The 72089-nt window shown below is 40.2% G+C and overlaps 2 protein-coding genes across 2 annotated transcripts in view; one reads left to right on the forward strand and one right to left on the reverse strand.

Moving 5' to 3' along the window:
- Positions 1-5737: 5737 nt before the first annotated feature.
- Positions 5738-52507, reverse strand: pdzd2 (PDZ domain containing 2). The gene is made up of 25 exons (XM_070833457.1): positions 52388-52507; positions 49663-50141; positions 46170-46683; positions 37962-38107; positions 37096-37228; positions 36853-37005; positions 36146-36245; positions 35448-35596; positions 32457-32576; positions 28049-28163; positions 26486-26559; positions 25982-26204; positions 24716-24833; positions 24384-24516; positions 23846-23933; positions 23505-23608; positions 20958-21123; positions 19379-20298; positions 19027-19171; positions 14810-17375; positions 12302-12419; positions 12074-12175; positions 9353-9623; positions 9044-9178; positions 5738-6723 (listed from the first exon to the last, which is right to left on the reverse strand). The coding sequence occupies exons 1-25, from the start codon at positions 52505-52507 to the stop codon at positions 6563-6565; spliced, it is 7353 nt and encodes a 2450-aa protein (XP_070689558.1). The 3' UTR covers positions 5738-6562.
- Positions 52508-72000: 19493 nt separating this feature from the next.
- golph3a (golgi phosphoprotein 3a) overlaps positions 72001-72089 on the forward strand; it is a 13154-nt gene continuing 13065 nt past the window's right edge. Inside the window, exon 1 of the mRNA XM_070833815.1 lies at positions 72001-72089. This exon is cut by the window's right edge and continues 292 nt beyond it. The gene's annotated coding sequence lies outside the window, so the exon portion shown is untranslated.

The following is a 72089-nucleotide window of genomic DNA, read 5'->3' on the forward strand; positions in this document are numbered from 1 at the left end:
ACATGTGATCAGCTGATTTTGTGAACTGAACTGCCCTTAACTTGATAAACAATGCAACTTAACCCTAAATCTCACCAGGTATATTGTTATTAAAACCAGCACAAGTGTAGTGTGTGGATGCTGCTGTCTGTTTCTAACCCGGCTGTGTACCTGCCAACGCAGCCATCATCTGATAGGATAATTAGACAAGATTAAACAGCTGAAATGGGCCAGTGGCTGAAAGTAGAACAGTCTTGTAATCACTGGCCTGTTTGAACGAGGTCCCGTATTTGACAGAATTAAAAGTCAGCATACATAATTGTATTGTATTTTAGACTCAAATGTAATATTTGCAGTAACAACCAAAACACTGCCTCATTTACACTCCTGTATCACACATTGAGAGAATAGTAGCAAGGCAGCACTCATCTGGTCATTCACTGTAACACTTCTGTACATATGTGGACTTATTCCTGTCTCTGAAACAATTCACACCCTAAAATAAACAGTTTTAACATATGAAAACTCCTTGACTACTCAACTTTGACAAGCAAAATGGTTGGTATTAGTCTTTTCATGAGATTTGTTAACAATATAAAACAATTAGAATGACACCAACCTTATGAGGACATGATATTATGATTATGTAACAGCTTTGCTGAAGAGGAAATACAAAGTGGATCAGAATGTTTGCTACGTGTTACCTCACTCTCTTTCACTACATTATGCTCGGTATTCTTCATTGTATTTACAATTCAACATTTTTGTGGGATCTTAACCAGTTCAGCCAGGATGCAGTTGCATACATTGATTGTTGCTGCAATGCTTAGATTAATTCTGATATGTCATAGACACTTTGTGGAGGAGGTTTTGGCATCCTTTACTTGGTTCTAAAAGTAGTAATATAAGAATGTAAAAATACACCTAATACAATTAAGCTTTTTTTTAAAAAAAAAAGATTAACAAATGACTGTGTGTCATGTTACTGGTGTCACTTGTGACAAATGCACGACGCTGCAGTTCGTCTGAGCTCTACAGAGCTTTTTTGCCTTCTGTAACTCATTGTTTTATTTTTCTTCAGTCTTGTTTCCAGCAGCAGCAGGCACACTAAAAAAGCTCTGATGAACCCACTGCATGCAACCTGTCCAACACCAAAAATCTGACAAAGTTAAATAATAGCTGGTGAACACAGTGAAGCAGTGACTAAAGAGACAGATAATCCCCTCAGAGGCTGGTCGACACCAAAGTACAGCTGAAAGGAGAGTGCATATTAGACTCATCAGGTGGACCATTGACCATTACAACAGCTGCTTGTGCTGCCCCCAAGTGGCCAAAAAGTAATTAATGCAACCAAGTAAAAGCATAGAAGTATTTCAGCAAAATGTACTTGTGAAGGCAATTTGAACTACTAATTTAAACTGCTAATTTGAACTGCTTTTGTTCGGCAGTTTAATCTATAACAATGCTTTGTATTTAATAGGTTGTTTTGTGTGTAAATTCTAAATCTTTAAAGTAGTTGAAACTAGTGCTGTTAAATACAAGTTAGAGTAAAAAGCAACAGTAACATTTTCACATGAATGTAGTGGAATAGAAGTATAAAAGTAGCATGAAATAGCAAAGTACAAGTATGTCATGTACAGAACTTGAGCGTATGTACTTAGTTACCTCCCACCACCAATAGTACTTGCTCTGACAGGGAATAATGTTGAGGAGTTTTATGGAGAACACAAAACACATCACACATTCTACACTGTTTCTACAATCTTGCAGAATGACTGACTTCTGTGCAATTCAAGGAAGAAAATAACATAAACCTCAACTCATATCCTCTACTTAAATAGCAGCCTTGGATTTAATGTGGCTCATTAACATGTGTAATTAATGACTCACGTATCAAGTCCCTAAGAAGACACATTTTGTTTGCTGGCAAAGGGAGTGGAATTTGCTGACGTACATGCCAATGTTTTCCACAGCTCTTGCTACATTTAATATCATTAAATCATTACATGAAAAGGTTAAGTGTTATACTGAATGTGAAGCACAATTATGTGCTATCTTTATCTGAAATGTCTAAATTACACCAATGAGCAGAACTTGGACATATTCTGCAATTATGGTCATTAAGCTGAACTCAACACCTTGTCATGTAATGACATCTTTTAGCTTTTTGACTGTGAATTTAGTCTGCATAGAATTTTCCAGGGCATGAGACAACATCCTGCTGTATAATACCTTTAAGCTCTGGGCTGTTTGTTTATTTTAGAATCCACATTTAAAGGTTGCGGTGTTTCTTTTACCACTAATGTTTTTATTTTTAGTTTTTAGCATGAATACACTATTAATATTTTGTGCAGTGTGCATTTACAGTATATGCACTATAAATATATTGCTTAAGTACAGCCAGGACAATAATGAGTCCTCCCCAGTTTGGAGAGGAAGAACTTGACTGGCCTGCACAAAGCCCTGACCTCAACTGCATCCAACACCTTTATGATTAACCAATTGTGAGCCAGACCTTATCGCCCACCATCAGTGCTGGACCTTGCTAATGCTGTGGCTGAATGCCTGAGGCCTGCTTTCGAAACTGTGATGACCAGAAAAATGAAGCCTGTGCCAGGCAGCAGATTAATGCAGATGGTCTTGGAACGCCATGTCTGCATACATTTAGCCATGTAGTTTAGCTGAGGACTTTGTTTTGTATTATCCATCCATCCTTTATTTATACCACTTTTCTGTCAGGGTCGCGGGGGGCTGGAGCCAATCCCAAGATAACTTTGGGCGAGAGGCAGGTTACACCTTGGACTGGTTGCCAGTAAATCACAGAGCTGACACATAGAGACAGTCATTCCCAATCACACTCACACCTATGTGAAATTTAGAGTCACCACTTAACCTAAGCTGCATGTCTTTGGACTGCGGGAGGAAGCCCTAGTACCCAGAAAAAGCCACGCAAAGACGGGGAGAACATGCAGACTCCAGGTTCAACCCTGGATTGCTGTGTTGCTGTGAGGCAACAGTGCTAACCACCGCACCACCATACACCAGTCACATACACTAAGTAGTGGATGGGTCTTCTCCTGATGGCAGGGTCGGCAACTTCCCATCAGTGTGTAAATGGTGCATGTATGGTTGAATGTGACTGTAGTGTAGAAGTGCTTTGAAAGGCACTATACAAGTATAGTCCATTTACCATTAGAAATGTACATAATCAAAAGAAATGATTGCATCACAGATAACTTGTGGTGCATTTACATTATTCACATTATTCACGTGACTAAACGATTAATTCATGAAATAACAATAAACAATAAAATTATAAATAATAACAAATGGTCAATGTAATGCTTTATTGTACTTTACCTGTATGCACAAATGTCCTTATTTTGGACAAATATGTTACTATTGTTGGGGAGGTGTTTACTATTAACTAAGAACCTTTAAAAAAGACAAACATACTGTGGATTTCGACATCAACAGTCCCATTCTGGCTGTGGATCTCTGTTCTCTCTACTTCCTCTCTTCCCATGTTCCTTCAGTTCCTGCCACAGTATTAATAACAGCAGATGGCCACAGTGAATTTTGCTATGTTCCGTATAACCTTTGCATTCACCTTTATCTGTTTCTGTATTTTGACCTGTTGCCTGTTAATCACCTGCTTCTCAGTGGTGCCCTCTAGGATTTGCTTGACTGTTTGGATTGCTTTCCCATTGCCACCTTGTAAACCTGTTCCTGACTCTTCATCCTACCTGCCTGCTGTATGTGTGTGTGCATCTGGGTACTTCTTCTGTTCCCTTTTACAGAACTGCATCGTCGCCAACATTAAAACGGCTGTTGAACCTCATTAAAAGACCCAGAAAAGTCAACATTTTACAGTTATAAGGTTTTTTTTTCTGTTGGAGCAGACCTGTTCGCAGGAAACTTTCATGAATTTTGTTCAGTGACAAAACCAAATAAAGTCTGCACTGATATAATTGTCGTGTACACACAATTCAAAGTGAGCATTATTAAGCTGACTTAAATACTCAGAAAGGTTATTCTTTTTGTTTCAACAGTGAGAACACAGACACACACACATATTATTCAAACCCCTGAATAGAATCCCTCATAAGAGTACTAATTTGCAAATCAGGGGCAACTAATCAACTCATCAGGTGTGCTTGAGATTGAACACATCAAATACATCAAAAATACCCGTTGAGTTTGATGTCCCGTGGTGTTTGATTGTATATTAGAAATATGGGTAGGTCAAGAGAATTGTCCAAAAAGATAAGAGAGGAGATCACTGCCCTGCACAAACAAGGAAAAGGATACAAGAAGATAGCAAAGGCACTGAATGTTCCTTGAGATGCTGTTGGAAGCATAGTTTGTATGTTCAAAGATAAAGGAACACTGGCTACACTATCTGGATGTGGCAGAAAGAGGAAGCTATCACCGTCTGCCACCAGATTTCTGAGGGTGAGCAGTGAAGCATGATGGTGGCTTGGTGATAATCTGGGGCCGCTTTGCTTCTTCTGGCACTGGAAGCCTGCAGTGTTTGGAAGGCAAGATGGATTCAATTAAGTATCAGGAAATCCTAAGAGAAAATGTCATGTCATCTGTGAGGATGTTGAAGCTTGGGCATCACTGGACCTTCCAACAAGACAGTGATCCCAAGCATACCTCAAAGTCCACCAAGGCTTGGCTTCCGAAAAAATCTAAAATGAGATAAGAAAGGATATCAGACTTAGGAGGTTTCTGGAATGAAGCCCCAGTTCAGTATCAGTGTTATCAGTTATCAGTATGTGTGACAAAGTGGAAAACACTCAAATAGGCTATTAAATGCACTATTGTTTGGTCCAAATTACTGTCCAAATCTCACTAACATATATGAGTCATTTTTGACCCTTGTGTGTGAACTTGATATAGTAATAACACTTTTTTGTTCATAGAGTAAAGGAAAAGGAAAGGAAAATGTAAATTATAATTTGTGCTAATCAAAAACCAGATATTTATTTAGTTAATACCTGGAATCATGTTATGAAATATTTTGATTTCAAAAGATATAGCAAAGAAATGCTCAGAGAGGAGGCATTAGACAGGTCCAGCACTGAAATTGCATAGGAAATGAAAAACTGGTCATTTTTGACCAATGTTGTGCATTAGAAGGGGCTTTGCATAGCTTATGATACAAAGGGGTTAAGTCATCTTTCTGCTCTTTGTTACTCATTCCTTTCAAGCGACTACAATATCAGAAAGAGGTGAACACAGTATCCATGACTGTGAAATCCATTTCACCTGAGTCAGACTTACAGGTTAGAGTGAATCTTTGGGTTTGGCCAAACTAAACTGGCAACGTTCACTAGTGAGAACAGGTGAGACACGATGAACTTGTCCATGCACTCGTAACTGCTGGTCAGGGTACCAACACAGCTGGTGATGGATATGAGAGGACAGTGGGAAATCCAGAGCACGTTACAACCTACCTGTGACTGTTAAGTTAAAGAAGCCAACCAGCACTGACCATAGTCTGAAGGCATAGACCGTTCCCAAATTGGTGAGAAAAAGGGAAAAATATAAGTTTCTCATAATCAACAACCAAAATCTGATCTCAAGCCACTGAAGCCCACAATATTAATATTCAGTAAAAATTCAAAAATTTATTAGAAACATAAAAAAATGTATCAATAATTTGGCTTATATTGGACTACTTTCCATTTTTCCTTCAGACAGAACTCAGGGGTTGAACTAAAAACTGTTTCAAACTAATCTAAATTCACAGTTTAGTTCATGTAATAATTACTGAACTTTTAGGATTGATTGTAATTGTAAGAATGAGTGCAAAATTAAATCATTCTTAGAATGTTGATGTATTTAAGAATTAGCTTTGCTCTACAGTACTTAATAAATAACTCTACTTAATACATACCAGACCAGCCCTCATCCAAAATGTGCTTGACAGAGCATAGATAGAGAGTCTACTTGGATCTACTCGGGTATTAGACATAATACCACACAGACCAGACATATGCAGCAATACAGCTTGGCCCAACTAGATCCAACTCGGACCCTGAGAAGGCTGAATCAATGGATTAATGAATTAGAAAAACCTCACAATTACAGGACAGTAACATTTCTGAAGCAAAAAAGTGCACAGATGTTGAACGTAACACTCTGGTGAGCTATTTTCTCCCCATTTGTGGTTACTGACAATTGTTATGTCTCACAAGTCAGCATGCTAGCTATAACCACAACCAGCCATCAATCTGGTTCTCATGCTGACTTTATTTTTTTTAAATAAGAACAACTGACAAATGTTTTCTTTAGTGTTCCAAAGTAAATCTATTGAAAACAACTGCTATTCCCATCCGAAATAAATCATAATTCAGCACTGAACATCACGATATTTAGTGGTCTATTAAATTCAAACTATTTAAAAGTACAAACACATGTAACAAGACAAGACACAAAATCTCAAAAGAAATCCGTCAGAAAATGTTTAAAAATTGGAAAAATGCTTGTCCTCATTGATTGTCCGTGCCCTGTTTTGAAGGGCTGTTTCACTTTGGCCCCACTCAGAAAGTTTCTGTTTCCTTGTTTATTATAGTCAGATACGTGGCTTTTGGATGACAAGGTGGTTGGGCCCTTTGTTGGAAGCTTTGATGATTTTCCAAGCATCATGGTGCATGAGACCCTCCAGAGAACAGCCATTGATAGACAGGACCTCATCACCAACGTCAATAAGCCCGGACAGCTCTGCAGCACCTCCTGTTAAAGAAGAATACAGCAATTCAGTTTGACTTAAAATGCACTCCCTGATTTTGCTTTCCCCAAATTTCCTTTCAGCTCACTATAGATATTTTGAAAACCACATACTGCTTTGAAGGTGAACTACAGAAGAGTGCAAGCCTGAATGGATGTTCAGATGAAAAATGAAAAGAATTTGCATGTTGTCGAATCATACCAATCGAGTCTTACCTAGGATAAGCCTGCCACAGGGCAGACACCAGAGAAGCAAATGTGGAGGAAGAAGAGAGGAGAGTGGTGTGCTGCAGAGAGTGCACCTCTTTCGACACCGTAATGGACACTGAATGATATCTCTCAACTCCCACATACAACATATTTCCAGGACTGCCTTTTTCCAGCTACGTAATACTGCAAAAATCAGGCCCATCCTGTCTATGAATGATGCAGAAAAACTAGTCCACACATTTGTCACTTCCAGATTGGATTATTGCAACTCCTTATCAAGCTGCCCCAATAAGTCCTTAAAGACTCTCCAGCTGGTCCAGAACGCTGCTGCTCGTGTTCTGATGAGAACTAAGAGAAGAGACCATCTTTCTCCTGTACTGGCTTCTCTTCATTGGCTTCCAGTGAAATCTAGAATAGAGTTTAAAATCCTTCTCCTCACATACAAGGTTCTTAATGGTCAGGCTCCATCATATCTTAAAGAGCTCGTAGTACTGTACTACCCCACTAGAGCACTGCGCTCCCAGACTGCAGGGCTACTGGTGGTTCCTAAAGTCCTCTAAAGTAGTGATGGAGCCAGAGCTTTCAACTATCAGGCTCCTCTCCTGTGGAATCTTCTTCCACTTTGGGTTCGGGGGGCAGACACCCATTTAAGCGTCGGCTTAAAACCTTCCTTTGTGATAAGGCATATAGTTTAGGGCTGGCTCAGGCCTTGGACCAGCCCCTAATTATGCTGCTACAGGCTTAGACTGCCAGGGGACTCCCCATGATGCACTGGGCTCCTCTCTCTTCCTTTCCATCCTTACAACAAAATTAAAACAAAAACAAACAGAGTGGAGCCATGTCAGAGAAAAAAACTGAACGAATGTCTGAGATGATTCAACTCTGCCCATGGATCCTGGGGGGAGAGGGCTGGCACACAGCATAATGCTGTAATGTTAGTTCAGGGGCTATGTGACCAGTTGGGGTCTGGGTTTATGAGTCCATGCAGAGGGCTGAAACGTGTTGGCAAGATGCATTCTTCTTAGTGCCCCTGAACGCCAAGCTTAAGCCGAAAAGCGTTTAAGTGTGCATTAAAAATGTATGCATCCAGCTAGCTAGCCAACAGACAGCTTGCCTCCAGTCTGATAGCCTCCTGCCAACTAGCCGCCAGCCGGCTGCATCTGAATGTGCCCTCTGCCTGCTAGCCACGACCCTGCACTACATTCTATTTGTCTCGGGTTTGCGAGCTTGTGGCCTGCCTGTCCAGATTCCCCGAATCCTTTAAGCCTCCAATGAACCATCTGAGGTACCTTGATGCCCAGTGGTCACCATTTTAAGGCTCTCGTCTTGCCATTTTCTGAGCTTACCATGGAGTCTTCAAAATGGTCTGTGAATGGTCTGTATTTGTACAGCTCCTTTCTAGTCATTTCGACTACTCAAAGCGCTTTTACATGACATCCTCATTCACCCATTCACACATCAATCATTCAGGAGGAATCTAAGTTGGAGACTATTCTTTCACACATTCACACACTACACACTGAAGCTATGTTTCAGGAGCAGTACCAAGTAAGTTGGGGTTCAGTGTCTTGCCCAAGGACACTTCGACATACTGAGCTTCTGATTGAGGGTCGACCCACTCTCCCTCTGAACCACAGCCGCCCAACAAAAGAAGATATGGTCACCATGGCTCCACTGTCAGCCTGCTGATGCCCAGTCAGCCCCCTGAGATCATCAGTTAGCTATCTCCACCAACACCTTGGAAGACCTCCCAGATGATCAATCAACCTTATCCACTGACCAGCAATCATTGATCATTGCTAAAGCATGTACCAGGCCCCTGCTTTGCACTCCTGATGCTGGCCTCCTGAGGCGCACATGCAAAGTTTGAATTTTGAGGAAAAGGACGCAATTATCAATTTAGTAGGGATTAACAGAAAAGTAATACAATGTGTAGAGTAATTAATTTATTTACAGGGAGTAATAAGTAAAGCAATAATATTACTTTTGAAAACAAGTAATGAGTAACATTTTTTGATATAAGGAATACATATAACAAATATATTACAAACCATTATATTACTGCACATAATTTGATTCAGCTTTACCATGTACTTTCTGAGAGAAAAACAATTACCTTTAAAGATGCGCTTGACAATGAGAGGCCTGTCTCCGTGGCTTGAAGACTTCCCCCCCTCCAGACTAAAGCCCAAGCCAGCAGAGGATTTGTGAAGTTCCACTGTAAAGGCACCATCCAGACCCACATCCGCCGCTGAGAAATAATAATAATTACAGAAGAAATATTAGCATGAAGAAACATGCTGCTACACACCTACTTACTACCTGCAACAGCAAGGACTGTTTGTAATGGGCTGTCTATATAATGCTTGTGTTTGAAAAAATTAAATTTTATCTATATTGTCACAAATGTAAGTCTAGGTGTTACCTGTTCTAGCTTCCAAAGACTTCTCCCTGGCAGACCACACCCTCTTTGGCTGGTCAGCTGAATCATGATTGTCAGAGACACTAGGTTCTCTGTCCTTGTCTCTCCAAATGACCACTAAAGCTTGACTGGACAGCCTGGCTTGGTGAAGGCAAGACACAGCCTCTCCATGGGTTTTACCCTCCAGACTTGTGCCATTTATAGATAAAACGCTGTCACTTCTCTGTATTGTGCCTTCGAGACTAGCAGCACCTTTGGTGAAGACCCGATGAACCTGGACACAAAGGAACATGTTACAGTAATAGTACAAGCTGCCCAGAGATACTGGCAAGAACTAGGAAAACATTCATGCCATGAATAAATGAATATCCAACAAAACAATTTAGAGACAGCCTTTGAACATATTGTCATTTAATGTCCACAACAGACAGCTATCAGACTGCTATCTGATAAATTAAATTGTGAAACTGATGCAAAAATGTATTACTGAACCCCAGTGACCATTAACTAAAGCTTCAGTGGCAAAATAAGTTTAAAATCCATAAGTGATGCAACCTGTGAAAGAACAAAAAGCAGTCTTCAATCTTGCTATCATAACATTTCTATCATAAATTTCTCTCTCTCTCTGATTCATCTTGCTGACCAGGTGCCAAATAATGTGCAAGCATTGCATCTTTCCATAAATGCCCTGTCATGTCTGAATGAAGCCATGAGGACCATTAACCATGTTTTAAAGAAGGGTAACAGCTGTTAGGTACAAAGACAATGCTTGCACCTTCAGTCAGATATAAAGTCAATCATAATCATCACATCTGAAACGGAAAAAATATACAGAAATATAACAGAAACCAGATCACATGGGCATTTTATCATGTAAACAGCAAGTATGTTGCTGCAGTTAATGAAGGATCTTATTTTCTATAATATATGGACATGTAAAGCATGTACATATACATATTGGTATATTGGTATATTGCTGTCTGAGAATTTAGAACATTGTGCACAGTGACCATAGTGGAAAAAACGTGTAGGCAGATAGCAAGGAGACAGTGTTTGCAGAGAGGGGTTTTCTAGTGTCAGAACAAACATTTTCTAGTGTGACCCTGTCTGCTAAGTGAAAATCCTCAGTGAAGAAAAATGATCTTTGAAGAAGTAGTGGTAGTATATCAGTCTCCTGATAAGCTGAAGAGATATGTGATATGAGGCTACCCCTATGCTGGAATGGCTTTCAAAAGCTTTAGAGTTGAACTCTTCAACAGTGCTGCCGTTTCTGTGCATTCTTGAGAATAGGCCAATTGGTACACTATGGATGAAATGTTTTGGGTGATTAGTTTAAAAGTGTTTTCCAGCTTTAGGATTTACAGTAAACTTTAGTCTTGATAGTACTGTTGTTTCCCTGTCGTAAATTGTTATTTCTAGCAAGTGAACAAAGCAAATAAGTTGCCATTCTCATATAATTATTTGCTGGTCCAAAGAAAGATAGTTAGTGATTTTATATATTTCAGAAAGGGTTACAAAGCCATTTGTAAGGTTCTGGAGCTCCAGTGAACCACAGTGAGAGACATTATGTCCACATGGAGTAAACCTGGAACAGTGGTGAATCTTCCCAGGAGTGGCTGGCTTACCAAAATGAAAAACAAATGAGTGACTCATCCTAGAAGTCCCAAAAGAGCCCAAATGAGCATCTAATGAACAGCAGGCTGGACCTCACTTGCCCCGGTTAATGTGGCAAAAATGGTAACCATGGGAGAGCAACGAAAACCACTGCTAATCAAAAGGAAAACAACAGCTCAAAAACACAATGATGACCCTCAAGCCTTTTGGGATAATGTTCTGTGGACCGATAAGTGGAAAAGTAGAACTTTTTGGAAGACATGGGTCCTGTAAAGCTAATTATGCATTAGTGTGGTGATAGTGTATTGGTGTGGGCATGCTATGCTGCTTCAGGACCTTGGCAACTTGACATAATTTGCATGAATTCTGCTCTCTACAAGAACATTCTGAGGGAAAATATTCAGTTGTCAATTCATGATCTGAGCTCAAGTGCAATACTAGTGTGATATGAAGCACACAACAAAGTCCACCACTGCATGGGTTAGTTAAGCTGAAAGGCTAAAATGAAATTAGATAAAAATTGTGGAGTGGCCTTGTCAAAGTCCTGACTTGAATCCAATTGAAGTGCTGTGGCAGGACTTTGAAAGGGCAGTTCATACTCAAAAAAACTCTAATGTGGCTGAGTTAAAGCAATTCTGCAAAGAAGAGAGGGCTAAAAGTCCTCCACAGCAAAGACTGATCTCTAATTATCAGAGGAGATTGGTTTCAGTTGTTTCTGCAGTTTGTGGCGAAATCAGTAATGAAATTTGGAAGGTAATATCTTATTCACATGGGTGAATGGTTTTTTTCAATAACTGAAATAACAACCAGAAGAGGACAGATACTTTTTCGTGGCACTGTATGTGTCCTTGACCCCATTCTTTATACATTTGGACTCTGATGAAGTCACAGTAGTGTTGAAACTGAGAAGTACATGATTCCGCTGCATATTGCTGAATTAGAACTGAATTAGGAAGTATTAATCCACTGAGCAGCATTTCTAAGGAGGTCTCTCACACCAGTGCATTATGAATTAAAGCCCCTACATTATGTGGACATTTCGGACTTGCGATGCAAATGTGGCACTGCGTTTTAACAGTACGTTTCTGAGTAAATACATACTTTACTTACAGTTATTGCCTGTTGCTCAAGGTCGATTCCACCAGCAATACTAAAACCAAGTCCTGAGCCTTCCTCTTTACTCAGGACAACAAGGTAAGTATTATTATTAACCTGCAGAGTTTAGACAGCGTCAGTGTGACCAAAAAAATCATACAGAAAGTAGGACAGAAACAAAATAGTCAAAAAAGTAAATGAAATTAGGTTGTGATAATGTATGTGTCAGCAGGATGGCGTTACCTCTGAGAGGGGCTTTGCCTCCTGAAGCACGGTAGACACATATGATTTAATTGTTAAGGAAGACAGCAGTGTTTGCAGCTTACACTGACTCACAGGACAAGTAGCCAGCTCTTTTAAACTGTAGAAAAAAGACACAAGAAAATCATTCATTCTTTTATGTCACACCTGAACTACTGTGATGCCTTGTTGTCTCATTGCCTGAGAAGTAGCTCAGCTTTCTGTTAAGACCATTTTTTGCAGATTTGTCTCATCCAGATTCTAAACTATGTCTTATACATCGGTATAAGATGCCAAAGGGTAGTGACAAAGCTATGGTATTTGAGGCCTCAGGATGAAAACCGGTTGGAATTGATTGGGCTTAACTGTTGTTGAGGATGCATGGGAGAAAAAATAGCAAAGGTTTGAGCATTTGGCTCACAACCATTGTTATTTGCCTGTTTAATCTACACTGCTCAAAAAATGAAGGGAACACTTAATCATCACAGTATAACACCAAGCCAGTTAAACGTCAGGTATATCAATCTGTCCAATTAGAAATAAGAAGAAATAAGTGATTGTGAATCAATTTCATCTGTTTTGGTGCGAATATAAGTGACAACAGGTGCACTGGAGAGGCAACAGCAAGATAACCCCCCAAAAGGGAATGATTTTGCAGGTGATGGCCACAACAATTGCTCTCTCCTTCCTAGTTCTTCCCTAATTTGTGTTTTGCTAGTGTCCTTGTATACTGTACAAGTATACAAGGTACAAGTAGTGTACTGGTAGCATGAGGCAGTACCTGCAGTCCATTCAGGTTGAACAAGTACTCCAGCTCCTCTAGGATGGCACATCTATACGTGCCGTCAAAAGAAGGTTTGCTGTATCTCCTAGCACAGTCTCAAGAGCATGGAGGAGGAGCAGGAGACAAGCTGTTACACGAGGAGAGCCAGACAGGGCCATACAAGGGCATCAACCTAGCAGCAGGATTGGTATCTGCTCCTTTGTGCGAGGAGGAACAGGAGTACTGCCAGAGCCCTACAAAATGACTTCCAGCGGGCTACTGGTGTGGATGTTTCTGACAGACGTCGGGCCCTCATGCCACCCAGCCCAGCACCGTTGCAGCTCGAATGGCAGAGAACACCATTGGTGTCCCGTTCTCTTCATAGATGAGAGCAGATTCACACTGAGTACATCGGTACAGTCTGGAGACGCCATGGTGAATGTTATGCTGCCTGCAGTGTCATCCAGCATGACTGGTTTGGCGGTGGGTCAGTGATGGTCTGGGAAGGCATATCCTTGGAGGGTCGCACAGATCTCCACGTGCTAGCCAATGGTACCCTGACTGTTGTTAGGTACTGGGATGAAATCCTCAGAGCCACAGAGTGTGTAGGCAGTTGCTGGATGATGAAGGTATTGATGCCATTGACTGGCCCTCATGTTCATGTGTGGTTTAAGTGTTCCCTTAATTTTTTTGAGCAGTGTAGTTCACCACAATGGCCTCTACCAGACTGTATGACATACATAACTCTAAAATGCTCCTTATCATGATTTTAGCTTAAGCCTCATAGATGATTCCTGGTTGATTCACACATTGTAATAAAATGTATTCAAAAACAGGCTATCTTCATTTTGATTAATCTTCCTTAAACCTTAAACCCTAAAAGTTTGAAAAAAGAAATCAGGTATACAACATATTTTTTATACTCTAAACTAAGCAATTCTGCTTCATCAAATATTCCTTAACTCTGATTGGTAAATGGTAATTGGTAAATTTTCCAACTGAACTCTGCACACTACTGGTAGGAAGAGTGCAGAGCAAAATACAAATTCAGAAATCTCTCATGTGAAATCACCAAACTACTTTGGGTTTGGGAAAAAATTCCAATAGTACAGTTTCACATATAGTAGGACCCCATCCATCATAGTAAAAAGTTGTATGAGGAAATGGTTTTTGGAGCCCTTGAAAATTAAGCTCCAATTTTTTGATAGAGCCATAAGGTAATGCAAAAAAAAGTATAATCCCATACTATTTTGGGAAAGAAAATGTCAGAGAATAAAGTTGTGCCATGAGAAAATATTTAGGGGAAATATTAGTATTTTGTGAATAACCAATGACTCATTGAATAAACCGAATGTAAACAAGAGAGGTACAGTACTTACATAGTACACACACTGTGTGCGTATGACTAAAAAGGTAAGTCTGTTTGTGTGTCTGTCATATAAGCTCAGACACAATTAAATGACTGGCCTTCATCAACCTTAATATTTTCCTCCCACCTTGAAAGATTCATATAAATCCTATCAGATGATGCTGGCTCACCTGATAGCTGTTTGTAACAACAGAACCACTGGATTGTAACTCATTTGTAGGATCATTTTTGGGAAATGTTAAGCTCTCATTCCGGCTTTATTATGGCTTTTTTTCAAAGTCTGACATTTTCAATCCCTCCATATTGTGGTTTCAATGTGCTTTGAATATAATAATAATATATGTTAATATAATGAGTAGGTGCTAATTGAACTCCCTACCTGATGGACCAACCAGGCTGTTGTTCCGGGATCTCTGGAATTCCTTGAGGAGTCTCTTCAGTGGATCTGAGATTACCTTGGCTCAAACTGTTCACATCCACTTTTGTCAGGGTTTCAGAGGGTAGAAAGCTTTCAGTGATTGTGGCTTTTGTAAGCATAGTGGAATGGATGCCAGGCTTAATGTTATCTAGGGGCGTACCATGTCCTCTGGTAAAGTCCACTGTGCATAGTCTTTCCAATTCAGGCATGCTGAGAGCCCTCACCTGCCGCAACCTACTGCGGGGAAGTTTGTCGTGTTTCCTCTGCAGCACCTGAGGGGTTGGTGGTTCAATCCCATCTGGAGCTTTTTGAACGTCAACGGGGTTGTTCCCAGTCAGGGGGGCTGTGTTACAGCTTGAATGTGGAAGCTCAAGGTTTATCAGTTCAATACTAGATGGAGACTTATCGAGAAGAGGTGAGTAGGGTGTGGTGGGGATTAAATTCTCCACATAAGAACTAAAATTCCTCTGCCGTGTCTGGCAGTCAACAGAATTAACCGAGCCCATATAACCAGCAATCCTTTGGTTAAGCGAAGCTCTAAATGCCAGAGCATAGGACTGAATGTCACTGTTTTTAGTCACAGGCTTGTCACCGTTTGCTAGGTTTTCAAAGGACTTTATCTTATGTTGGACAGAGAAGGGATTGTAATTTGCAGACATGTCAGTGTCTGTAGAGAAGCTTTGTCTTTCCATTGTCTTTATGTACATTCTGGATGTGCTGGACTTTAGGCTCCCACTTGTCCCCACAGTAGCACTGGGTTTAGAGCCATCCCTTGTGATTGAATGAGTTTCCGTAGTACAGCACAGTGAACTAAATACTGTGCTACCGATCATGCCATTTGTTTTTCCTACTGTGGAATTGGCAGGGGAAAACATGGGTGCTAATCTTGAATCGGTGTCTCTTTGAATAGGTGTAGAGTATTTTGAGTTAACAGTTTCATTGCTTGCCATAACTGTTGATGATGGACCAGAAAAAGAAGAGAGTCGAACTTCTAGAAATGCCCTTTGAGTGGCAGGTTTGTGTGACTGACCCAGTGATTTGGCTGCTGCTCTGGAGCCTGAATACACGTCCTTCTCCTTAACCAGCTGTACAGTTTGTAATGTGCCACCTGAAGGACAATGCTCAGCTGCAACTTGTCTTCTGTCACTTACTTTGGGCAAGGTGAAACGCTTGTTAATATCAGGCTGGTTATTGGTCCTCAGGAAACTGGAGATGTTTGCTGCTGGTGATAATTTTGCTGACCAATGAAAGGAAGCACTGATTTTAGAAGGAAGTGGATTTTCACTCCTGATAGGTGTTTGGAGAGACTCCTCCTGTGGTTTGTTCTTACTATTAAAACTTAGGCCTTTATGTTTGGGAGTGCTGGTGTTTGGTGTGATTTGAGTTTCAATGTGAAGTTTTGAGTTAGTACTCCACACAGGACAGTCTGAATTCTCAAGGAGATTTAAGTCAGAAGTCTTCTTAAGCAAGGAACGATGGAGGTTTAAATTAGTTCTACACTCCAAGACTTTTTCTTTGTTTATGATTGATGCTGGCACTCTACTTGAACCTAAAGTCTTTGATTCCACTGATGGTGTTTGTGTATTCAAATGTTTCAATAAAGCTGCATCTGTAAGCAAATTTGCAGTAGAACCCTCAGTGATACTGTTAATAGTTGGTGGGGAGGAGCTGCTGTAAATGGTTAGACTTACAGGACTGGATGCCACACATGGTTTAAACTTGTCAAAGGATTCAATGGCACCATTAATGTAGCACTCTGTAGAAGAAACAGTTATTGTACTGTTGGAAGAGTGGCTTAGTTCGTCTGCAGAAGAGACCCCTAACAACTGAGAATGTTGCAAGCATTGGGTTGTTGTGACAGTGTTTTCTGTGTTTGTCAGTGAACCATCAAAAACCTGATCCATGTTTGTATTTTGACTACTGGAATGCTGAAAATGTGAAGACCCATTTGGTGACTGGCTTAAATGAGGCTGTTCACCAGTCCCAGGTTGCTGGGTAACACAGTAGCAAATCTCCACTTCCTCCTCATTAAGACTACCATCATCAGCAGCTGTTTTATTGACCTTTAAACTGGTGTCAGTCATGGAGTCAATGTTCGAATCACCGTCATCTCCTATATGGTACATACATTTAGAACCAGCATCAAGGCTTTCCGGACTGAATCCATTGAAAACAGTGGAGCTGTTTTCCTTTAGTTGGTTCACATGTGATGTCTCCACAGGAAGAATGGCACCTTTTTCAGTGTGTTGGCTTGAACGGCAGGATACCTGCTCATTAGATAATGCTTTGAAGGGGTATTTGGTGTGTGTATTTTTATCACTGTAGAGGCTCACTTCTGATAAAATGTCATCTATATTGGTGATCGGTATTTCAAAGTCATGGTCTGTTTTGATTTTGTGGATCCCTGAAAAGGCACTTATTTCTTGTCCTTCATCAGATGCCCCCTGAATAGGTCTGACTGGGTTCACTCTGGTGGCTCCATTACCATACCCTGGTGATGATATCAAACTGGATAGTCGATCTACAGCTAGGATCAGAAAGAAAAAGTAAGCAGTTTTGTCAGGACTGAATAAGAGAAAGAGACATGAGTTAAATTAATAATAATAATTTGATCTGACATTTGAATGTTCTTCCAAACACTCTTTAAAAAAATCCTAAAAATCCTATTTTATCTTGCAGCACAGTAAAGTAGCATTTAGAATCTCCAAATCTGATAGTTCTATAATATTCTATAGTTATATAGTTGTGGCTTACCTCCAGGTCAGCTAATTTCAACTAATTCTTTGATGCAAAGCTTTTCTGTTCTCTAAAGTCTATTATATGGTCTGTGAGATATCTTGATGATAAATAAAGACAGGCAAACTCAAAACCTAATCAATGGAGGATAAAAGAGAGGATTGAGAAAATTTATGTTCTAAACAAATTAATATTCCTAGACCAGAGAAATGACAAACCACACAATTAAAATCACAGGTAAAAATGCCTTGATAAAATGAAAGCCTGCATGAGACATCCTTCCCTTAACTTTAGTTAAGCTAGGGCGAAATATAACAGTAAATAATTATAAACAATAACCGATAGGTCATTGACCTATCAAGAACACAATAACTGGCCACATCTATGGCTAGAAAATTAATTAATTGAGTTGTGAGGTAAACATAAAATTTTTTTCTGCTGTAAATTTACTAGGGCCTAACTAGACATATTGCTGTGGTTCCTCATGTATATTATTGTATTAAAGATTAAGATGGTGAAGAAAAAGATTTAACGGCTAATCTGTTCTCTAATTAGAGGACCCCCGTTTGAAGATCGTTAAATAATAACATGGAAATAAAACTCCAAGAAACAGCAATCCACAGTAATGTCTATTCTACACTAAATTAATATTTACTCTACTCCACTATAACAAAAACTGAGACATGCAAAGCATACAGGGAGTTAAGCTACAGTGTAAATCTAGTATTAGTAACTAAAGCTAACATATTATGTATAAGATAGTCACCATGGATAGAAAGTCAGGTGCTTGCAGGCTGCTTTGGGGAAGTGAGTGAGGGAGGGTTGATCCTACATCTTTGGTTGGCATTAAAGGGAAAGACATGGTGGTCTATTTAAAGGCATACTGTGTCTACCACTAATAGCTTAAACAACAGTCATGAAAAGAGTAATCTGCACACATCAAATCAAGGATGTATTTAAAATCCAACTGATATCACAATTTATCATCAAGGTTGTGCTGTAGCTTAAAAGTCGTGGGTGAAGAGTCTTGCTGTTGTGATAAGTGATATTGAAGAGTAAGGAGACAGCATTAACAGCATTTGAATGGACAGAAGTAATGTTTTCAGGTTCGTTTACATACTGTCATGCTGTGATCACAAAGTCATCAAGATCACAAAATAAACAGCAGAATTATACTAGAATATGACCGATGTTAGTTGAAAGACCCTTATAGGAAATCCCGGCATAGTTCAACTTGTTGTATTACCTATAAATGTGACTGACGCTTTGAGTGATTGAAAAGACTAGAAAGGTAATGTAAAAGTGCAGTACAAAATCGGTTTGATTGAGTCACTATCAAATGTGGAGTCCTAGGGTACAGTATATTGCACAACAGTAGCATCTATACTAATGCTGGATGACATATACCTCCAGAATCAAGTGATTCTATAGCAAGATCTTACCAGACACTGGTCTTTTAACCTCCAAGGACAGTGTCATTGGAAGGTTGAGCATGATCTGACAGATTTCCTGGTAGGTAGAAGAGCACACCAGTTTTTCTCCAAGTTTTACAATCTCATCTCCAGGAGACAACTTGCCTGTAGATTCCTGGAAGTACAATTAAACAAAAGAGATAAAATGTAGGTTTTCACTGAGCAACAGAGTTAGCAGTGCGCAAGCCACAAGCACCATCATATGTGATGTGTTTTTTAAAATGTATTCTAAAATAACTCAAACTGAGAGGTTCAGCAATAGATATGAAATATCAACTTATTGGTATTGGACTGGTATGAAGATGAAACCAAACAGACATACCCTTTCTGCTGCACCTCCAGGTTTTAACCCAGCAACAACAACTTTCAGAGGTGATGACATTATCTCTAGGTCAAGTCCAAATGACTCATCTTCACTTCTCTTTAGGGCCACTGTGTTGATGGTATAAACACCAACAACCTCACTGGCATCTTCCTTCTTACATTGCTGATGGGCTGTCAAACCACCAGCAGTCCTGAGGTTTCTTGCACACCGAGTGGCATGGGGCAGAGGCTGAGATGGGGTGAGGTCTGGCGAGGGCTCATCAACTTTGAACTTTTGCTGCTGGGGCAGGTTTGATGCTTCAATGCTCATTAGACTTTTGACCCGTGTAACTGCTTTATGCTCAAGCTTGGGGGAATACTTTGACTCCAACTGTCCATCATCTTGATTTGTACAGTTTTCACTATTAATGGTCAAATTATTGGAACGAGAACTGTTTGCTCCCCCAGCGATGTGGTCAAAGGAGCAGTGGATAGGCATGAAGGCAGACTCAGAAACCGGTGACTCCGACTCATTGATAATGCCCTCCTCACACTGTGAGAAACTATTATGGGGTGGTGTTGTCCTATCATTGCATCCACACTTCTGCAATTGTCTATGCTCTTCACTGTTTCCATCTGCACCCAACAGTGATGTAGAAATTACAACCACTGTCTCAGTTTTGGAAATTCGGGCATCACTGAAGTTAACAGAGTCAGATTTTGTTGGCCTGTGGAAGTTCCCAGTGTTTCTAACATTGTCTGAGTCCTCATCATCACTGAGCTCATCCTCAATGCAAATCACTCGGCGCTGACGGAGAAGTGGGCTCCGCACTGAGGTGGAGCTTAATACAGCATTGGGCTGGCACACTGCCTCTACATGGTCATTGAGAGGGGCAGTGGTCTTGCTTTGTTCCACTTCTGTTAGAGAGTCTGTGAATCCTGAGAAGAAAATGCAGGTAATGTGGACTATTTAAAAAGGAAATATGGTAACAACAATTAACAGGTTAACATAGTAACAGTCATTTTAATTGCCAGATAAAACAAAGAAACAACAGACACTGAGACAGTGTCTCAAAGAATCAAAACTTTATACATATGCCCCTGAATGGGGTACAAATTTAATAAAGAGTAAGCCTTAATCTAGAAGAGTTAATCTTCATATAAAATTGGCTTTCAAAAATACACGCCAGATTTGCATGAATGCCATCCTATTCTGTGTGATTTTGAGTTGTCCCATACAAAAGTTAATAGTCATGAGAAAAACATGATGAAATCTTTGGTCATCAATCTAAGACAGTGGCCCCCAACTGCACTGTGAGACATGTCCCAGCTTTGGCCACCAAAAACCAAGGTTGTGCAAAAAGGACTGTCAACAATTAACCATGAAAAGAGGGCCTAGATGTGAGGAAAATATAAATAAGAAAACACTCTACTTGCCAGTACCAGATTAGATGCAAATCCACCAGTCTAATACTAGACAAGCTAAATCAATATCTAACAATGAATTCAGTCAGAATTAGGTAAATCTTCATTCCAAAACTAGGTATGATCCCTGCCCAGGACACTAGTCTATGGCGTTAAAATTAGTAAAATTTTACCATGTGGCTGTGGTGAGTTGTCATCCATGGAGGTAATGCAGCTCTGCTGGTGCAGCTCTTCATTACTGTTTGAGCCCATCAGCATGGATTCAGAAAGGAATGAGTGGCTGGAAACGTCCTGGGAGAAGTATTGAGATAACTCTGTCTCTGAGCTCAGGGACCCCTGCTAGAGAATAGAAAAAAGAAAGAAGACCAAATCAATAGGTGATAGGAAGATGAAAACCACAACCAGACATTTTAGTCAAATAGTTTCCCACAATAAGCTATGTAAAAGCATTTTTTTGCAATTTGAACAAACAAAAATTCATAGCTAAGTAGATGGTCACAACTCATGTCTATCAGATGAAGGGTACATCACTTGCTTTTACTACATTTCACTGATCAACAGTTATAACACAGCAAAGAAAATAACATTACGCTAACAAAAAGCAGTGAAGGAGAAGACTACTAGCTGTAAACATGGGTGTAAAAAAATTCCACTCCATTTTTGCTGTGGCAACAGGTCAAGCAGGACACTTTAGATATTCTTCTCCCAAGCAACACTTTCCAGCTCCTTACAGGCCAGATGAGATATATAATCCCTCCAGTGGGTTCTGGATCTGCCCTGGGGTCTCTTCCCAGTTGGACATTCCCAGAAAACCTCCAAAGGGAGGCTCAACTGGCTCCTTGCGAGCCTCTCCCAGATTTCTGATCTCCTCACCCTATCTTTAAGCCTGAGCCTGCAGAGGAAACTCATTTCAGCCGCTTGTATCCGCAACCTTTTTCGGTCATTACCCAAATCTCATGACCATAGGTGAGGGTTAGAACTAAGATTGACTGGTAAATCACGAGCTTCGCCTTCCAGCTCAGCTCCCTCTTCACCACACAACAGTCCGGTACAATGTCCGCATTACTGCTGACACTGCACCAATATGTCTGTCCATCTCAAGCTCCATTTTACCCTCACTTGTGAACAAGACCTAGACATCCTCGCTTGGGGCAGCAACTTGCCTCCAACCCAAAGGGGGCAATCCACCATTTTAAAGCAGAGAACCATGGCCTCAGACTTTAAAATTTCAGAATTTAATCCTAATGATTTCACACTCAGCTGTAAAAATGGAGGCCATGATCTGAGGAAGCCAATCTGAGGAAGCCAATGGAACCACAATTCCGCAATTCTGAGTATCCCAAACCGGCCACTCTCTTCATCTCAGCTACGCCTTGAGATCTTGACCATGAACATCACAAACAGGATCAGTGACAAGGGACAGCCTTGACGAAGTCCAACACCTACTGAGAACATGCTTGAATTTGTGCTGAGAATTTGGACACAGATCCACTTTGGTTATACAGGGACAGGATGGCTTGTAGCAACAAACCCAGTGCCCCACACTCCCGCAGAGCTCCCCACAGGATTTGCGAGGGACACTGTCATAGGCCTTCTTTAAGTTCACAAAGCACATGTAGATTGGATGGGCAAACTCCATGACCCCTCCAACAACCGCACAAGGGAAAAGACCTGGCCCACTGTTCTACAACCAGGATGCAATCTGCATTATTCCTCTTGAATCTACAATCAAATGGAGTCTCCTTTCCAGGAGTTCCTAAAAGTGCTCTTTTAGCCTGAGCCAAGCCTTTCCTGAGACGCCGAGCAGTTTGCCAGAACCTCCTTGAGGCCACCCGAAAGTCCTTCTCCATAGACCCCCTGAACTCCTCCCACACTTGGGTTTTTGCTTCAGTGTTTTGCTGCAGTTAAGCCGCTTTTCTCAGGAGTCTTCTCTAGCGAATGGGTTAACTATTTCTCAGTGCTTTCCCACAAACACAATTCTCAAAGAGACACATGAAAATTATTAAAATTATTAAAGGAATTCTGATTCTGATGAAACTTAACTGAATAACCATGTCAACACATGGTTTTTATAGATTACACATTTTAGCCCATTGATGCGTGTGCCAAATTTGGTGAGTTTTCAAGAATCCAGCCCCACAAAAACAGCTTGCTGTTTAATGTGAATACTCCAAAATGGCTGACTTCCTGTCAGGCATAAAAATCTGAAAAATATTTACTATGTTCTTTAGCATTCCACCAAGTTTTGAGAAGATCCAAGAAGAAGATCTTGTATCGTTACAAATTGAATGCATACCAGGGGGGCCCAAGCCCAACGACTAAAATGTAAATACTAAAATATTTGCCAGTTCTGATGTGTATACAAATTCTCAAAAATGCGACTCGTTCAGAGAACAACAACAACAATAATAATAATACAAAAACAACCACAAAATCAATAGGTTCCTGGCACTTTTGTGCTCAGACCCTAATAGTTTGGTTTTGAAGGGATGTGTGACAACTTTTGAGAGAGTTATTTGTATACAATGTGCTGTTTTTGGCCTTTCATCTTCTGATAAGGGCTATATCTGAGCTGTTTTATTAAAGTGTAAACTGTGAATGCCAAAGCAGTCAAGAGAAATTAGAATACGTTATGTACCAGTTAAGAAGAATCAAACAGACCCTAGTGATGTATCTACACAAACTAGGCAGTAATACTTGAATATTGGATGAATTCGTACTCTACTCGCAGGCTCAAGGAATCTCTTCATGGTCCAGCTGAGAACAGGGCAGCCATCTCCTTGCCTGTCCTTCAGAGTTGGGTAGGGGCTCTTACAGGACAGACCTACAGATCAAAACCATGGCAGTTAAACCCAGATGAGATCAGATACCCAAAGCATAAAAGACATATTATGGCAACTGAGCCATGCTGTTCAGCTTTCTTTAACACTTAATTGAACTATGACGTTTGCATTGTAACATGGACACCTGTAAAATTTCCAAAGTAATGTTAAATGATCGCAGTGCTGGAGTAAATAAAAAAGAAATTCCTCAAATGTAAATATAGGTAAAGATGTCAGACCTTGTGAGTGAGATGAATGTCTATTTTTGCTCATTTTGTCCCTGTGTGTGGATCGAGCTATAATGTGATCCATCTCCTGCTCTGATACCTGGGAAAAAGACATTGAGATGCAGGAGTTTTATCTCAACTGGTATGCTACCATGGCAACTGTGAGAAATAAACACAACAGTAATGAAGACATATGAAATTACGAATGAAGAAATGTAGAAATGTAAAAAGTAATGTATAGAAAGTATAAAAGGAATTGGTACAAAAATAATGGCCAACAAAATGTTGTACAAACTGCTGTGGAGCTGGTTCTCTCTGGCAGGAGATGAAAAGCTTGTCAAACTAACACAGCTAAGAGTCAAATAAACACAGCCAGCAAAATCCAGAGGGTAAACTTGCCACTGTCTGATATTTTTTTATCAGTAAGACAACAAGGCTATTTCTTTGTCATGCTCTAAGTACAATGTGGGACAATTCCTGTTGTGTTTTTGAAAGGAGACCTGCAAGAATCCAGGCTGTGCCACAGATTATTGGGCATTATCTTACATACCTTGGGGTTAGGATGCCTGCTTATGATAAGACTGACTGATCCAGGGCCACATTCACTGAGAATGGCATAGGCTTCGCTGAGAGCAGCATGACGAAGACTGACTGAGTCCACCTCCAGTATTTGATCTCCACGACTGCACGGAGAAGCGCAGGTGTCAGCACATACCCCAACATAAATGCACACACATAGATTCATATGCCCAATAAAATACCAATCATTGAGCACATCTGAAAGTTTGCTCCTCATCTGGTATTTTTGCATCAGTGAATTTAGATATTAACTTCACTAGTGTCCATCACTTTCCAATTCAAAGATGACCCTTAAGCTTTTACCTAAGCCTGCCATCCATCTTGGCCACAGATCCCAGTGCCAGGCTATGGATGTAGATGCCAGGTGCAGAGTTCTCCAGGGTCAGGCAGCAAACTCCAATCCCAAGACCAACACCAGGTTCTAAAACATCAACGTTTGTGTATCAAAATATGTATCTGCTGATTTTAAGATGTTTCTTTCACATTGTAAGTATGGCAAACATTTTTTGGGCACAATAGCATGACATGAATGACATTGTTGGTTCTAATTACACAGTTGGCCACTATGTCAAATTTGCTTCAAAGCCTGGCACTATTCCTGGGGTCTTGGTGCATGTGCGAATGGGTACGCCAAGTTGGACAACTGCGTACAGGAACACCACTTGGACAAACCACCCTCCATCCACCTGCGGAACCTCCTGGGCTCTGCCAGCAACTGGATCAGGTTGTGGCTGCCAGCGATGTCAGGCAGCACGGTGACCCAGTCGTTGCAGGTCTGCAGGGTCTCCAGTTTTGTTTTACTGTACTAGGCTAACATCGACCGTGAAAAGATGGTTTACTAAAATTATGTGGTGATCAAAAAGAAATAAAAGAAATGACACAGGACAAGGCTCGGATGAGTTACACTGTTAGAGATGTAATCCTTATCAGTAGGACAGACCACAAACAGTCTTTCACAAAGACACATACAGATTAAGTGTTCATTATTTTCTACTATTTTAAATTGTACCTTTTTCTTTTTACAGTAATCTCATTATTAGTTGCCATTTTGGCAATATTGTCTTAGTTACAGTCATGCCAATTTCGCATATTGAATGGCTTGTGACAGACAGAATCACGGCCTGTTTAATGTAAATTGGGAATGTAGTTTGTGCAAGTGGTGCTGCTGTACACAGCTGTCCAAGATGGCGGACCCACTTACTCCACTGGCCTGCCCAAAGCCATGAACTCAGCCTCATACGACACCTTTGAGTTGGACTGGAATGCTGACTGTGAACCAGACCCTCGCCCAAGTTTTGAGCCTCACTGATGTGCTTGTGTCTGAATGGGAGAAAATACCTGCAGCCAGGTTCTGAACTGTGGTGGAAAGCCTTTGAAAAGGTGGCTGTTACATCACACATTCAACTGTAACACATGGCTGGCAATTTTGGGTGTCCACATACTTTGTGCAGAGATGTATAGTCACTCACACAGCTATATTTCTGTTTCCTTGGTGCTCTCTTTAATACTGTTTTAAATCAAGAATATGACATGTAATCTGGCTCTGGCTTCTCTATCAAGTAAGCAAACCTTTATTGAGTGTGACCTCCATGATGATGCAGTCTTTTGGACCATGACCAGGACCCCTGTGGCCATCAACCTCTTCAAACCCTGAGGGAACAGGTGTTCCCCCACTGGTATTGGAATTGGGTGAGCTGGAGCGGCTGAGGAGGGTGGGGGTTGGACAGGGTGTCAGGCTAGGACTGCGCAGACGAGTTCGAATCGTCAGCGTCACTACGCCTTTTTTCAGTTGCTGTTGGAAGAACATAAATGAGATTCAATAAATAGTTGTAGCTTTTACATTTAGACAAATCCCAAAGATTTTTCCAAAAACAAGTAAGAGATTTTTTAACGAGTCCTTGGTCTATTCACAAGTCAGCAAGTCAGTTTAATAGCCAGAACTGTAAGCATAAAAATAAACTTTGATAAACAAGTGGAAAAAAAGTAAATGTTTGATGATCTATACTTTACAATTGAATTTCTGAACTGTTAACAACATTGTTAGACAGAACCCATTGAGAAAATGCATTCCACCTTGAAGGTCTGGATGGCCTGTTGGTGTGTGAGTCCTTGTAGAGACTCTCCGTTCACTTCCAGAATCTCATCTCCTACACAGGGAAGGATAGAATTAGGTTGAAATGGGTGTTTAGCAGAAATGTAAATGCAGATCAAAAGAAAAACTACTGGAAAGCAGATGTCCTCTGCCATGTTGGTACATTTAAGAGACTTTTTTTTGTCATATTGTTGGTACCATAGATATAGAAACATAGATTCATGTGATGTGCGTCTGCATGGCCACCATATTGGGTGGGTCAAGATCTGTTAGTAAACTATATTGAGAAATGCAGACTTCACAACAAAATCAACTATAATATAATATAATATAATATAATATAAATGGTCTGTATTTGTATAGCGCCTTTCTAGTTATTTCAATTACTCAAAGTGCTTTACATGACATCCTCATTCACCCATTCACACATCATTCATACAGGAGGAATGTAATTTGGAGGAGATATATAATATAATATAATATATTGTAGTATGTGTCAGTGTCTAAAATTAACTACTAAAGATTGAAATGAAATATTTGATTGACAGTATTTGGGAGTATTTGGGACATTGTGTGATGGAAACTGTCCCTACTGCAGGAGATAAGTCATGATGTGTGTTGATGTTTCCTATTTAGAGATCAGAGCGTGCATGTTCCAGTGGAAGCTGTGGCTATTCAGTAGATTAATGTTTTGGCATGGAGCTAATTAAACACTACCCCAGGGACAGAATTAAATTCCAACAAATACCAGTACTAGTATGTTTAATATCTCATGTTCATAACAAACTAAATTTCATGAAAAGTTACAGTAAATTTTTTGGTGAAGTCTGCATCTCTTAGTATGCATACTTGAGGATCTTCACCCATTCAATATTGGCAGATGCACCTTTATGTTTTAATATAGTTATTGGTTGGCAATGTTTGCATTAAGCTAATAGCTGTAGCTTAGCTGTTGCCTAAGACCTTGAGTCCCACATACTTATTACCAGGAATTCAGTGCATGCAGTCAAAATCTACAGCTGTGCCCCATGTTTTTATTTCACCCTGGTGACCCATCCTCTTGGCTCCCACTGTTCCTAAATTCTTGTCGATGTTTTATCCAATCCTTACAGACTTCGATAAAACATTATTGTGAGTTGATATTTGAATATTGATGTTACATATTTACATGTTGCTCCTCCTTTGTGGTTCAAATACTTAGATGTGCACGTGCACATGGACGTCATTTGGTGTCTGTGCCGGAGCCCTGAGAGTCTAGGAGCATGTTTTCTATGCCTTTATGAACAACTGTTCAACATCACAGTGTTGCTGTGGACACCAGTGTCGAGTGTGAAGTTGATCGGATGAACAGTTCTCAACACTTGCCAGCAGCAGATCTGGTGGCAAAGAAATCAGTCCAATCTGAACGGCAATGAACTCTGAAGAGGCAGGCCACCCAACAACATTGCAGCAGCAATACCAGGAGCCGAGCAATTGTCCATTTCAAATGGGCGCTGCCCTATTACTCTCTAAATCCAGTAAACAGTATGAAATGGAATAATTACCCTCTTTTAGTCGTCCATCAGCTGCTGCAGCTCCATGAGGGAAAATGGTTTTGACAAAAATCCCCATCTGACCACGTGCTGAGTCCTGGCCACCAACAATACTGAATCCTAGGCCCTATAAAAGTTAAATCTCAATGAATGTCAGAAAGAGACACAAAAGAACACAGTATTTATTTTGTTATTCTAATAAAATGTTTTTGTTTCATGGTTTATGGTGGTGACACATTTACTTTCATGTTATGTCCCCTGCCCTATAAACTCACATTTCATGCTGCCCTTCTAATTCTTGTTGTATGTGGTCTCTTACAGATTAACAACACTGTGATATCATAGCAAATATCATAAACTCATTGCTGAGTAGCTACAACAGCACCTATGTTATTGAATGATAAGATCATTTTAAAAACAAAGATAATTGTGGGTAAAATCAGAGGGTATGCATGCAATACTGAGAAACGTTATAGGAATATTTTAATGTATTGTGGAGACATTACACATTACATGTAAGAGTCTGTGGATTCTTGGCATGATCAATGCCATTTTCATATTTAGGCTTGATACTTTTATGCACATAATGCACAGTGACCACCACTTCACCTGACTGAATCTTTGCTAATGCTAATACTGGAAGCATAACAATGAGAAACTGATGAATGAGTCTTCACACACCTCTTTAACCTCTCTCTAAGGCTGAAAAAGGTGCCAAAGATCTGGAAGACATCCTGCATAGTCCCTGTGCCCAAAAAGGGATGTCCCAGTGCCCCCAGTGACTTCAGGCCTGTGGCTTTAACGTCCCACATCATGAAAACCCTTGAGACTGGTCCTACAACACCTCAGGTCCCTGGTGCGTGATGACCTGGACCCGCTGCAGTTTGCGTACCAGGCCGACATTGGTGTGGAGGATGCCCTGATCTACATGCTTCACAGAGCCTATTCACACCTGGAGAAGCCACAAAGCACCGTGAGGATTATGTTTTTTGACTTTTCCAGCACTTTCGACACGGTGCAGCCGCTCCAGCTGGCTGAGAAACTCTCTGTGATGCAGGTGGACCAGGACCTGGTGGCCTGGATCTCAGACTACCTGACAGCAAGACCGCAGTATGTCAGGCTACATGGATGCTTGTCTGACGTTGTGACAAGCAACACTGGCACACCCCAAGGAACTGTACTGTCACCGTTCCTGTTCACCCTCTACACCTCCGACTTCTGCTACAACTCGGGAAGGTGCCACCTACAGAAGTTCTCAGATGACTCCTCCATCGTTGGCTGCATCACAGACAACAGGGAGGAGGAGTACCGAGACCTGATTGAGAACTCTGTAGGATGGAGCGACAGGAACTACCTACAGCTCAACACAGGAAAAACCAAGGAGCTGGTGGTGGATTTCTGGTGCAGAAGGAGCCCCCACACCCCGGTGGTGATACATGGGGAGGGGGTGGAGATGGTGGACACTTACAAGTTTCTCGGGGTGAAACTAAACAACAAACTGGTCTGGTCGGACAACACTGATGCCCTCTACAGGAAAGGACAGAGCAGGCTGGTTTCTTTCTCAGAAGGCTCAGGTCCTTCGACGTGAACACCAGGCTGCTACAGATGTTCTACCAGTCTGTAGTGGCCAGTGTCATCTCCTTTGCTGTTGTGTGCTGGGGGGTGGCATCGGGAGCTGTGGCACTAACAAACTGAACAAGCTTGTCAGGAAGGCCAGCTCTGTGGTGGGGATGGAACTGGACAGTGTGGAGGCAGTGACGGAGAAGAGGATGAGAGGAAAGCTGAAGGCCATCATGGACAATCCCTTTCATCCCCTCCATGCCGAGCTGAGGAAACTCAGGAGCACGTTCAGCCACACTCCTCCAACCGAGAGCCTCGAAGCGACTGGGCGGCTCCTTTATACCATCAGCCATCAGACTGCACAACACCGCAGCACCCAGCACCTCCTGACCACAGAGACTTTATCATGCTTCATTAAACCACCAATAGCTTTGCCATTTTGCACATAATGGTACATTTGCACTACCTGTGGACACTTTGTACATTTCTTTCAGATTGCATATTGCACTATATTTTATTTTGTACATTTCTATATTTGTATTTTTTGCACATTTGCATTGTATTTTGTATATTTGTATTTTTATTTCTTCTCAATTTTTTATCTCCTTTTTCTTCGATTCTGATGTAGCTGTTGCGTAATGACAATTTCCCCCTTGGGGGATAAATAAAGGTGCATCTTATTTTATCTTAAAAAAGGCGTCTTCACATTTAGATCTATGCAGTGAATTACTTTAATAGCCATGCTCTCGGTCTATCAGACCTTCATCAGAGCAGGCAGGTAGGTAGGTCCCATTCCAGCAGCATGCAAAACACCTGTGTGCACCCCAGTGGCAGAGACTCCACCTCTTAAGAATTTTAACAGAAACAAGAAGCATCTTTAGCGGTACCATACAATTTAAACATAGTACATGGGGCTCTGAGAGGGATCAGGCATAAGCCATCATTAATTAGAGATCACATCATAGCTGTATTTACAAAAGATCTCAGGAAGCCAACACAGAGCAGGGAGCTATGGGGAAACATCAGGCAGAGGCCATCATGCACACAAGAGCTCCAAATTCCACATGAATAAATGAAAAAAAGAATAAATTAACAAACAGGAGAATCTTGGATTACAGCATTACACTCATCAAAATCCTCATTAAGACCTCTAGGATTAAGTCTATCTAAAGCGTAAATCCAAAACAGCTCCCTTTGGCATATCTTTCTTTCCATATCTCCCCCTCTTGTCAATTCAATATGTCCAATGCCTTGAAAGCGTGGAGACAAGATAGGGTATGGAAATTCATGTGACAGGCGACAGGATAACACTTCAGCCTATAGGTCTAACTGAGAATTTTGGTAAAACTACAATTCCACCAGGGTGCACACATGCGTTTTGCATGCTGCCAATGATTAGAATGGGATTGGTTATTGGAATTGGTTATTTCTTTTCTTTAATAGCTACGCTCTGATGAGCATAGCTTTTAAAATGATTTACTGCAAAGATCTAAGTGTGTACCTTTTTCATCAGTTTACTTTGATGCACACAAATGGGTATTCATTAAATAAGCCACATTATTCATCTTATTTTGAAGCTGATGGAGAGAATGCATCTGCTTAGATTTCTGTCAACAACAGGAGGTAAGTATTAGTTTGTCTGGAAGTAGGTAGAGCTCAGTGGTGAGCTGAAATTTGGTAAACTTTTGGCCTCTGGCTGGTAGAAGGACGGCTAACACACTGATTTTTTATATTAGTTCCATCTTTTCAGAGTCATTACTGCCATCTTGTATATACTGGTGTGAAGTTATAGGCTATGAAATGTTTTGGTTTCTAAAGCATTTACAACACATATACCTCACAGCAGTCTCATAATTTCAAGGTATGGTGCTGTCATGTGTAGTACTGTGTGTTCTTATAGCCCAATGGTTAAGAGGCATACCACATAATCACAATGTGACCAATTCTATTCTGATCTTAGAGGATTAATCTCACATTTTTAAACCTGGACCCAATTTTTAGTTTGAAATGCCTGGTAGGTACAAAAACTTTTGGAATAGATACAGTAGATCACTTCCGCTGGCACCCAAGAGTGCAGTGAACAAGCTACAGTGGCCGTAATGTAATCCTTCGGGGGTATTATGCCAGATCAAAGTATCTCCACTTAAGGTGGTTGTTTTTGTCATTGACAGGCACCGATTGTTCGACAGGCTCTGATTGCTATTCTAAGTGTCTTACAAATTACAGAAAGGATCCCTGTAAGAGCCTTTTTGTTTAACCAGAAACAGCATTTATATTGCTCAATTCAAAGCCATCAGACTCTATTGAAAAAAAAAAATAATTCAACACAGGAATTGCTTGTCTACCATTGTATTATTGTATTATTTCAGATCCAACACAGTATTTGTGTAACAGCCAATGCTGTGGCTCATTTGCTGGAAGTGATCTACTTGACTATTTCCAAATGTTTTTGTATCTACTTGCCATTTTGGTCCTAAAATAGGGCCCAATAGGGTCTAAAAATATCCTTTAATTGCATGTCATACTGTACCCCTTTTCTCTCTCTCTCTCTTTCCCCATGCCATGTCTACTTCTGTGCTTTCCACTATCTAATAAAGGCCACAAAAAATATGTTACTAACAGTTTTATGTAAGATGCATTGTCCCATTTGGTACGGACAGTGTTTCACCAATATATGATTAAAAAGCAAGCAAGCAAGTAGTTGACATAAAAGTTAGGATACATTAAAACCAGCATACAATAAAACCAGTGTGATTGTACAAAGACACACAGATGCATCTGTTATTGAGCTTACATAGACATACTCAGAGTACATTATCTGAGCTTTATTTATGCGTACATGTCAAAGAAGTGCACTCACCTTGCCCTGGCCTTTCATCAGCACTATACTTGAGATAATGGATGGCTGTGCCAGTCGCCATGGAGACTCCACTTGAATGGTGCTCAGGGAGCGGGTTGATTTCTTAATTATCTGATATTCCTAAAATGGAAATGAATATAAAAGGCAAAAAAACAGTTGGATTAATTCATCTTGTAAAAACTACATAATCGTTTATACTGTGATGACAGTTTTCCTAACTGAGTCCAGTTTATTCTAATGGCATTATTTCCTCATACTATAGTAGTAATATTAGGATAACGTCTTTTCTGTCTTATCCCCTGCATTGCCATCTGTCATTATGGTTTGATGCTGAGGCTGCTGGTGAAAAATGTGTATCTTGATGACTTAACTTAGTTCTGTAGATTTAGTAGAGATATCACCCACATAACCAGTAAGAGGATGTGATTCTGAAAGTTGTGCCCTTCTATTTTATTTCCTTTTCTCAATTAACCTCTCATTAACACAGCAATTAATTCAACTCTCCTTGACATGGTTGTCATGACAGTATGGCAGAATGAGTGACCAGGCTTTGATCTGGCTCTGTTACTTTGCTTCGCTCCTCAGCTGTTAGTTCCTTTTCAAGCTCTTCCTTTATGTGTTGACGCTATACACGACCAAGAGCTGCATGCAGCTCCGTGTCCATGCATGTGTGTGTGTTTGTATGTGAGTGATAAGTATCATCAAAATACCACAAGGACCTATGTTCTTTTGTTTATTCCTCTTTTACTACACATATGCATGCATGCATGTGGCAGCGCTCGTTGAAGTATCAGTCTCCTCTAGATTCTTGCTTGCTTTCATCATTCATATTTATATAGAGTCTAACCTAGAGAAGGTGATTGTTGATCTTAGTTCACTATAACTTCATTACAGGGGGATTATACAATCTTGGAGCAAAAGAGCGTTGTTTAGGCCAGGTAGTACAGGACCTTTTCCCTAATGTAGCTTAAAACTGGTTACCAAGATACTTACTTGTGAGTAAACCATGCTGATATGCCCAATCTAATAGTCAGTGCCATTACCATTGTCTAACAGATGGAAGCTTTTTTATACATATGACCGTGTCAAGATCAATTTCTGTGCAGATGTAGTACATTGCCTCATTGTGGAATACTTTGCTATGAGCCACGAAATGCCTGCCTTAACCAAAGCAAAATCTGTGCTGTCCAAATGGGAAGCCCAGGAACCCTATATAAAGTTATTCTTAATGGTCATGTACATAATTCCAAATGGAAATGTACATTAAACAAATGCCTTTGTATGGGGCATTTGGCTTTCCCATATGGAAACAGTCAATAAGGAAATTTTTTGTCCATTCAAGGACAATTTTTTTAGGACTAGGGAACAGACCACCTCCTTTGATACAACCCGTCTGATGTTGGGAGTACGCTGATCATTCAACACCCTGGAAACAACTGTGAAATTGGATTGTCCTTCAAGTCTTTCTGCAATTTGTTATCAAAGTTGGTTACCTACTGAGGTAAGCATGACCTATGTGATAAACACTGCTATAACTGTTAAATGCAAAGGCCAATTTATCTAAGAAGATTTTCCACCATTTTGATTATTTTGTAAAACATTTTTGCTCCTGTTACGACGCATTTCATTATATGTTCACCTAACTTGGTACATAACATATTTGGCTGACCCTGGAAGCAGCAGTTACATTTCTTTTCTGACATCCCTCACTGTTTTTCACAGTGGTTACCAAAAGTTGAGTAGGCATGGTCTATGTGAACAAATATAAGGTTGTAAGTGCACATTAGACCAAGGTTGATGCACAAGTAATTTGATTGGATTGAAATTTAGCTCCATCTCTAGCTATGACGATCATTATATTTATTGGACATTTTAACTGTATGTTCTGCCATTTCCCATGATTGGCTGTACATTCAACAATATATTCATATAATTTTTTATGTTGTTGCTGCTACTTGTAGACTAAGCCTGTAAAACAATTCTGAAAACAGAAAACAGAACTTTTTTCATTCATATCAAAATGTTTATATTAGAGAATTATAAAGAAAATAAACCAAACAAAGAGCATTAAAATGTGTAAATATCGATTGATAACAAAACAAAAAGCATAGTTGTACAGTAGGGCAATTTGTTTTTAGATCAGTAACATGCAGAGCAGAATATTTACTTACGAGTCTAACAAATAGCTACACTGTCTTAGCTGACACCTGCTGATGGCATTTTAAAACCTAAACTGATACAGTGCAGGCAGTTTGGTAGTCCTTCCCTAGTAGAGTGGAACACTAACTTTGGCACATAATCATGAAAACAAGGACTAGGATGCCGAAGAAAAGAACAGTACAGACGAGACAAAACATTTATGGATAACCAATATTGCACTAAAGAACGTTTCTGCATAAAGCTACAGAATAAATAAACCAATAGATGAGTAAATAAGTTTATCCCTAAAATATCTGCATCAACCTCTGAAAAAATCACAGAGACCACACAAGAACCCTGCCTGATTTTGTGAAGAATTGTTATTAGAGAGAATATGTTAAATTAGGTTGAAACAGGTGTGACATTCTGTCTTGCATTACAGTGGATACAACTAAATCAGTTCATCATAACTGCAGTGAATACAGCAGTAAAAATAATTATAATCAAATACCACACCCCCACAGAACTGTGGGGCTGAATTAAATCTTCCTAAATAAAAGTATCAACAAAAGTGAATATTATTAATAGCTGATATATAATTCTCTGTTTCTCAGATGCAATGGAAAAACAGGAATGTTCAAAAGGAACTTTCATTCCTGAGTTTAGTTTCTGCGCCTGAGTATTTCACGGAACAAATTGTTCAAATGGGGATAATGTAACAAGTTTGAGACCTAACTTATCCTTTTTCTATATCATGTCATGATGAAATATATCATTCAGGCCACAATGTGTCTCATATGTACATCTTTGCACCTTCAGTTATACTAAAAAAGAGGTGATGCGTTGACTGACCTGTCTCACTCCAGCAGCATCTAGTTGTTGAGGTAAGGAGTGTTTACGTTGGCCAGGTTGAGGTTTCTCCACCATTTCACAACTGCTCACACCCTTCTCCACAAAGAGCTCATCATCCTCACCCACTGACTCCAGGCGACTGCTCCCCCCTGTGCCAAAAAAAGGTGTAATTTCAGTCCTTTGCACAGCAGGAGTAATTACAGTCTTTCACTGTGTATTTTTTCTAAATAAAACGTAGAACATAGTGCTTGCATAAACGTTTAAAAGCAATGCATAATGCACTAAGAACAAAATTACCAAGCCTATGGGCAAAGCAAATATCAAGGTCAGAAAAATACCCAACTCTGGGATTACTGCTTGCATTAATTGGAGTGTCACAATGAAACTACTGCTACAACCATGTGTCACCTCTTATGATAAATGGTCTATCTAAAGATAAGCTTCAGGGGCGAGTTCAGTGTCTTGCCCAAGGACACTTTGACAACCACAGTTGATGGACGACCGGCTCTACCTCTGAGCCACAATCTCCCTCTTATTGATCCTATCTATCAACATGAATGAATATATCAATGTAATTATTTGTGTAAAGATTACACTGTTAAAAAAGGTTATGTTACACGCCTGCCAATAGATGCATTGTTGCTATTCAAAAAGCCATTTTGGTGTTACTGAACAACCTGCTCTTGTGAAGTACCAACCCTGGGAGCGGCTGCAGAGCTTCATGGGTGTGGGGCTGCAGCAGGATCCTTTGGGTGTCTCTACCTGACTTTGTTCCTCTAGTTTCTCCAAGTTAGTCAGCTGTGGGGAAAAAAAACATTTTGGTGTTTTTATGATGATTTTCAGTTCATCACTTCTATGAACGGTCTGATACTTCCACACGCAAAACACAAACAAATATGTATCTAATTTACTTCATAAATAGATCACCTTTTCATTTTATAACATCCTATTTCCATTAGTAAAGGACTTATTTCAGATAACTTTTAGCAAGGACTGGCTTTACATATACTCAATGAATACTTTGTAACTTTGTAACAGTAACTTTGTTCCTGCTCTGTTTTGAGTTAGTTGAGGAAGCCCCAGAGTGAGATTAGAATACATCCTGATGTCTCCATCTGGAGGTAGTCTGGATGTGTTCAAATTGGAGTAGAGCCCAGGGCAGAACCAGAACACACTGAAAGGACTGTACTTCCAAATGGAGCTGTAAATAGTGCCTGACCTGCTGTCACCATGGCCTTTGCCCAAATAACTGCCCTATACAACCCTGCCCTCTCTACTCTAATTGGGCACTAAATCTACTTTGTGTGACAGGCTGCTGCTATAGATAAAAGGTGATTCATTTGAGTGCTCACACACCTCACACACACAGCCACATAAACATATAGTACATGTTATCTGGGTGTACCAGGTAGGGATTGTGCGGACTGGTGCTGCAGCTGGAACTCTTCGGTGAGCAAGGAGGACCAGTCTGAGACAGGGAGGATAAGGAATTGCAGGTGCTGACCAGGTCTGGCAAGCTGTTAGATGGAAATCGCTCAAAACACACATCTGATTCCTCCTGCAAGAACAGGAAAGAGTTAAGATGTGTGATGCTTTGTGTGTGTGTGTGTGTGTGTGTGTGTGTGTGTGTGTGTGTGTGAGCACTTACCCTGCTGGCCACCACTATCTGGACCAGACCAGAAGTGGAGCGGAGAATAACAACAGCCTCCTGATGAGTGAGACCCACCAGGGACTGACCATTAATCATCAGCAACTCATCACCAGCACGAAGACGACCGTCCCTGAAACACACACACATTTAGACAGAAACATTGACACATATTGTACTGACACAGGAATGCAGAACCCATGCAGAACGTTAGAACACCATTGAAGTGGCCCAAGCCAGCAAGGAGAGGGGGTGGCCCCAGTTTGACAAAGGGACTAAGTCCATCTCGAAGCTGTCAAGGGTGACGCTGTGTGATGCCTCAAGATGATGACTGCCATCATGTTTAGCGTAGCAGCTGAGAGATTCAAGCTGGAAGAGAAGAAATCAGCAAAAACCCCTACACCCAGACCAACAGAGCAAACAAGATCCATCCACTCAGCGAGGCACTGAAGAGCTTGAGGCAGCCATTAAAGCTGGCAAGCAAGGAGGAGAGAAGAGATCTTTTGCACCATCCTCTGCAAAAGGCTAATGACAATCACACTGGTCAAGTGGCATTGTAGCCAAAGGAAGGGGAGGACAGGGTAGGCAGGCTGTCACACTAGCCAACATAATAGCTGCTAGAGCAAAGTGCAGTAACCAGCCTCAACATGGCAGATTGAGCTTAGCAAATTCTTCCTTTGGAAAATGAAGGTTTACCTGAGAAAAAAACACTTTATGATTATCTATGAGCACAGATTGTTATTGTACTGTCTACATATTGTATATTGTAAATCATTATTATCAGATAGAGATAATGGAGGATGGAGTACAAAAACACAGTACCAAAGCAAATACATTTCTCCTGGCTTTATTAGGACGAACTGTACCTGTGAATGGGACCCCCTTCCTCTACATGAGCTATAATGATGCCATGAGGAGAGCGCTTGGAGCCACGTCCCCCTGTTATCTGTATGCCCAGGCCCTCCTGACCCTTCACCATGTGCATCTTCCAGATGTGGCTGCCCTCTCTGGGCTACAAAAGAGCACAAAACAAATACATCACATAGAGTTGAAATACAGATTTAATATACATAGATTCATGAAGCTGAAAAAACAAATCAACCAAGCAACCACACTGATTGAGTTAGAAAAATCCACTTTTGAGAAAGCACAGATTGTTATCAAACTATGACAGCAGGTTAATCTAAGTCTTATTATGATGTGACTTCTTTTGTTTTACATTATTTCTGTCATGTCTAGAAATTCTGTTGTTTTATTTCTTTAGTCTTGTCTCGTGACTTCCTGTTTTACTTTATAGTTTATGTCTCCGTCCCTTGTATACTTTCCTGTCTGTGTGATTGTCTGCCCCGCCCTGATTGTTTCCACCTGTGTTCACTTACCTTGTGTGCTTACATAATCCATGTCTCGCTTTGTTCTGTGCCTTGTTCTTTGTGTCAGGGAGCCAGCATTTAGTTAGGTCAAGTCAAGACAAGTCACTGTGTTTTTTGTAAGAGCTTGGGCTGTACTTTTTGTTCTACTTTGTCTTTTTGGATTCTTGTGTTTTTATTCCCCCAAGAGTCATTTTCTGACAAGAACTTTTTATTAAATACTTTTTGAACTCCTCTGTGTTGAGTCAAGCATTTGGGTTCATCTCTGAGAGTCTGGTCATGACAGAGCGAACTGGCCAGAAATATGAACCCTGCTGACCAGTTATGTGCTGCCATTCACTCTCAAGGCCATAATTTGAACCAGTGAGAGGAACAGATAATTAAAATCCAGCAGGGAGGAAAGACCTCACTCATCATCAGGAAGACTTCAAGTCATCTGTGACCACCCAAGTAAATCACCTGGCTGTGGAGGTTCATTGCTTGCTCACTCACCTAAAAACTGATCATAGACCCCCCCCTCAGACTTCAAGCTGCCATCCATTCATTGTGCACTGCATTTTCAACATTATTCAGCAGCGTTTCCCACAGAACACTCCACGATAGCCCACTTCACCAGAGGAATGGTAAACGGTCTGTATTTGCATAGTGCCTTTCAAGTCATTTCGACTACTCAAAGCGCTGTTCACAAAGCAGAAGAGCAGCTGCATGGGCTGCAGCGGAGTACCAGTATGTATGTTCACCAGTATGTAGTTCTATGACCATGTTCATAGACTCTCTAAGAAATATTTTACAAATATCTTATACCTGTCCAAGTAGAGTAGACTTGAGTAGAGCTCTAACACAACTGCGGCAGAATCATTGCAGGGTTTCAGATTATGCCATAGTGTTCAGGACAATTGCTGCCAACAGTGGCTGGAACTCCTTTGCTCTCTTCAACGCATTCATAAATGGACTTTCCGCCCTAATTAAAGATTAATTAGCTCTGCTTGAACTGCCATCGGATTTGGACTGGTTATTGCCATGGCTATTAGGATCAACAATCTACTATGGGACAGAATGAGTGAGAAATCCAGACCAGGTCCAGGTTTTGAGTGGTCCCTTCAGGCTGAGGAAGTCTTTTCCCAACTGAAGAAAATGTTCACCTCCGCCTCCATTCTCACCATTCCGGATCCTAGAGGGCATCTCCAATGATGGGGTGGGGGCCATCCTCTCCCAGTGCGCTGAGAAGCAAGCTCCATCCCTGCACCTCCAAAACTCCAGCAGAACAGAATTACGACGTGGTAAACAGAGTTCCCTCACGGTGAAAATCACCCTGGAAGAGTGGAGGCATTGGCTGGAGGGGGTGGAGTGATCATTCTGGTTTGGACTGATCATAAGAACCTTGAGTAAATCCGTAAAGCTAAAAGATTAAATTCTTATTAGCCCAGATGGTCTCTGTTTTTTAATTGCTACAATTTCAGCATTTCTAGTAGCCGCCCATCAAGCATGAGGTCCAGGAGGTACATGGAGGTGTGTCTTATCTGTCTCCAGCCACTGCTTATTCTTGCAGGCTCTAGTCAGACATCTCTGTGGATTTTGTCACTTGACTGCCTCCCTCTGAAGGTAACACCACCACACTAAAGGTGGTTGACCATTTATCCAAGATGACAAATGTCATTGCCTTGCCCAAGCTGGGTCTGCCAAAGAGATGGTAGAAGTCATGTTAAATAATGCTTTTTGTATTCATGATTTTCCTTAAGACATTTCTTCCAACCCAACCAATGGCCAGACTGAGCGCCTCAGCCAGGAGCAAAAGAGACCTGCCTTCACTGCCTTGTTTCGCAGATCCCATACTCCTACTGATGCAACTAATCATTACTTGCATCAGGTGTGTTTCAGATAGAACACATCAAATACCCAGACTGGCTAGGGGTTTGTTCACAATGACGTTTAGTTGCATGTGTAAGTCAAGAGAATTGTCCAAACGAGTTAAGTTAAGTTAAGTTAAGTGAGGAAATCATTGCCTTGCACAGACAAGGAAAAGGATACAAAAAGATAGCAAAGGCACTGAATGTTCCTAGAGATACTGTTGGAAGCATGGTTCACAAGTTCAAAGCTAAATGAACACTGACAGCTATAGAGTTTTGAGGAGGCTGGTGGACAAAAACCCTCAAGTGACTGCAAAAGACCTGCAGCAGGACTTGGTGGCAGCAGGCACTGAGGTTTTAGTCTCGATGTCTACAGTAAGGCACATACTAAACGCTGAAAGAATCCATGCCTGAACTCCATGACGTACACCTCTATTCACCCAAAAGCACAAGACAATGTGTTGGAAACCATATAAATAAGCCACTGAAGTTTTGGGGTTCTGTGAAGTGATGACACAAAACTGGAACTTTTCGGGTCTATGGATCAGACATATGTCTGGAGGAGGAAGAATGAGGCATGAGCTGAAAAGAACATGGTGGTGGCTCGGTGATGCTCTGCAGCTGCTTTGCTTCTTCTGGCACTGGAAACCGGCAGTGTTTGGATGGCAAGATGGATTCAATCAAGTATCAGGAAATCCTAGGAGAGAATGCCATGCCGTCTGTGAGGAAGCTGAAGCTTGGGTGTCATGAGACCTTCCAACAGGACAATGACCCCAAGCATACCTCAAAGTCCACTCAGGTTTGGCTTCAGAAAAAGTCCTGGAGGAGAATAGTCGCCTGGCTTCGAACGATGTCAGGAGTACTATAATTATGGTGAAGTGTACTTGAACAACTCCATTATGAGGTAAAAACAAATGAAACAAGAATTATGATAAAGATGCCTCTATCAGTTTATAATGACTGAGCCTTGACTGAGACCAGGATACCAATGGTCGAGACTGCAAACAAGCAAACTGTAACTGTAATTACCTTGATGGCTGCCTGACTTTTCCTCCGGCACCACCAGCAGGTCAATGTTATTTATTTATTCTGTGAAATATCTATTAAATGGACTGGACAACATTTTGTACAGACTTTCATGGTGCACAGAAGGAGAAATGTTTGGTTCAGAGTGAAGTGTGTCAACTGGATAATTTGCCATGAAATTTGATACACACCTTCATGTCCCCTTAGGGATAAATTATAAAAAAAAAAACGTACCTAACTAAACTAGCACCACCATTATTTGTCCAGTGCTTAAAGCAGCACAAAGTTAGTTGTCAAATCTAATCAAATTTTTTCAAAAAGAGCAAACAATAGCAATAGCACTATAATACTTGAAATGTAAGTAAATACATCCAATTAGACATTCTCAGCCATTCTCAGCTTTTTTTCCAATTGAACTTTGGTATTATATGCGATATATAACGTTTTGCAAGAATATTGTCATAGGAAAATAAAAACTGACCACAGTTTTCCAACTATTTCGAAGATTCTTCAGTGGTTTGTGTTTAATTCTTGAAAAACACTATGGTGCAAACAAATTGCTACTATTGCCGAATTGAACATTTTACAATATGATGCCACAATTTACAACATGATACAGAGAAGGATTAAGATTAAAAGGGCATCAGATTGGTGCAGTGTTGTAGTTTACATCATACTCATCTGCACAGTTCAGACAATAATAAAATGTTCTGAAGAAACGTCTTTCCATTTGTTAAGTCTTTGTTGTCATGCATCACTGTATTTGGCACAGCTGTGACGGGACTGATTGAGGGTTTATTCATCACCACACCCTCTGAATTATATTCCACTTCATCCATACCATTTGCATTTGTAGACCTAGAAGGATTTATATAACAGAGGTCATCTCCATTTAGGGCGCAAACATGCTGGCTACAGACATTATTCTTTATTAACAATCCCTCTGCTATGCTGGGACGACACACCAGCTGTCTGTCTCAATCCTCTGACCCACATGTTAAACTATTATCCCATCATTCCCTCTGGTTTTCTCACACCGGGGCTGCAATCCTATTTATTCTCTCACACATCTGTATGCATATCTGTTGATCACTGATCACCTGGCTGCTGGGGCTGCTACACGGAATAAAAATTTGAAAAATGTGTTATTTTTCAAATTGTAGTAGGCATTTTGTGACAAAGTGGTATAACGACTGCATGTCCATTAAGCATATTATGCTTTTTACATCAATTGTCATTTGGTTTCCAGAGCTCCACACCAAGCTCTACTGTCAGGTTGTTTTGGGTTTATTAACAAGATCTTCATCATCCACTGCACTCATTGGACAGCAAGTCATGCAAGGTTGACACAGTGTACTTACAACTAAAACCCCTTTCATGCAGCGGTCATGTAGTTCAATGTAGTATAATGGTACACTAATGTGTTCAAATTGTTCTCAGAAATGATCTCGTCACTGTTAGCTTTTAATTTTTAATAACATTTAATAGTGATCAAATAAAGTCAAGTTTCTTCTTCTATACCATGAACGTATTAACTAGCTGGAAATGGTGTGGACAGCCAGCTGCTAATTCATCCCAGAGGGGGTCCAACTGCATAATGCAACAAAAACCATAGACTGACGTAGCACCAATTCATATCAAATATTATCTTGCTTTCAGTAAAGAGCAGGTCTAGACCAAACTCTTAAATTAAGAGAGAGACTCAATGATTCAACAATTTAAAATGAATGATTCAAGAATCCCCATATGAATAAGCACATAGCATTAACAAAATATGAAGACAAAAATAATTATTGTTCAATTTTCAATCCAAAAGTGTTTTAGTTCATCTTAGTGTTTTGAGGCAGAGGCAATGAGCAACTCAGCGTATACATAAAGCAGGAGGAGACCATTTACCATTAAACGAGTTACGCCCTGTATTAAATGGTCTATACTTCGTCTTTCTACTCATTTCCACCATTCAAAGCTGTTATACTACATTCATCCATTCACACATCATTAATACAGGAGGAATCTAAACTGAGGAGCACACACATTCACACAGTAGCAAGTTAGGGTTCAGTGTCTTGGAGGAGCCAAGGATTGAAGCACCAATCTTCTAATGGACGACCTGCTCTAACTCTGAGCCACAGCAGCCCCTTTTTGACAATTGACAATTTTTATGTGCATGATGAGCACCATTTTCTGGTGTCCTGTATTCCAAGGTGGTGAATAGGTGCATGTTTAAAATATAAAGAAGTTCTTAAACCGAGTATGATTAATTCACGGTTGTTCATGATGACCCCACTTTATTAGTGTGAGGTAATCAATAGTTCATGTCATTCTTTGTCCAGGCATTTTTTGGAAACATCTCAGATCAGATTTTGATGATGTCTTTACATTTATAACTATGCTGTTTATCATGTAACAGTGTAACTTCCTGGGAGGGGAAGTACTTAGTACTTAGTAGTACTTAGGTTATTTGCAATTTAGCAGTAGAACTGGCATATGGGGTGGGGGGTGGGGGTACTTAGCCTTGTGGGCTTGTCTGACCAATCAGAGCAGACTGGGCTTTTCAGGGGGGGGGGCCTTCATTTCCTCTCAATCAGCTTCATTACCAATCCGCCTAGATCAGAGGTCTAATATAATATAATAATCCTTTAATGGTCAATTTTTTCATGCCCCACACTCATGCACATGCATATGAACAGAGGGCAGCCATACAAGGCGCCCGGGGAGCGATCTTGGGGGGGGGGGTTAAGGGCCTTGCTCAAGGGCCAAAGTGGCGCCGGCGACGCTGATGTGATGGCGGTGCTACACCTGTCGGCCTCTTGGTCACCACACCAAGTCTTCTTTCCTTTGGGGGTTCTCTCAGTCCATGCTGCTAGGGGTACGAACCAGCGACCTCCTGGTCACGAACTCGTCTCTTGAACCACTCGGCCACGTCTGCAACCTTTACTATCAAAAGAGCCATTTTTGCCCCCTCTCCCACCAAATAACATTCATCTGGACCTATATATATATATATATATATATATATATATATAGTTATACTATATATAAAAGAACTATAGTTTGTTGCATATATGAAGTTATAGAACTACAAAAAGAAATCTGTTGACATTTTATTGTTCTAACAAAGGAAAACACCAAACTCTGAGGAGGAAAAAAACACTGGCATGTAAAGGCCTACTTAGAAATAAAACACAGAACCATGCAGGCCCATTTGAGTCTTCGCCTTATTTGTGGAAAATTACTAAAATAAAAAGTAGTTGACTTTGACATAAATAAACCATGTAGCTGCAGCCTAATAGCTTTAAAAAGAGTAACATAAAATAGTCCAGCTTGTATCTGCTATCTGCTCAATATTGTTTACATCACTTGACTCATCACAGGTGATCCAGTATGCTGGAGCTGAATTAATGTCCTTAATTTGTTAACTGGTGATGTTTGCTGCCATCTTAACCCTTTATGGGGCAAGGGACCATATTTGATAACTTAAGTGGGAGTTCAAAATGCCGCCCCTTGCCTCACCATGAGGCAGCAGAACTACGAGATCTCTCCAAGCCAATCAGCAACAATCAGGCTACATGACAGACCGGCAAGAAACCACATATGGTGACTTCACTGACCTTGATTTTCACCATAACATTAAATTTTTTTTGGAAAAACTCACAAAAGAAAAAAAGTCTTGTAATGACCACCAGTAATGGTCTAGGGTTGAAACTTTGAATGTCTAAGTATTTCAATGAGTGCCCTATAAAGGGCTAATGGTCCTGTCCTTGACGGTCTTTGCAGAGAGGCATATCTCTAATGTTCTGGACAATTTCACGTTTGTTTTTGAAGTCTGAGAACAGATGCTCTGATATTTGAATGAATGTTTCTTTCATGTATTCTCCGTCTGTGAACGGCTTCCCGTGCCTTACTATCTCCTGAGCTGCCACAAAACTAGCAGCAGTAGTTGAGCTTTGACCACTTCTTGAAAGTATATTTGTTCTGCTCAGCTTTCTGCAGTAGTTCCTAAATCGCTCTTTTTCGTTCATCTCCAGTGAAGGAGTTAGGGAGAGGCGCTGGCTGTAGAATGTGACGCATATTTCAGTTTACGAAATATTAAAACACGTTTTAATAAATCGGTATCACAGTATCTCCAAAATAAGAGCTGTTCCTTTTGATAGAAGCTAAAGGGAGCCAATGTAGAGGCGTTGAAGAGCCGCGGGTTGCTGACCTCTGACCTCAGATGGTAGGAGAGTTAGCTAGTAAATGAGAATAATAAAAAGAACAGAACATTTTTCTTTCTCTGTAGGATACACAACAGGACCCCTGATCTCTGGTGTCAAAGTCTGAAGGTTTGTATGCCCACTATCCACCCTTACCTCCCCCTTATGACACATCATTTTACATGATAGTCTAATGAAGTATACCTTTGACCAGCTTTGCTGTCCTTTTTTTTGTTGTATGTCTATTTTTGTGTAAGTAAAGTTCCTTGTATACTTGGCTAATACAACTCATTCTAATTCTGGTACTGATTTTTTGATTGCATCCAAATCACTGGGCACTACAAGTCCACCATGATGGACTCTTTCAGTGTTAACCATCGATGATAAATCTACTTTTTGAATTTTGAATGTATTCATGTAGAAATCTTCTCTGAGCTGTCGGAACTGATTTTTACCATGAATTTAAAATTCATCTTGACTGACTGCATTTTTTGGTCAAATTTTTTGAGTCATTTGTCTCAATTCAGAATTAAATTCCTTATCTTCAGAATAAAGGTGTAAGGTAAGAGTGAGTATTATGACCCATGGCCTGAAACAGGGCATTAAATTAGAAACCTTGTATCAGCAGTGTGTCTTACCTGGCTTGAAGGTTCACTGTTGAAGGAATCCATTCTGCATTCCAACAGCTGACTGTGACACCTTCCAGGCAGGGTGGCAGTGCCTCCAGTGTGTAGACGCTGAGGAACACTCCTCAACTGAGGAAAGGTTTCTGGACTTTCCTCTGATGGTGTATGCGTGGAGAGGCTACAACCTGAGCCGTCTACAGGAGGACTGACTTCTGCATCAGTGGGACCAGAAGAGTGGTTGGCAGTGTGGCAGCTGTGGAGTTCTGAGTCAGTACAGTCTCTGTTGTCTCGGTTAAAGGACGACCGTGATATGACACCAAACTTGCGTATACGTTTGCAGTTTGCCGAGCTGTCAGTGGGCTCAGAGGCAGTTCTGTCCTGCTGCTGGTCCTCACAGCTGTCGCTGCTGACAGGGGCACTGACACTGTCATTGACATCACAGGGAGGAGGAGGAGCCTTTCGCTTGACTCTCCGTAACATGATCAGGTAGATACAGCCTCCATTCCAGCACTGGTCAGCCAGGTAACTGTAACAAAAGTATTGATGGAATAAGTTTGCTGTTGGATACAGGTTAAAATGTCAGGCAAATTTAATGCCTTACATCAGTAGGTCAGCATTTCCTCACCTGTCCACCTGTACGGATGGAGGTAATCTCATTATGCACTACTGTACTGGTTTTATATTAAATAGCATTTTGTTTTTTAAAAAAACAAGAAATGGAAAGTGGACTTGGGGAATGAAAATCAGGATTTTTTTTAACTTGATAGTTTTAGAATTACTGGCAATGGCATCTGCTTCTTGAAATTTCCTCAACTATGTCTTCATTACAACATAAAGAGTGTTGTTCATTCGTCTTAGCTCATCAAACTAGTAAAGCAGCAGCACAGGGCTGCAGGTTTGGGTTTGGCCCATCGACTGCATAGCTTCTGTGTCTGAAAAGTGAAGACAACGCAGAAGTGCCTTAAAGCTGCATTCTTTCTAATGGCCAGCAGGGGTCGGCTCCACTGGCTTCAGAGAGAAGTCCGATTGTATTGAATGCCAATGAAGTCAACATGGTGACACCTATGAAGTCAGATTTGAAGCTTCAGAACAGCGGCCCACAAACCAATGGGTGACATCACAGTGACTGTCCACTTATATACAGTCTATGATATGGCCTCTACCTGAAATTACCATCAGGAATCAATTGTGGGGCTGTCTTATTATAAACTACACTAGCCATGTTTAAATAGTTGTTGGATATTAATAGTTCGTTGGTATGGACAAATAAATAACGTCAAAAAAATTCAGGATTGGTTTTAGTCTTTCATGCTGATAATAACAGAAAATTGAGTCCCTGACAAATGCATGTAGGACTCATGTTTAATGAGTCATGTCTGTACAAAGGTGGCTTCATGTTTTTAAGTCTAACTCAGTAGTTTAGACCAGTTAACATCATAGATCACATCTCACACTCAGTTCTTCATTTGACACGATATGCTGATAGCTGTGTCTGCTCTTGTTGGAGAGAGACAATCACCAAAACATAAAACCAAAACACAAGAGGCTGCTGTTGGTCAATTTGTTCATTTAGAAGTGCATCAGGGTAGGGGCTGAAGTAGAGCCTAGTCTTCTTAACATTACAAAACAGCGGGGTATCAAACCACACATATTGAGAAGGCTACCATTACTGTATCAAACTATTCACAGGTGTTTTTTTGTGGTGAATTCCTGAATTGTTGGGTCTCTCCCTTAATTAAAGAGTTTGGTCTAGACCTGCTTTTTATGGAAAATGTCTGGAGATAACACTGTTATGAATTGGCGCAATATAAATAAAGATTGATTGACTTTTAATGGTGCAGTGTGCAGAGAGAAATTGAAGATGAGCACCACCACTTATGGGGACTGGAATAACTGTGTGAGATTATACATTTGTTTGTAACTTTACATTTTTTAACAGTGCAAGATTACATGTCAGATAGAGCTGGATCATATAATGTTCAACCACTAGGAGTTAAAAAAAGTTCTCTAGACCATCTCCACTCCTCCACAGACTGGAAACATTCCAGCTGGATCAGGTCCACAGAGCTACTTTCCATGCAGGCTCATGCTAGTCAAGACAAGGATATTACAGGGGAGGACACCAGAAACCAGAAAACTAATCTGGATCATAACATTTTGTTCAAACTGATTTGAAGTACACCACTTCGTCAGACCTGTTTTGTATTCATTGTTTTGAGCAGGTCATGTTTATGGTGACAAAATTATGTCATGTGCTGTTTTGGGAGCAACCTGTTCAGGACAAAGAGTTTCACTGTACATTTACAGTACAGTGTGAAACAACAAACAGTCTCAACAAGAACTCATGTTGAGGCAACATTCTTATGGGAGTTACATCCATGTGGGAGCTAAAATTCTACTTCCACCTTAGAAGTCTGTCTGCTTTGGTTTAAGTGGCTGTCAAATTGGCCATAGCACTCTCCAAGCTAAATTTGCTAAATCAGATCTATCCAACCTGTGCATTTTCAAAAAGAAGAGATCAGATCAGAGAGGGACACCAAGGATGATTAGTTACATAGACCCAGGCACTCATGTGAGATGAAAAGGGTGAAAGAAGTAGTTATGACAAAAAATAATCATCAATAGTTATGATGTTCAATGATTCTTTTCAGTTATATTGTATGACACTTTAAAGATGGACTCATAGAATGACACATGAATCCTTAACTCGACTTCTTCCTTAACCAGTTATCTCCTCCTCTCCTCTTAAAGATGGCTTTCCTTGAAACTCCACTGAACCCACTGCATGGTGTTAACAGATACGTGCATCATTCAATCAATCAATCAATCAATCACAATAAAACTAAAACCCTTTTCATGCAGCACTCATGTAGATGACAATGGTACACTAATATGTTCAAAGTAAATTATTCTCTAAAATTATTATCACGTCACGTCAACTATCATCAATCAATCAATCAATCTTTATTTATATAGCACCCATTCATAAGTGTTATGTGTCATGTGTGTGTGTATATGTCAAGATGCTTTCCATAAAGAGCAGGTCTAGACCAAACTCTTTAATTAGAGAGACAGACCCAACAATTCAACAACTGAAAATGAAGGATTCAAGAATCCCTACATGAGCAGCATCAGGTATTATATTAGGCAACAGTGGCAGGAAGAACTCCCCTTAGGGATATATTGGACACAAAATACAGACACATGAAAAAGTTAAGGTAGAGCAGCTGACATATTGACATAAAATGCAATTGCTTTTTCAAATCTGATAAAGTCAGTGCTTTTTGGGGGAGTATGTTTTATTTTAGAGAATTTTGCAAAGTAATGGGAACTGCTTCATGGCAATGTTGGATTTACTGGATTGTTGCTTTGATGTGATGACGTACAGCCATTTGTCAGGTATTCAATTTACTTGACTTAATAATAATAATAATAAAAATGTACATCACTGCAATGCTTTTTTCCTACACATGATTGGCTTATGGTTTCATTTAAGTGTTCTTACCTGGCTCCACCGACATCTACTCCCACCATCAGTTGCCCATTAAGTGATAGCAGCTCGTCTCTCAGTTTGATCCCCCCACAGTGGGCTGCTGGGCTCCTTTTCCTCACCTCTGTCACCCAGATGCAGCCCACGTCCATGATGGGGCCCTGGTCCTTCCTCCTCCTCGGGCCTCCCTTCTTTCTTCTGTCAGGATCTCCAAAAATAGGAATGTTCCCAAAGCTGAGGCCAAACTCATTGGTATCCCTCTCATTTTTACTGAGGGAAACAGCATGAACCTCGACGTCTAAGCCCTCCCCGCAAGAGGGAAGGCTGGTTGATGGAGCTGTGTCCCCCTCCATGAAGTTGAACTTAATGTACTCCACCAACTTCTGAATGGCAGCCAGACATAGGGACATATCCTCCACTTTACTACTGGTAGCACTGCTGCTACTGCACACACTCTCCCCTTCCCCATTCTGGCAGTAGTCCTGATCCACATGCTGCAAGAAGAAGAAGAGTGACCAATCAGTAAATGAAGCTGGATAACATTTGATGAAAAGCCCTCAACAACTTAACTTTCATTGCCTATACATTTGTTTTGTTCTGAACCATTGCAATGGTTTATCTAAGAGGAAATTTTTTTTGTTATTATCTTAATTTCACACTATTAATATTTGTGACTTATGCAAGGTGTCTACATGAAACATTTCAGTTGTCTGTCTAATGCCAACTTGACACTGACCAATGCAGCTAACTACATTGACAGACACTTAGATATATTTCACACGTGTCACTGTGTAATTCTGGAATATCACATTGCCCACTGCCAGTGACAGTGTTCTTTCTCACACACTGCAAAACAACTCTGCATACGTATTTTCTGACAAAACTAGTTGTCAACGACAAAACATATTACTTTTACTTTCCCTCTTGAATAACTCTGTTTCACTGCCTAATGGATAAAAAACAGAAGCATACTGGGTTGCAAGTGAGTGGGTTGTTCACCAATCAGAAGATTGGTGGCTCAGTCCCCAGCCTCTCAGTCCCCATGTCAAAGTGTCCTTGGGCAAGACACTGAATCCCAAATTCTGCCTGAAGCTGAGCTTGTGTATGTGAATGAGTAGTGTCTTCCTGATGGCCATCAATGTATGATGGCCACTGGTGTCTGAATGGGTGAATGTGAATGTAGTGTTTAAGTGCTTTGAGTGGTGAAAAAGACTAGAGAGGCGCAAAAGAAGTAGTCCATTTGCCATTTTACAAGTGGAGTGTAACAGTAATCACTCATCTTGTTATGAAATAATCCATTAATCTGTAGTGCACAGGGGGTGATGATAAGAGCAACACTTTCAGGGTATTTTGTATGTTATTGTTGAGGATATCTGAGTTAGAAGAATAACATATCGTAACATGTAACATGTATGTTGCAAAGCAATTGCCGACCATGCCTAATAGTAAAGTCCGTCTGAGTTTTAGATCTGTCATGTAAAAGCATATTGTATTGCTCTAATTATGTACCCTAGAATGTACATCAGTGATTATCTAAAGGATTTGACAATGCAGCCAACAGTAAATGTAACCTCTTTACATAATCAGAATCAGAATCAGAATTCCTTTAATAATCCCCAGGGGGAAATTGCTTTTTGTTACACGCAGCTCCAAAAGAATAAGAATAAACTTCAAACACAAAAGTAAATCAGGTGAGTCCAGAGTCCAGGGTCCTCTCCTCTCTGGTGAAACAGTGCTGGACTTGCGCTCCTTGATAGTAATATGAGCAGGATTGCACCACCTGTTGTTCACTAGAACGGCAAGCCCGCTCCTGGTGCAATCCCTGTCGGCCCGAAGAGTTTGGAAGCCACCAATGCAAACATTGTCGTGGGGAATGTCCTGATGCAGCCATGTCTCCAAAAAGCACACCAGACTACACTCCCGGTGCTCCATCTGACTCCAGGCTAACGCTGTTAGCTCCTCCATCTTGTTTACCAGCGATCTCATGTTGCCCATAGTAACGATGGGGAGACAGGGTTTAGATTTCTTTTCCTCCATACGCCTCCGTTGTCTCCTGGTTTCTCTCCTCCGCTGGTTCTTCTTTCCTCCGCAACCTCGGTGTGTTTTCCTCCACAATTCTTCTGGAATTTGTGAAGATCTCGTGGTCAAGATGCCAGCAGGTTTCAGAGCCATCAGCTGATCACCTGTGTAGCCAAAACGGCTACCAATGGCTACCAACAGCCATATGTTTACTGCAAACGGCAGAGTTAAAGTAGTACTTTCACAGCAAAAAGATGACAAGAGCTCTCTCCACCAGCATGTATTGGAGAGGGAACGTCTTAAAAACATATTACCAGCAAAAAAATAGGGGCCATAGAACGTATTTATTACCACTTACACGCCAAATGATGAAGTATTTCTGAGAAAACTACATAGGGCTAACAGCTTAGGGTCAATTGTCTGTAAAGTTCATCAGTTATTCAGGTCGCAGTCACAGTGCTAAGTCTAGAGGCAACTTGACTTTCTAGGGGTGAATAGGTTAAATCAACTGTGGTTTTTAAGGCTTCTTAAAAAAGTTAATATTTTACATACAGCATAACAATTTATCATATTATAACAAGAAGAGTATGTCTTTTTGATTTTGCGAATCAGTTGTGCAATATAACAAAATAAATAAATAGTTTGTAAAAACGGAATCATATGGTATCTATATCTTATAACTATAACTTATAACTATAATTAGTTTCTTGGGATGAAGTACCTTGCAGCCAGAACTGTCTTGATTCAGGTTGTCGTCCTGCTGTGATCTTGTGGTCTGAGCCCCGTGCCATTCCTCCAGCAGTGGAAGGATGCTGAGGGCGTTGTCCTGAGTGATGGGCATCCTGGCATCCTGGGCCTATGGGGGTCCTTCAACAATAGTCACTCTGAGACTTCCTGCAGCTAGTACAGACACAGGAACCAGCATCTTTGAAAGAAGGGGGATGCAGAGACAGGGGACAAACTGTACTTAGATTTGCTGATGACCTGGGGTGGAAAGTATTTGATGACTTGCAGGGTATGTCTGTATTTGTGTAGGCAATTACCAAGTGAGAACACAATAACATGTCATATTGTGATAGTTGATAACAAGGTAAATAAAAAAACAAGGTTGGGATTTCGCTTTTGTTAGTTATTTTTGTCATAAATTGAACCTACATACATACATAATGGGGCCAATATTTACTTCAGTGATGATGAATAGATTCAGGACCATTTGCTAGTCTCCTAGATGGTTGGGGCAATAGCAATACCCACGTGACAATGATATAGGAAAAGCCTCCTAGGTAGCTTAGTTGAGCTGCATTAAAGCAGCTAGATTATGATGCGTGTCTATTTATGCTTTTACGGTAGTGATGCTCGCTAGTACTTTTTTGGTCATTCCAACCATCAGTGGTGTAACAGCATTAATAGACACACACCTAAGTCTCAGTTTTCTACAGAACTGCTGATCCAAACAAATTCACACTCAACACAGCACTCGCTTCAGTCCTCAGCAACACATCCACAGAGTGTGAAGTCGATCGAATGAGTAGCTCACACAAACATACACAGTCACATACAGATAAGATATTAAGGATACATCCCATCCTTAATAGTTATATATATCACTTTTCATTGAATAGAACTTATAAAAAGAAATAAAAACCAAAAAACATATAAACTAGACCACGTTTTTAATTCCTGTCACAATTTTCACAGCCACAATTACACATCTCCAGACCTCTTGTAATCATCACATCCTGGGCCTACTGGGGGGGATATGTGTGCTGTGGTGTCTGTAGAATCAGCATTAGTAGTGATGTTAGATTACTTCTACAGAGGAATGAATTAACTTGATTCACAAGCAGAAGCAAATCCAAGATCCGTTTTCTCTATAGTTCTGTAGGGTGCTCAGAGTTGTGGCACATTTTGGCTGTTTGTTCTGGAAAATAATTAAAAATGTGTTCATTAAAATTGTTCTTAAAAATACAGAACCCAAGGAGCCATTCATCAGTAACTCTGCTAGTGGCAAGCGAAGGAACTGAAACTGGGTCACTTAAAGGAACCACTCTTCTCATCATCACAAATGAGAACACATAACATTTCAGGTTTCCACCAGATATGCTCTGACTTTTTCTCCTCTTTCAGTCACATATCCAGCCACTCCCTCCTGATTACCCCACCCATACTCTCACTCATTTCCCCTTTCCCTCATCAGCCATGCACTATTTGACAGGCCATTTCCCACTCAGTCCTTGCCAGATTGTTAAAGTTATCGTGCCTTTGCTTTCCAGCCATTTGAATTTGATATGTTCCTGTTTTTAGTAGTTTAGCGAGGCATGTTGAGCCTAAAGACATGATTTTTAATGTTACTAGATCGCCATGGTAATTTATGCTACAAATTTAACCTGGTCCAGAAGAGGTTATGTTCTGAGTTTTGGCTTAAATATGCTGTAAAAAAGCAACTTCCTCTTTTACCCAAGAACAGTGTGTGAGGATATTTAACAGAATACTTTATTTTGCAAATCAAGATAAAAATCACAAACAAATTTTACACAGCATATCATCCATACACATAAAGAATTACTGTGCATCATGTTTACGCTTGTAATTTACTGCTGTTTTACACGGCTGGTATTGCAGCAACACCAATTAGAAAATTGATTATTCTGTTGGCATTTATGAAAAAACATTTCACTATGAGGCAGAGTGCTAAGTGCATTTCTGAATATAACATAGTCAAGACAAGTTTGGAGACACCTTCTTGATTTTTATTATTTTCTACATTGTATATTAATGTTGAAGATATCAAAACGTTATAGGAACACAAATGGAATTATGTAGTGAACAAAAAAGTGTTAAACCTGAATATGTTATATATTTGAGTTGCTTCAAAGTAGCCACCTTTTGCTTTGATGACAGCTTTGCACATTCTTGACATTCTCTCAATCAGCTTCATAAGGTTGACCTGGAATGGTTTTCCAACAGTCTTGAAGGAGTTCCCAGAGGTGCTGAGCACCTGTTGGCTGCTTCTCCTTCACTCAACCCAACTCATCCTAAACCATCTCAGTTGTGTTTAGGTAGGGTGATTGTAGCAGCACTCCATCACTTTCCTTCTCAGTCAAATAGCCCTCACACAGCCTGGAGGTGTGTTTGGGGTCATTGTCCTGTTGAAAAACAAATGATGGTCCCACTGGGCGCAAACCAGATAGGATGGCATGTCACTGCAGAATGCTGTGGTGGCCATGCTGATTAGGTCTGCCTTGAATTTTGAATAAATTGTCAACAGTGTCACCAGCAAAGCACCCCCACACCATCACACCTCCTCTCCTCCATGCTTTGTAGTGGGAACCACACATGTAGAAACCATTCATTCACCTTTTCTGTGGCATGGCGGGTGGAACCAAAAATCTCAAATATGGACCCATCAGGCCAAAATGCAGATTCCCACTGGATTAGTATCAATTCCTTATGTTTCTTGGCCCAAGCAATTCTCTTCTAATTGTTCTTCTTCAGTAGTGGCTTCTTTGCAGCAATTTGACCATGAAGGCCTGATTCACACAGTCTCCTCTGAACAGAGGAAGAAACTTCCTTTCTTGGTGCAGTTCTCATGAGGGCCAGTTTCATCATAGCATTTGAGTATTTTTGCAACTGTACTTGATGATACATTCTAAGTTCTTAAAATATTTCCAGATTGGCTGACCTTCATGTCTTTAAGGAATGATGGAACTGTCATTTCTCTTTTTCTTAGTTGAGTGCTTCTTGCCATGACATGGATTAATACAATAGTCAAATAGGACTATTCAATATATGGAACTGTGTACCAATACTACCTCTGCACAAAAGAACTGATGGTCTCAAACACATTAAGAAGGAACTCCACAAATTACCTCTTGACAAGGCACATGTGTTAATTGAAAACCTTTGAAAAACTTTCCAGTTTACCTGGGTTCCTTCACTGTTTTGATGTCTTCAATACTAATCTACAATGTAGAAAATAAGAGAAATAAAGAAAAGCCATTGAATGATAAGGTGTGTACAAACTTTTGACTAGTACTGCAAATTTAACATGCTTCATTACATAAGAGTTCTACAATGAGCAGTTCAGCTGCCACGTTAGAAAATAACAGGAGGCACTGTGAATGCAGAGCACTAAAATAATAATTTGCAACAACAGTTTTCCTATTTTTCATAACTCTCCATTATACTGACCCATTACTCTTGACTGTGGTAGGCTACCTACGATTGCACGATTTTGTGCACAAGAAAAGTCAAATAATGGATCAAATGCCCCATTTTATGGGGATGTGCACAGAGCCTGAAGCAGAAAGCCTAGTACAGCTGATAACCATTGTCATTATACTCGTTATGTCTGATTTCGAGTTTAGGGTTTTGTCGAATCAGCTTACACAAAGAAAGCCTGGCTGCGTTGAACCTGCTCCGTAATAGACCCATGGTTTCCTGTTACCCTGTACCTATCTGACTTAAGATTCTTTGCAGACTCTTTAGATATGCTTTCCTGTTTGGACAGCCATCTCATTTTATCTTTGCCCACCTCATCATTCAGAAGGCCAATGTACTTTTCTACCTGTTTTTATAAACAAATCATTGAACTACAACAGCTCAGCCACAGTTGTCTGCATTTGGGTTGCTACCCTGTTCCCTGCTCCCTCACACTCACCAGCTGTGACATATGGAAACTGCAGATTGTTGTTGTATGGATAAATGTGATGACAAATAAAGTCATGTACTATTAATGATAAACATGATTCACCGTGATCTTCCGAATGTCCACAAAAATGAATTCACTTCAAAAAGAGACATCAATTGCTTGGCAATATATAGTATTTGAGCTGCTAAAGGGTTTAAAGGCCTGGCACACCTGTGGTGCACTTGAATACAGGTGGGTTTTCTTTGAAACTCTGCATGACCAGGCACTCTGCATCTGAAAAGAGCAGTTCAAATATACTGGCAAGACTAGATGATGATGCTCTTTAAGTTGAATGCTCTTTAAGTTGACATGTTGAAAATCGGGCAGTCATCATGTTTTCCGTTCACAAAAAACTGTTAGCTTTTAGCTCTGGTCTGTTTTGTAGTATTACACCCATTTTACCAACCATAAAGACATGTCAAGTCATACACTCACATACAACTTATATATAAAATATATAAGTATAAATAAAATATATAAAAATGTAACATTTATTTTCTCTGACTCTTCTTTTTTTCCTGTTGTCTCTTGTCTCACCCATGTGTGTATTTAACTCACTGACTTGTGTTGCACAGATTTGTTTAGCTGAGTAGCCTCACTTGAGATAAATTATAGCGCATGCAGTTGGTCTGCAGTGCCACAGTGGTGGTTAAAAAGAAACATACTATTTACCAATTCTTGACTGTTTATCAGTTATAGTCAACAGTCAATGTCAGAAAAGGAGCCCATTAATGACCTTAATATATATGAATATATGAAAGTTAAAAAATTGATTTACGTTTCATACCAGTTTAGAAAAAGAAACACCAAACTTTGTTAAGCACCCTTTGAAAGTGATGTTGTACAAAGCAGGAATTACTCAATAACAGAGAAAATAGCTACAGTCAAACCTTATTTTAGATCATAATCAGTATAGGATACTAAAACAAATACCAGGTAAAGACAAATTAATGATTCACAATTAGCATTGGCAGCCAGATTTTTAACATTGAAATATTGTAGAGAAAACATGTATTATTAAAGCAATAAATGGTATGCCTATGATACCAGGCATATGACAAAATAGACCAAAACTTAAAAAGTAGGTGGTCTTGCCTCACTTTCATACAAAAAAAAAAAATGTACTAAGACTACCCGGATGATAAGAATTTCCTTAAGCTTACAAAGTTATGTTTTGTAAATGTCCAGGAGTAATGGTAAGTTTTTTTAATGATTTGAAACATGCAACCATGACAAGTCTTTCGGGGGCTTCACTCTCAATGAAGGGCTCCTATGTGAAGCGAGGAATCTGGGTTGACCCTTCATCTACACGCTTAACTACAGACAGAGAGCTGAGTGTGGCCACATCTGTCGCAGATATAGACAAAAACGCAGGCTATCATGAGACCACATTTTAATGACTATGCAGAGCTTGGGCTTCAAATAAACTGTTGGGCTTTGTGGTACCATCTGTCTCTACTATTCCTGTACACTCCAACCAAAGGCAAGCAGGGCCTGGCTCTGGCCTGAGCTGAACCATCGGCTGGAATAGGAGGCATAGGTTTACAAGGAAGTAGTGGAGGTGAGGGTATAGAAAAACCTCAGAATGGATGGAGCTTTCAAATGTGATATCAGGAGGCAAAAAAGGCAGTTCAAAGGGAGGAAGTCCAAGAGATGCATGAGAGTGTTTCTGGGTTTAGTTTAACACTGACTTTCACATGAACTTCAGTTTAGTCATTTTGGGAAATTATATGAAATGCTTTGATTTTCATTTTTTAAAAATAATGATTTTTGGGGAGTGAACGGTGAGGAATGACTTGCAACAACGGTCCCCAACCACACGTTGACCTGGGACGTTGTGGTTCATACTTAATACTTTTACCCCTAGGCCACCATCATTCCCAGGTCATTATTTTTTAAGGTGTCTCTCACAAGTCCACAGCTTTAAGGACATGCAATACTAAATAACTGGAATGGCCCTGTAATATAATTAAAGCTGATCAATGCTGTACATGTGCAGAATTTTGTCCAACATTCCTAAGCATCTTGACTGTTGAGGACAACTTGTAGTACACACATACATGAAGCTTTTAGAAGAACAGATGAACTACAAAAAAAACAAGCAGATAGTTCAGTAAACGGTAAACTGTTAAGTGTCTTCTCCATGTTTTCACTCCAACAATTATACATCTCTACACTGTTTGTTACGGCTGCATTGGGGGTGGCAGTCCTATAGTGGGTGTATTCAGAAAATTCAGCTGAGTATTCAATTTTGTGCATCACCACAGACATCTGGCAAACTATTCTCTTTCCCTTTATTTAGGGAAACGCTGGGAAGGGACGCACAGACTGAACTGGCAAAATAAAGTGCAATAAAAGCCAAGGGGATATGTTAATACATTACATACTGCCTATAAACTTACACCATATGACAAGACTAAAACTAAATGCGATTGAGACATAAATATCAGAATCAATTATAAATATCAATAATATTTGAAATGAAGTGATTTTGAGTCATCCCTAAAAACTTATAAAGATGACCCTGAGATATATTTTGCTTTGCCCCTTGCAGCAACATTGGTAATGGTACTGATAACAGTTTAAGGCCCTTTGACCCCTTTGACAACTGCATAAGTCAGATGTTTTTCTGAAGCAATGGGACCAATCCATCTGGGTTGACAACATGTTCTGGGCGAGAGGAAACAGGTGATTTCAATGCACTTGTTTCCAGGAGTGTTTCAGGTTTAACGGTTCAGTTTATCTGCACGCTACAGCAGGTTGAAGCCATCAGAGGAGTGCACATTGTTCTAGAGAAAACCCATGACCTCTTCAGAACTCAGATATCAGAGATGTATAGCATATCTAGGTGATAACAAACAACATGAGCATGCTACAAACATGCCTTTCACTGTGACACTACATATACGTAATGTGTTTTTTCTTGACACGTATACCCTCCAATCATGTATGTCCAGCCCATGTGTGTATAACATTTGGTATCCACTCTGAAACAAGTCGAGCTCAGTACAACTGCCTGCTTTCAGAAATTTAACTATATCTAAAGTGTATCCTGTATTTGCGGCACTCAGAGTGTGCTACTTTGTTAGAGCAATCATTTTAATTCTAAAGGAAGAGGTTTTTTACACAGGCAGGGAAGCGGCTCCTGCTGGAGACTGACGTTGGCATCCATTTCCTCTGTCTGTATCATTTACTTCACCATTTACTCATAGTCCAATACATTTACTCATCTTCATTCAATTACATTATAATTCTAAAATGTCATGAATTGTTATAGATTACTCTATCCATCATTATATAAGTAGGCCTGCTGCAGTTCTCATATGATCACTTGATCATGGTTATTTGAGCTGATTGTGATCATTATTGCATAATCATTATATTCCACAATCAAGGAGGGTGAGTCTATTAAGTACATGCTTGAGTTTTGATTGTGTTTTTGTTTTGCATTTGCACATGATCTAGTGTCATCTACAAAGAAATGCAATAGATAATATAATTATATACAACCTAATATAAATTGTCATATAATTGATCCTTAAAGAGCCCGTTATTACACCTTGAGCCACAAAACATTGAGATCTGTTATGAAAGTAATTCCTGAACCAGACAAACGTAGTCATAACTTTAGGAACTTCAATAACATATCATGATCTACTGTATCAACGGCCTTGAACAAATTGAGAAACAGAGGAGTACAGAGCTGATTTTTTTATCTAAATTAGTCACAATTTTATTCACAACTAAAGACGTAGGTGAGATGGTACTTTGAAACAAGATAATTTGTGGTTTATTAAGGATTCAAAAATGTTTGCAAGGACCGATTGAAACTGGCCTCTAAAATGGTAAATGGTCTGTATATCTCCTTTCTAGTTATTTTAGCTACTTAAAGCACTTTACATCACATCCTCATTCACCCATTCACAAATCATTCATACAGGAGGGATCTAATTTGGAGGAGACTATTTTTTCATACTCATTCACACACTGAAGCTGCTTCAGGAGCAAGTTGGGGTTCAGTGTCTTGCCCAAGGACACTTCGACATGTTGAGCTGGGGATCGAACCCCCGACCTTCTGATTGAGGGACGACCCACTCTACCACTGACCACAGCCGCCTAACAGTTTAGGTCATCCGGATCACCAGCATTATCAAGTGGACATACATTTACAGTTTTCCAGACTGTGGGAATAGTGCCTGTCAAAAAGTTAAATGGTTGGAATATATGCAGCTGATGGTGTTGCAATCACATAAGCTGCTTCTTTTGGAAAGTTGGTTTTGGAAGGTAGTTTTTCTTGAGTTAGACTTTATTCCGATTGAAAATTGTTGCTATAGGTAGGATGTAATCCCAACCATGACGTTCAGTTTGAAGACTTATCATCACAACAATACTGTAAAGCAGTTTATACTCAAGGTTTTGCAACAAAGTAAAGATTGACAGTATCACAGTAGCAATACAGTGACATGTATGCAAAAGTAGGCATCAGAAACATTTTCCTTCAGATCTAGTTTGTAGTTTGATGCAACATAATAATGCACCTCTTTGTATTCACTAATGCATAGACAACTATTCATGGACTTGCAAGTCTTTACCTGTTCCCTCATTAATTCCTGATCAATTTCCTGTTGAAAAAAAGTAGGCCTACACAGTTTTTAGCATCTAGGCAACGTTAAATTATCTGTTGAGTCTGAATACAATGTCTGTGTGTCATCATCTAAAATGGATGAACTGAGAGAATATTTGTACAGCATTTGTTTTCATTTAGGTTTTCAATTAGGTTTTCTTTCTGCATGGCGATAATGTAATTATGATATATGACATCAGTCATGGGCATACTGCTTAGTTGGGAAGCGGTGACACTCATGAGTAGAGTGTCAAATACATGGCATTCCTGGATTTTAAGATTTGTTGGATAGTAAATTGCTGGTCTGTCCACTGTTAGCCTTTTCTGCTCAGCCTCCTACGTCGGGACTAATCCTCTTCACTTTTCCAACAGTTGCTAGCAAAATAACACACAGGGTCTTTACATTGTTTTTGGGAAGCTGCAGCCATAACTGCTAAAATTGCTAACATTTTCCTGGCCTTGCTGCACCGCTCACACACCATGCGCACCTCATGCAGTGGTCTATGCACACTTTTCTTACCTGCAACACCTTTCTTAAAATTATCATTTCATAGACATTACATGTAGCACTGTTGTCATCTTTCTTGAAAGCAATCTATAGGCTCAGAGGCATACGATTCCAATGGATTGGACAATGTGTAGCCAGTTATGAACTGGAAGCAGTTCTTGAATCTCATCCTGTGTTGGGTGAACAAATTTCTCTACCTACCAGTACACCAAGGATTAGTTCCCCACTCTTTGTTCCATGTTTCATGCTGACCTACATGTCTCATCCTACCCCTCCCCCGCCACCTCGCTCTTCTCCTAAGCGCCATATGGCCGAAGATTAGAAAAGACCCCATTTCAGTACATCCGAAATGTGACATTGTTATGGAATAGAGGAGGAAACATCACTAATGTGGTCCACTGTTGTCTGGACACGTCAATCTGCAGTGACACCAACTTTCAAAACATGTTTTGAAAATGTTTAATTCCACCATAGCATGAGTATCTACTGGAAGTATATACAGTATATCGCTCCCAGCTGAATATTATTTTTCCTGTAATTATTACCAGGAATTACTGAATTAGAAGCTCTTTTTTCTGATGCAATTTGGAAACTGTACTACTGTTGTGTTCATTTTATTTTTAGCAGGCAAGGTTTTTAAAATGTATTTATTAAATACATGTGATAAGTAGATAAGGACTGCTGTGATATTCAGTAGTCAGTCTGTCAGCTGATAACCAAGAAATGTAATGTTGATTAAGGTGGAGTCCACAACATTTCATAAATCAAATAGGTTCATTCACTTTGCCCCTTTTTGGGTGAAAGCAGCCCCTCTAATATGATTGGTGGGGAATATATTCCAAGGTATTCCAAGGTCTTTTCCAGTTTAATAGCATAAAATAAAAACAAGGTGTTGATGTTTAGAGATTAGGAGCCCAAATCCTATGGCCAGTCTAGCAAACAATCATGTCACGTCATTACAGATACATTATATTGAAAAAATGAACAAAATAGCGGTTGATTTTAATCTGTCTCCATTAACTTCCATCAGGCAGACGTTACAAAGTCCCACTGGCCCGCAAAAACATCTATAAAAAATCCTTTATTCCCATTGCAATAACCACCCTGAACAACATGAAATAAGACACTGAACAGTACATATATTTGGCATGTATTGGCTGCTGTTTCCTTTTAACATTTCACTTGTCATATGTGTGTGTGATATGTGTTGTATTTTATTGTTGGAGCCTTGTCAAAGGAGAATTTCTGTCACCATCTGGGGCAGACAATAAAGTCTATCTATCTATCAATCTATCTATCTATCTAAAAGTGGATGAACAACCCAATTCAATAGCCAGAGATGTGTTTGTAATGACCAATAAAATGTATGCTGATGATGATTTGATTCCCTGTAGTTTTATTATCATAGCATTAAAGGTAGGGTCTATAACATTGCAGAAACTAGCAAGAGTAGCTAGATTCACCTGGGTCCAAGCAGTTATGCATTCCAGTATTATTTGCCCCAGTTTTACCATAAAAAATCTCAGGTAAAATTATTGTAACACATTTTTCATTTTACCATATTGCTCCCATTCTTTCTTAATATGTTGGAAAAATGGAGCACACAGGTAATTAAAGAACTTCTGTCTCAAGTAGTTAATAATTAGGTTACTAGAATGGTTTGTTTGACTTTAATTTCTTTACGTCTGGTTTTCAAATAACAATTTCTGTAATAGCTGAAGCCAACAATGTTACAGATCCAAAAAGCTATATACCCAACTAGTAACTAGAAGTTAGTTTAGATGAGGAGAGAAGAACACTGTGGACACTATGGAAGATTGGATAGTGCCTTAGTCCCACAGTGCCACAGTCATGAGATAACAAGGCCAACCACCTGACGATGGTTGATTATTCTATTCAGTGTTTACCCAACACAGAGCCATTAGTGGCGCACCACTATAGTTTTACCTCACTAGACACAGAATCACAACACTGGTACTGAGGCCAGACCTGTGGAACACCTACACAAATACAACATGCATAAATTCAAATTCAAATTGAACAGAGACCCAATCCAGAATGGACCCAAGGTCAATCAGACCCAATCAAAGCAGATGTAAGGATAGTGATACAAATGTGGTTCACCTGGACAGACCAGAACAAAAAGTAAAGAACAGCCAGCAGCTGCAATGAAGTAAGAGTAACAACATCATAGTTCACTCTCTCTGTCTGCCTCAAAAAGCACAACTTCTTTGCCTCCCCTGACAAGAAAAATCATCATCACTATTGTCAGGATAAACAAACTTTTCAATAAAATGAAAAAAGTAAAGGCACAATATCATACAGACAAGGCATTTCATCAACTTATAACTAAAGTGATCACGAGACGAGATGTGTAAGTAAGATAACAGCTCAGATCAATTAGAATCAGACCTAAGAAACAAGCAGACCACACAAGCAGAGAAGCATAAGCAGCATTACAGGTTCAATAAATTGGCACATTTTACCGAAGAAAGTCTCCATCAAGATAAAGTTAGTTATTCATCAACCTTTAGTCTCTTTTACAGGCTTTTAACTTTGTCATAAACCATGTACAAGAGGAAATGCTTTGCTACAGGACATGGTTTGTTTGGGGGCGAAACTGACTCAGGGCTCTGAGGCTGGACAGCGGCACTGGAACATGCCAGGGATTAGAGATATTTATTGTTTCAGGTCGTGGTGAGCTGCTGTCAGCAGTTTAAGTGTGTGGGGTGCAGAGGGAGCAGGTTTTGTCTTTCATACAAATATGCAAATATGATTCCACCGGTCTTTCTGTAGTGTTCATCTTGGAGTCACAAATAACCCATCTCCCCAGACTGACGGCACTTGTCACTTGCTGCAAGAGCACACACCATCTGTGTGGAGTATGTATTTCAGGCCAGACAGTATACCTTAGTTTCTTTGAAGTCCCTCTTGTTTTGCACCTGGAGTCTTACAGCTCAGTAGGTGAAACAGTTTTACCTTAAGCCACCTTGTCTTTACCTCAATTACTGTTAAGCAGGGGTGAATTTGTGTATATTTGCATTGAGGAGGGCTACAGAACCTCCAGGGACCAACATTTACTTTATAAATACAGACTGGTGGGAGTACAGTGATCGCAGAATCTGCTAATGTTCTCAAGATTTTCTGTGCCCTGCCTCTAGAAAATGTTTTGTGGTGGTTTGATAATATCATTTCACAAATCTACTGTGTTGTGAGGTGTCAAAAATGTTTTCCAAACCTTATGTGAAGCCAATATAATGCTATAATTCACAATATGATATTACCACGATAAAAAAATCTCTGCTACACTTAACCATAATCTAACCTGAACCTATAAGTGCCGTAAGCTTTAAATCTTTTTTTATTACAACCTTTGGTCCTCCTGATGTGTTTGTAGTGGTAACCTCAAGCTGTATACTCAAGGTACCTTAAGCGTGTTGCTTGCTGTAACTGTTTCTAAAAAGTTGTTAAAAGAAAAATATTGTCAAGATGTCAGTGAAGACAGCAAAAATGAGGACTTGTTTGTGTTGCATTGTGTATAACCAAAGTGGATTTTCACATGTTTTGAGCCACAACAAAGGCCACAACTGCAGCTTTCATTCACACACAGGGCCGACACAATGGACATGTGTAGGCACGTGGCTGCACTTTCACTATATGGTCACATACTGGCAGTTACAAACACTTTTAAAGCATTAGTTATTACATTAGCTCAGTGTGAATATGTAGTGAGTGGCTGCCTGAAGGCTGAGGAGAGGAGGACTAGTCTTCCAGTCTGTTTCTGCCTTGTTCCGCTTTTCAACACGTTCAGGTGATGCTGTTGTGCGTAAACGTTTGAAGTGTTTCCACAGACGTCTCGAATTTCTGTTCAGCACGTGTAGGCATGTAATACGTAAACTGCTGCAGATTTCACAGTCCCACAACAGGATTGAGACATTTTTTATCATAATATCACAAAATTTGATATGTTGTTACATCCCTACTTTTTTTTTTTTACTACTCTTTCCTACCCTTTTGTTTGCTAGGACAATATTTCCTTGCTGAGGTGCAGTGGAGGGACAGTAACACAAAAATGAATACTGCTAAAGACTTGTGCTGTTCTATACTATTTCATTATTGAGAAATCATACAAGATATTTGTAGACAGGCATCAATCAAATAGTGACTGTGGAACTCAAATGCCAAAACTTAAAAAAGGGGAAAACAGAGTTCTGAAGATGTCTCAGCCCGGCGCACAATCTGCTTTGAATCTACATTATACATCAAGCATCAATATATCTTTATATTAATAATGACTGAAAAGACTATGACTAAAAAAGGTTCATCCACAGATAATTACAAACTATGCAGCCCTTCAGAACTTTCAGTTGGTAGTTTTGCATAGCTAAGCAAGCTCTCATAAAACTTGTTTTTATCAGCAGCTGTTTTCAGTAAAAATGCTCAAAAAATCCATCCACTGTGGACCTGCTCAACACCAGACAACAGACAAACAGTTATTTTGCCCTGGAGTTGGTGGAGACCAAACCAGAGCTAAACTTACCAAGCTGTCTTCCTGAGGCTGACTGACATCAGAACTTTACTGGATAAAAATAGTTTTCAATAGGCTACCTGAGGAGTATACAGGAAGAAATGTTGAAGAAGTGTTGCTTTTAATTACTGATCCATGGATTTTAATCTGCCTAAACAGAAACAGGCAAGCTCAAATGGACACAGAGGAACTCGATCTATCATTATTGCTACCATTAATAAATGACAATATATAAACAGTGACATGTGCTTCACTTGTAGAGTGCCAGTAGAGTGCAGAGTGTAAAAAAGATGGGTGGTCTTGATTGGACTGATAAAATGAAGTCAGACATCAAAAACACTTAAAAAAACGCTTCTTGTGTGGATTACATTTAGGAAGAAAACACAGTTGCTTATAGAGGTGGACAATAAATAACACATTGATAAGGCCAGTATTATCATGGTCATATGATAGCATTTCTCTGGTAGATACTAGTTGCAATGGAAATTGAAAACAAAATTTTAAAGTATCATTTTGTAATGATGTGCACATAACAAACAAAACCCCAATCCCTTGTGATAGCAGATATCTCCATTTTGATAGATACCACTATAGGCAGCATACATAAGACAATGTGATTTTTTAAAATATTTTGAATGGTCTGATCCTTTAGTTTTTACGGTTGTCTCTATTTTCCATTCAATTTACCATGTCAGATCACATCCATTTAATTTCCTATATTTTCCTATATTCCTATAAGCCCACGATTCATTCAATGATTAGAGATATGCTAGGCCTATATATGGTAGACAAAGACTTAAACCACACATTTCTAGTTCATGTTCAGATGTGCTCACTCCAGGGATTAGTGATGTCAGAGTATGTTAAGCAACGTATGGTATATGCATCATTTCTGCTAATCTATATATCACTTCTGCCTTGTTCCAGAAGATGGTAGGCTAGGAATGATGAGTGCTCAAGACGGCAAGATGTAAAAAGTTATCACATTATTTCATAATGAAGTCATTTTGAAGCTAGAGACACAAGAGCATGAGGAAAACATTGCCTGGAGTAACAGCAGCAGCACAGAAGGTATACCAATCTAAAAGTGACTTAAACACATCATGACAGACAAAAGGAAAAGAGACTAATTAAACTGATTTATATGATATACTTTTTACTTTCAATTTAGTTTGTTGATGTGTGCAATATCTCATTTTAACTTCTGTTATTTGCTTAATCCAGTTCTTGAAATAGTGAAGTGAATGTATAAATAGAAAGCTGTTTCTCTTGAAAATAATACTAATGACAGTGGTTATTAGTTCGTGTTTTAAATAAAGCCAGATGTGGTCACGGGAATAAAGTCCGAGGCATTTGTGACATCACAAATAAGGTATAACTTGTTTTGGTTGAAACAGCTCTTTAAGTCTTCGATGGTGACCAGAGTCTCCCCTATAATACATTTGCAATTCAGCCAGTGACTCACCTTTAAGAATGAATTCACAGGTAAAAGTTTTAATAGTAAATGCTGGTGAGCAGAAGATAACAGAGATCATTTGGAACCCACCAGATTCTGTTTGGGTTCATGGTTGATTCGTGTCTCCTGCGTCGTGATGATTCTCATATAGTGAATGTATCCTAATGTTATTCATGTGTGTCTGCATGTGGAAGCAACACACCTTGAACACAATAACAGGAAAAAGTAAGTGACGTTACCCTCCAGACTGTTACACACAGTCCATTAAAACAGAATTCTCCCTACCTTCGACTACATCGTAATGCAGTTCGATGACTCCCAACTCCAACACGTTAGAATATCCCTCGTTTTCGGTTTTTAATGGGTTGGATATTGATGTCAGGTCGTCCAAAAGATACTCTGATAACACAAGTATCTAATAGTCCTCAAAAAATGACACATTCATAACTTTACTTTGAGAAGCGCATGAGCGGTTCTGTCCTCGGGAATAATGTGGAGCAAAGCTGCGTTTACGCTCAGCTGGGAAAAGTGGCTTCGCACTTCAAAAGTCCATTCAACAGATATCCACTGCAGGAAAACTCATCCGGGAAGAGAAAAATATCCTCAATTGCAGTCATGAACGTGCCGCATGTCCTTTTCCCCACAGGTACGGATGATGGGCTTTGGGGAATAGATGTGCGGTCGCCCTTGTCTCGGCTGCAGACGGAGGCGGAGCCAAAATGTCCACAGTTTGTCTAGGCGGCTGTTTTGTGCTCGACTCCGCCTCCCAGGAATCACTTCCTGCCATACCATACACCCCTGCGTGACCAGAAACTGTGGAGCTGTGCGCAACCACGATCCCTTTAAACATGATGCGGGTGAAGTGGACAAAATTGACATAGATCACAGACCACATGAAACCACATGATCACATGAAAGGCTCGGGTAATTAACAACTCTGTAATGGTGCTGACAATTTCCAAACATAACACACAGTCAAACATTACTGTACTTGAGTCATAACTTGAGCCATCAGATGTAATATATAATTAGAAGACATCAAGAGTTAGAAAACAATGCAGATGTGCAATAGGCCCAAAAACACATCAATAATACACACAACCCAAAATGACACATCTCAAGTGCTAGTGACAAGTGCTAATGTGTGTTTTAACACACACATATGAGTTAGATGGGCACAGATGGGCAGACTCACATAGTCTGCTATACCCTAAGAGGTTTTGAGCTATTGGACTTGAGCTTGAGGTAAGTGATCAGAGCTGAGAAACAGATTCTGCAGGAATGCTGTGTTCTGACCAGTTTTACTTGGTAGCTTCGTCCATTAGCAGCCAAGATGTCAAAATAGGGTGAGGATGGCTACAACGAAGCCAGAGAGCCTTGTAATATGGATGTGTGGGATGGAGTGATAATCGAAGTTTAATTTTTAATTTTTTTATTTAATTTTGGACAGTAACAGACCCACTTTAGGACACTGAGATCACCCATAGGTCTGGTGGTCTTGACAGTTAAGCATAGAGCACTGGTTGCTGTGTCTGTCACCACGTCATGAATTAAGGCTGAACAAGTGATGATCACTCAGGGTTGTGTATGCAATTTATTTAAAAACCCCGTCTCCCAGTCGATGACTTTTCCTAAAAGTGTGTTATACATCATCTTTTGAGGTCATTTTGACCTCCATTACTCCAAATGCAAAAATGGTAAATAGACTGCATTTATATAGTCATATACATTATATAGCCAGTCAGACACACAGCTCAAAACACTTTACAGTAATGCCTCACATTCCCCCCCCTACCTGAGATTTGACAGAAAAGAAACTAGGTGCATCCGTCTGTCCAGTGACAAGTTTGCACTGATGTCTGAAGTGTGGGACAGACTGGAACAAAATAGCATTGCCTGCCATAACCGTGGACGAGCAGCTGTTCCCCATGAAAGCACGTTGTCGGTTCATCCAGCACATGCCAGGTAAACCAGACAAATTCGGCATTAAGTTCTGGCTTGCCACCGATGTGGAGACCAAGTATATGGTCAATGGCTATCCATATCTGGGGAAGGATGAACATCATGCCCGGCCACAAACTCTGAGCTTAGTGTAGTGATGACCCTGATGCAGCCTTACTTAGGCAAGGGGAGAAACATCACTACAGACAACTTTTTTACATCGCTCCCCCTAGTAAGGAACACCAGCCTGGTAGGCACTGTGAACAAAAACAGGCGTTCACTCCCTCCTGTGCATCAGAAAGCACCACTGCATGACGTCAAAGTGATGAAGAGTGACAAGGCAACGCTCACAATGTACCAGGGCAAGGTGAACAAAAATGCGTGCGTCCTCAGCACAATGCACCAGGCGGTGAACGTGGAAAGTGACAGCCAGAAGAAAAAGCCAGACCACAGTGCACTATTATAACAAGAGCAAGGTGGGAGTGGATGTCCTGGACCAAATGACCAGACAATACTCCACAAGACCCCGCCACTTGCAGATGGCCAGTCGCCGTCTTCTACAACATGCTGGACCTGGCTGGCGTCATTCTTTACCGGAGCTGCACCAAAGCAAAAATTGCTAGCCACGACTTCCTTCTGCAGTTGTGTAAGGAACTGCGCAGCGACCACATGCAAATGAAAGAGGCAACTGAGACTGTGCCACTGCCCCTTCCAGCAGAGGCAGAGCAGCCTCAGGAGAAGCGAAGGCAGTGTACAGTGAATATGCACTGCAATAAAAACAAAACAATCAAATTGTGCATCAAGTGCCGGCGACCTGTGTGTGGTCAGTGTACTGTCAAGGTCTTGAGTGTTTGTGCTGGTTGTGAGTAAGCTGTGTGGTAAAACTTGGAGAGGAATAGGCCCGTGGTTCCCAATCATTTTTGACCAAGGCTGTCTTTCTCTTTCTTTGCAAATATTTCTGAATTCATGTTCATTCAGAGAATAAGGAACTGTTATTATTGTAATGTATCTCATACATTTTTAACTGAAGGTAATTTATATTGTTATATTGCTAAAATAAAAGAAAGCCTAATGTGGCAAAATTCATACAATTCTGATGTTATGTTATTTCATCCATTTTTACATGCTATTTGGAAAAAAGATGACCAAATATTCCAGTAACAGACTTCTAATTTGCAATTATAAAGCCTGCAGTGGTGCGAGGTCAAAATGACCTCACGGCGGTCCTAGGAGGTACTGCATTGTTAAAATATCCTTTTTACAGTGTACTTCATGCCAGGTATGTAATTAGTAGAATGAATGTGTATGTGTGTGTGTGTGTATGTCTATATATACAAAAGGTGGAGACTGTTTGTTATGCATTATAAAATCTCATTATAAATGTGTGAAACACAGTTGTTGACTTTCACCCCAATATCAAACAGCTCCCTGTCTAACTTAGAGGACAACGAGAAAAAGAAGGAACTTTAACTTGAGTATTCTGGACAATCTTTTTAAATTAAGAAATACTTATGTCATAATTACAAGTTAAGTTAAAAATAATTTTTAATCATATCGAAATGCACTTCTGTAAAAGTACATGGTAACATTTCACAATATTTCTTACACACCTAACTAACAGCACTACAATAAATCCTTCCTTTATGAAGGTGAGAATGTTCAGCTTTTGTTTAAACTCTTTTAGAGGTTTGGAGGATGTAGCTTGTGGTGCTGTTGAAGTGTTTTGCAATGCCAGAGAAGTGTGTCTGTCGTTTGCCTTTATTGATAGAAATGGGATGGACAAAAATAATAGAAACAGCTGACACAGTTAAGTTCAACAGCACCCCAAATCTACATTCTCCAAAATGAAACAACTTTCTGAAGCAGCTTCAACAAAAGCTGGACATTAGAACCTTTAAGAGGCTGCATGTGTTGTATTAGACTGCATCAGTTGTGTTTCAATATTACAACATCAAACCTTCAGAACAACTATGGGGGACACAGGAGGGATACCAGTGAATCTAAATTCTCCGCAGACTAAATGGTACAAGGGTACTGTTCACCGGTCCTGTTGGGGTGCTGCCTCACAGGACACCCCCGAAGACACACTATTGTAATGTTGAGGTCTTTTAATTGCAGTTTTCTTCTGAAGAGAATCGGGGGGCCACGTGATAAAGTATTAGAGTTCTCACTTTAAACTCAGAATTGTGACTTTACTCTTAGACGTCAGATACATTTTTCTCATGTGGCCCCAAAGACAGATTCTCTAAACCTGTAAAACCTTTTTGGAGCACTTTATGTGTTCGCTGAAAGGTTGTGTGTGAATAGGTTCTTGGGCTGTACTGAACAAACATCAGCTGGACATCCTTGTTGAAGTTATTGCCTATTTGACGACGAGAAGGAGAATTAGTCACGCTATTATAGAGGCAAATATGAAAGTATGAGTATGGTCTGAGTAACGATGAATTAGCTGATGTGGCATTCAACCTAACTTACAGTTACTCGGTGGCTGTTATCTCGGCCTCTACCTGCTGGATAAATGTGGTAGCACAGCCACCACGCGGCGCCATATTAGATAGACATTATTTTGCTGCAGACGAAGTGATGAAAGGGGCATAGTATTCCAGATGGAAACGGTACTCGGGCCGCATTAGTTATTTCGCCAAACATTCGAGGTAACAGCTACATGTTTAGCAA

This window comes from Pempheris klunzingeri, chromosome 7 (assembly GCF_042242105.1).
Source record: "Pempheris klunzingeri isolate RE-2024b chromosome 7, fPemKlu1.hap1, whole genome shotgun sequence".
NCBI lineage: Eukaryota > Metazoa > Chordata > Actinopteri > Acropomatiformes > Pempheridae > Pempheris > Pempheris klunzingeri.

Coding starts and splice junctions, on each gene's coding strand:
- pdzd2 (XM_070833457.1), bottom strand. CDS start 52,507: ATGCCCATCACTCAGGACAACGCCCTCAGCATCCTTCCACTGCTGGAG. Junction 28,164..32,456: donor TGATGAAAGGCCAGGGCAAG/GTGAGTGCACTT, acceptor TAACTTTTATAG/GGCCTAGGATTCAGTATTGT. Junction 24,517..24,715: donor AAGATGGATGGCAGGCTTAG/GTAAAAGCTTAA, acceptor TTCTCCGTGCAG/TCGTGGAGATCAAATACTGG.